Source organism: Homalodisca vitripennis, chromosome 2 (assembly GCF_021130785.1).
Source record: "Homalodisca vitripennis isolate AUS2020 chromosome 2, UT_GWSS_2.1, whole genome shotgun sequence".
Classification (NCBI taxonomy): domain Eukaryota; kingdom Metazoa; phylum Arthropoda; class Insecta; order Hemiptera; family Cicadellidae; genus Homalodisca; species Homalodisca vitripennis.
In genome coordinates this window covers 75473698-75543751 of record NC_060208.1, presented here as the reverse complement: position 1 = coordinate 75543751, position 70054 = coordinate 75473698, and the positions used below count along the sequence as shown (strand labels likewise).

The following is a 70054-nucleotide window of genomic DNA, read 5'->3' as shown; positions in this document are numbered from 1 at the left end:
ATAACTGTTTGCAAGAATCCATTGGTTTGAGTTGAGCTATTATTCTGAGTTTTTTTAATAAAAATGTTTTATGTAACTATGTTCAGAACCCCATATGATACCCAACAGTATAAGATAGATGTGTATAAATGAGAGCATAGTATGCAGTGAGCATAATCTAGGGGTTTGTAAAAAAAAAATACTATTTGCGAACGACAAATAATCCTGAGCCTAACTTTGCAGCTACATTTTCTATGTGAGAATGATAATTCAGACTTCTCAATAGATAATCTCTAAGAATTTTACAAACTGATCGATTCAAACACAACATATCAAATGTGGTTGTTAGTTATTTGTTATTCTTTTGAAGTTTTATAGAATTGTTAGTTTGCCTGTTTTGCAGTGTCACAATATTATTATGCTCATCAATAATTGTTAAAATGTATTCCATAGGTGTTTTTGTCTTTCTCATGTTAAGTAGGCCTATTAAGCAGCGGGTTATAAAAAGTTACACTGAAACGTATTTATCATCATCTTGACTGTATTATTTTGTCATAAAATATTGTAAAAATGGTGGAATAAATAAATAAATGTGTAGGCTCAATGTATCAATTGATCGAGGCGATATTTTAAATCGATTAAGCAGGCCTTTACTGTATTAACAAGAAGACCGTTACCTACTCTATAGAACTACTGAAGGATGTTGTTTGAATGAACGAAAGCCAGATATAATCCAGAACCTGATACGGAGTTTCTAATATCATTTACAAAGATGATGAATAGTAAAGGCCCCAATATGGAGCCCTGGGGCACACTAGATTTTACCAATTTGGCGTCAGGGCAGCATTTCTTTAAAACACCATCCTCTCCGGATGGAACGCTGACAGATTTACGACGACCAAACAAATAGGACCGAAACCATTCTCCAGCTACACCTCTCACACCAATCAACTCAAGCTTTTCCAGAAGTTTCTCGTGAGAAACCATGTCAAACGCTTTTCAAAGGTCAAAAAAGATTTCTGGTGTAGATTCACATCTATCTAGTACTTTGACAATCCTGTTAGTTATACGAAAATCGCATTAACAGTTGATCTTTCCTTTAAAACCCCAAACTGATTTCCAAATAAGAAGTCACTCTGATAAATAAACGACCAAAACCTTTTTAATGCTACTTTTTCAAATACCTATCAAAATGTAGATGTGGTGGGAATTTGAAGTTATCAATTTCACCCGTCTTTTGATTGTTTTTAATAGGCTTCATACTGGAAAGTTTCAGAAAATCAGGAAATACGCCATTATCAAAAGAATAATTTACCTATTACATGAACAATTGTTTGGATAAATCAAAGATTGCAGTCTTTGAACAGTTTGATAGAGATATTGCTCATTCCCGAAGATGTCTTGTTTTTAATGTAACCTGTGATGTCAGCGATTTCGGTTTCAGAAACTGGAGTAAAGAAAACGAGGGTGCCAAAGATTTGGTTAGTTCAGTATGAAAATGATATCTATTGTCCTCGGTATTTGATTACAAAGCTACATTTATTAAGACATCGTTGAACATATTTGTAACTGATATTGTCTTTTATTAATGAACCATCCTCGTTTTCAATCCCATCAACTGCATAACTAGAAGACTTAGCAGTATTTATATGACCATTTAAAATATCCAAGTATCATGACTTTATTGAAGATATGTAATCTATAAAATACTACAAATGAAACAATATCCATTATGTATATCTATAATACCTCTTTTTCAGGGAAAACGAGAACTGTTTTGCATCGTGAGAACTGTCCAAATCTCTTAGTAAAGAAACACACCAGTCTCTGACCATGTCTCACTTTTCCAATATTTCCTGGTTCAAGCGCATCTTTGAAATATAAAGATTTTGATGCAGCTTTTACTTGTTCTTTGGCAATGCTTGATTTCAAAAACAAACTGTACAGAGGGAGAGAAAAACCTGCATTTTCTTCATCCATTGATTCAGAACTGAAGATATCGGATCACACTTATCACGCTGCAGTGAGGGTTTTGAAGATCCGCACGTTATTTTTATAAAAAAAATCTTCTGTAAGAATCCAAAGATTATGTATCTGGATTGCTCTCCCTGCCACCCTGCCAATAACAGAGACTTAGACATAGTGCCCTCAAACAATGCAGTTTTTCGGGATATCACAGTGGAAGACACTATTGGACCAATCTACAAGTCATACATCAGTGACGACATCTATTAAATATTTAGAATTGTTCTGTTCTCTTGTGAAGGATTTGAACTTTATTTACCAAACCTTGAGTTCGTCATCTTTATTTGTAAGATTACTAGTGTCAATACTACTATGAAGACAAGTCAACGTTGAAGTCATCTACGACGACAGTTTTCTGATATTTGGATTAATTTTTGATTCTTTTAAGAAATACATACAAGTGATCATTATAAAAATTATGTTCCACAAGGAAGAAGAAAAGGGCTTTAGTTTATAAACAACGACTAAGACTAAAATGCAAACCATCGTACTTGATTTTGACAGCTGCAAGTTCAAAACGTCCTTTCAAGGCAAAAGATTGTATACGTAGACCTACTTCCTAATGGATAGAAGACATCACGAGAATGCATACTCGTCCCATTTGCCCAAAACTTTTACGACAATGTTACATTTTAGACAAAACAATTTACACAGTGTGTATGTGTGTGTTTGTGTGTGTGTGGTGTGTGTGTGTGAATGGTGTGTGTGTGGGTGTGTGTGTGTGTGTGTGTGTGTGTTGTGTGTGGTGGGTGTGTGTGTGTGTTTGTTTGTTTGTTTGGTGCGTGTGTAAATAAAACATCGGGATGATTATTTTTGTAAGAAGACATCCAATATATCAAGTTTACTTAGCATGCCTTGCACATTTTAATGGATTATTTTAAAACCTTGAACACTGTCGGTGACCCCCTCCAAGACCCCTTAGAAGAACGACCAAGTGTTAGATTACGGCAGCGGTTCTCCACATTTACCTTTTACTTCGAGCCCCCCCCTGCATTAATCCAGCTGGAAGACGGGCCCCCCCTTAATGTAAGCGTGCTATATAAGGTGAGTCGCTTTTGAAAATTGTATAAATCAACTTTTTATTTTCACATTTTATGCATACTACATTTAGAGCCAAATGGGACAAGAGGTTTAATCGTTAGGTCGAACAATAGATTTATTCTATTCTATTTATTCGTATCGTTGCTATTTCGCGACCAAAGACGAAAAAGCGGCTCAAAACCCCGGAGACGTCGCATCGCACGCCCAACTATTATACGCTTGTGACTTACCGTTTGTTTGTTATGCTCGCTGGAGTTGCGCCACCCACCAGTCGAATTGCCGACTAGGGATGTGCCAAAAAAGCATAAGCAGCTTAAAAGCAGCAGCTTAATGAAGTAAGCAGTTTAGCTACTAAACAGATGTTTGAGAATGCCTGCTTTTCGGCAGCAGTTTAACGCCGCACAGCAGTCACAGCCCACAGATAAACAGGTTGGCCATAGCAGCAGCAGCAGTTAGCACTGAGCAGTAAGCCTTATTCATATAAGTTGCTGTCTGCTGTGATCTGTCGCGGCAAATGTGAACTTGTTTTTTTGCACGCTATACTTTAAACTTTGAATTAAACTACTATATAAAAAGGTAAAAATCAATTTATTTCACCATTTCTAACTAATTGTTAACCTTGTTTTTGTAGTATTTTCTGTAATTACTTGATATTTATGTATAACTTTTGGATCTTATAATTTAATAAAAAGCAGGTTTAAATTAGGTTAAGCAATGAGCAGTCAACAACAGGTAAACAGAAACAACGTGCCAGTATGTGTATTGCTAAAGGTAACTGCTTTTAGTAAGCAGCTTAATGATGGCAACTGCTTTCAGCTAAGCTGCTTATTTGAAACAGCAGTTTGGCACATCTCTATTGCCGACAGGATTGTGTCACTCAGCTGAGACGGGGCTTTAGCTCTCACTGACCACGTCAATAGCGCGCCACAAGCCTGAATTGCATTGTTCTCCTCAAAGACTTATCAATACTTTTTAAGACCACTACCATACTATTTTAAGTTAACAAATGACGCAATCAGTAGTCAAACTATCTCATATATTTTATAAGTTACAAATGTAGCTTTACTAGATTGAATGGGTGGACTATTTTGTAATTGAATCTCCCGTTGTTGAATTGGCTTGTAGCATGTGCTGGGACTGGGTCTGGCAAACATATTAAAGGAAACTGTTATCTTTTTTCATATAAATGTAGTATCATGAAGATTGCAAAATTAAATTTATCATATTAATTTCATCTAACAGATCAGCCCAAATAAGCCAAACAAATATAGAAAAATCATGTATGAAATTTTATTTTAACTATTTGTAATGTTTATATTTTAGAGCAAGTTTTGTGCAATGTGAGCTTCTGCTTCGCCTATCCTCAATGTCGGGTGTCAGAAGCTCAGAGTAAGTGACTTTTTTATTTAAAATTAATTTCTCTGTTGCCAATAAAAAATTGGTTGACACAGTTGAAAAAGACTACTTATATACATGATTGATAAACACGCCAAGTTTGAGCACCATTGTGAGGCATTCTAGAACATGGCAAATATACTGTAATGTAGCTGGATAGATCCTTGGGTTCTTGCCTACACATCTCTAAATTCACCAGACATATTTTATCACTTGTTAAATTTCTGATCGCATCTTTTGTCTATTAAAGTTTTTAATTACAGTAAAGATTGTTATTTATTTTCCTGTTTTTGACAACTCGAAACGTTAAATCTTCTTTTTTATTCTATTACTTTTTCCGGATACAAGAACTTTGCTCTCCCTTTATTTCTTCCTCATATGCGAAATAAGAATTATCATTCCCTTATAGTTTGCTATCATAATAAAATTTTGTTTTTGTCATTGTTGAGAAAACTGACTAAGAAGAATGCCTTCAGTCAGGTAGTAGTGAAACTGCATCGGATTCACTACAAGACAATTCCAATCAGTTACTTGCAGTAACTTTGTTTTCAGCTGCCGGCATACGTAGAACTACACTCAAGATCTAAATTGGCTGCCCCACTGCATGCAACTGTAGGTCCCTATCGCTGATACAACTATATGTGCAAGCTAAGTGTGCGGTGAAGAATCCAGTTTATACTATCGTGTGTTCACTTCATATTGCACTTCCTACTGCTTGCTTTGTAATCACAGAGCTCTGTTACTGGTTAAAATACTAAAACTCACTTTTCAGTATAAACATAGTTGATAATTGAACAATTGTACCTAGTAAACCAGAACAATATACCCTTTAAAGTTACAAATTAAAAATATAAAGTAAAAATTAGAAACAAATTCATATTTGAATATAGCAAGAATAAATTACTTAATTTGTTTCGTGACTGTATTATAATATGGCGCTTAAAATTTACAATGCCATATTAGAACAAAACTGAAAGGCATCTACCAGTAAATTGTTTTTCTCTTGTAAAGAAACATTCTAAATTTTGCAGTAAAGTGAGTAGACATAATGAAAGAATTTTAGAATTGGTAAATCCAGCACACCTGTATTGACTTATAAGATGAAGTTAATGAAACATTTTATTGCATTTAGTCCTAAAGGATCTTTGAATAAAGTAACAAGATTACTAAGGTAGGAGAATAGGGTTGCCTTTTCTGTTAACCCTTTTAATGCCAACGATCGATATAACGATCCGATTGCCGATGATGGTTATAGCGATCTTTATTTATTTAGTATCTTATAGGTCATGTTTTAAAAGCATTTTGGACATATCTACTTCATAATAATCTGGCATTATTCGCTACACTACAAATCACTCTGGCACTAAAAGGGTTAAGATCCACCATGAAGAAGTGGCAGTGGCACTCTATGTCAGTCATGACACCTTGGAAGGAAGGGAGACTGCCTTGTTCCAGCGTCTTCCAATCAAAGTGGTTAGGGGATGATGTCCGTCATGTTTAGGCTTGCAAAAACCTTTTAACACTAGTGGAGTACTATCCACTCCACAACAGTCAGCCTCCGCAATAAACAAAACCTATTATTAAATTGTAATAAGATAAAACAATTATATATTCAATGCTTTGTCATATTTACATTATGTACTATCACCTGAAATCTTTAGTTCTGACTCCAGTTTGATTACTCCAAGCATTTAAATGAACCAATAATAAACATAAATTAGGAATAAAAAAAGCTGCAACATAAGTCAATTATAGGTCACATCTTGTGATTGCTGATGGACATCCACGAAGTTGCACAGGTGTAAGACACACAAAATGTTATATCATACAATGAATTTGTAATCAGAAATAAAATTAGTATAGTTAATTATATAAAATTGGGTTTAATAAAACAATTATTTTGTAATCCCATTTAATGATTAATACAAAAAAGATGTTGGTTAGATCAAGCGTTGATGGCGAAATCTTGGGCTCCCCATCGAATCTGAAACACATGATTTATTATTATTTACACAATATACACTTTAAAGTTTTTACTGTCTATAACAGTTTGTGTAGTGAACTTAAAATATTATGACACCATTTGTCACAGTACCTTGGTGATTCATACTTAACAAGGCAATTCTTATTTTTCTCAAGTTTTACACAAGCCAATACAATGCCAGCATTTACTGTTTGTTCTATAATTTAACCCATTCGTGACTGAATAAATTACTTTTATTTTTGGGCCACAGGACTGGATATTTTCCATGCTTTCGTGTAAGAACAGGTGCACTTTGCATAACACTTACTGTATAACATGCTATGAATATTATAAATTTACCTTAGTTATTCCTTGTTATTATATGAACACAAAATGTTAGTTTTTTTAAAATATACATATATTTACACTATTTACAAATTTTTTATTGTACTTCTTTAGAAGTTGGTTTGAGTGTGAAACACCTCAAAACATGTTTCCAGATGAAGTGGAACATGACACTTTTTACACTGGTACACTGTTTCACTTCTTTTCTCCTGTGAGGCACAAACTTTACATTTTTCTTGAGGGCCTGGCTTTGGTGGTTTGAGGTATCTTTTCAATAAAATGCCCCCAAAACTTTCCTTGAAGGCGCAGTGGGGATTCCCCACAAGCGGGAGGCCTAACCAGCAGTTGATCTGGGAGGTAGCTGCACATTCTGCAGTATTTCTCTGCCAAATTAGTTCTGAATGTTGAGATTGATTGGTTTTTTCCCAGTCATTATATTATGCACTGTTAGACAATTATATATAGCAACATCAAAGAGATAGAAAAAAAATCTTTTTGTATCCTTTTACGGTTCTTCGCATCACTGGGAAGGAGGACAATCTCTGATCTTGTTTATCAACCCCACACATTGATTGGTTATATAATCAACCACAACATTTGGTTTGAGGGTTGATTTTGGGTTAGGCCTACTTCTTTCTCTTTGAGAAACGACATCTACAAAGTCCGGTCGCCTCATGGATAGTAGATAGCATTGTGACATCCTTCCTGTCCTTCCATTTGAGACACAACCATGTTTTGGGTGGAACTAAAGGTAAGCTCTCCTTTTTTTCAACTTCTGTTTTTTCATATCAGCAGGTAAATTTTGCCTGTTGGCCCTGACAGTCCCCAAAGCATATGACTGTCTCTCCAGAAGCTCCTTGAAGAGTTTTGGTGAACTGTACCAGTTGCCATGAACAGTACACGCTCTTGATCCAAAAGATCTGAACATAAGTCCAAGACACTTGTTGTTCACTGACTGAGAACTCTTGACTAAGCCTAGCAGTAGTTTTTCTTTCCCCGTATAGATTTTAAAATTATAACAGTACCCAGATTTTGAATCACATTTACTTTATAGATTGTTATCCCAAACCTGGCTCTTTTTGATGGGTTGAATTGTATCCAAGAAAGCCTTCCCCGAAACATCATCAAACTCTCATCAATACAAATATGTCTATCAGGGGTGAAAAATCTTTTTGAAAACTAGTAAGAGATAATCAACTATGGGCCTGATTTTTCTCAATTTGTCTGTCGGGTTTAGAGACGATGAAAAAATGGAGATACCTTGAAATCAATTTGAACCGGTCCCTTGCCATGGTTTCACCAAATAATGGGCATACACTTTACTCTTCTAGTGGACCAATAGTCACTAATTGTAGACTTTGGATTCTGGGCTATAAGATAACTAAGGCAAAAATATGCCTTTAGTTCATTTACAGAAATGTATTTCCATTTAGACACTCTGTTAATTGTCTCCCTCTCCCAATCCTAGGCTATCACTGGCATATTTGTTCGTTTCATTACATACCTGAGCCCAAAAGGTTTCGTCACAGAAGTAATTGAACACATCTGATTCAGTGCAGTTTTCTCCTAAAAGCCTCGAAATGATAGGATTTATTCCATGATTGCCGGTTAAAACGCATTTTACTAACAGTATTTGGTCCAACACTCCACGCAAAAATCACAAGGCCTGGCCGGTGGGTTTTCGTCACTTTCATTATCACTGCTGTCATCGTTTGTACCATCATACATTTCATTATTTTCATGTATTATGTCATCTTGTTCACTGTCACTTTCCTCATCACCACTTTCATCTAAAACATTAGCAACGTAAAGCCGCAAAATCATCCGAATTTACAAAACACATCATTCCGGTCGCGAGACGCCATCTTGACTGTCTACAAACGAAAGAAAGCTGTTTTGCCAAGATGATTTGAGGCAAATATCAGATGTTTTTCAGCAACGAAGAAGAAGAAAAGCGTAGACAAAAATATTGAGAACAAAATATGCAGCAAATGTGAATGCCTCTGCGATCTATCGGCAATATATTCAACTACGTCGATGTCCGTGTCTAGCGGACGGGCGCTGCCATTTGGGCCGCGCAAAGTGAAGGACGGAAACTGCCCGTCCAACGTCTTGAATGGGTTAAAAATGTGTAAGTTAAATGACTATGTGGAAGACTGGATCAAAAATTAAAACTTAAAGAGTGTTGTGAAAGAATTGTTCACAAAGAGGGTATTGTATAGTGTTTCTTTAAAAAGTAACATCGTTAACTTAAATTGTAATGCTCATTTTAACCCTGCAACTGGATTCAAGCGATTATCGATGCATTGACTACAATTTCAAATAGCACTAAGCTATTTTCACAATAACAATTTTACAATATGATTTCACAGCAACTTTGTTTGAAGTAAAACATAAGGAAATTTAAAGTTAAAGATCAAAGGTTTCATATTACCGAGCACACAAAAATTGCTGTATGTTTGGTAAAACCCCCTGTCGAGAGTTTACGTTCTACACAAACGTAAACTCATTACATTATTCAAAAGAGTGTAATCTTGACTTTCAGCAACATCATTTTAATAGCCAATAAACAAATAAAAATGTTTATACAATAGTTGTTTAGTAAAGTTGCTTTATAAAATCACAAAATGACTAATGTGTCGGAAATAACTTCATTTAATTTTATTATTATTTTAGTTTATCATTGTCTGGAAGTAGTGAAAGTTGTATCAAAACTGAAGAAATGTTTTAGGCAACAGTATCATCACTGAACACGATGGACTAATATTTTATTTTTGTTCTCTTGCACAATCACCAACAGCTTGTAAATAAGAATTACGTATCATCTGGTTGCCATGGTGATATCTCGGTTGATATCACATCATTGTCAATACTAGTGTATGTTTGCTATTTACTTGGATCTTTTAGACTTTTCATTGTTTAGTGTGTATAAATAAATGTTTATATAGTGTTTCATAAATTAGTGAAGTGAAAAATATAAAGGTTTGTGTAAGATTTTAGTGAATTGATAGCAATTTTGTGAAACTTTAGACAGGTAGGCCTATGATCATATAGGTTCAATATTTGTATTGTTGAGTAAATAATTTATCATACATTTCACAATGAATGTTAATTTGGTAGATATGGATGAAGTCTATATGACGGATGAATGATTGCTTAATGAATTGATTGTGCCTGATCCTACTAACTTGGAAAAATATAATAACAATTAAAATGCATTGTACATTTTTTGTAAACTTCTATAAATGTGCTTTATATATAAATAATTTTTGCATGAAAACAACATTGTTACCTAAGAAAGGTTAAAAGCATTTATTTCAGAATTTACTTTTGTAAAAATTTAAAAAAATTGTTTTTTTTCTTTTACACACATTTTAGAAACAGTATTTTAAAACATATACTGTACTAATGTCTTAACACTGTAGTAAAATGGATTCTCTACACTACAGCTGAAAAGAAACAAACAACGAATAGGAAGAGTGGTTCCGGAGGAGGAAAGGAAATTACGCTCGGAAAGGATGAAGAAATATTGGGTGGATAAAAGAAGAAAGACTAGAAAATATAAAGTGACTAAAGTGGTCCAATGTAGGCCATAAAATTATAAATAAATAAAATGGATTGGAACAGAAACAATAAAAAGATGGAGTATTTTATACTCACTGATCTCTTTATAAATCAAAGAAATAGACAGTGATGTTCAATTTCAAAACAAGTAATATTGCCATTTTAGCAGCAAAAACAAATTCTTTAAAATATGTCAATATATTGCATTTAAACATTAATAACTAATACTGTTTCCTCGTGTGGTTCACATAATACCCAGTATGCATGATTTTTTTTTTTTTTTTTTTTTTTTTTTTTTTTTTTTTTTTTTTTTAGAAGAGATTGATCCTTCTATAAAATCTCTTATATTAAAACTTGGGTTTCACCATTTTTATTTAAAATTATAATAAGATTCTTTGGATGTAAAATGTTATGGATTTAAAAATAAACTATAAATGAAATTTTAATCTTCTTGATGTTCAAACTCCCAATGCATTAAACAGTATTTAAGTAATAATACATCAGAGTATGAAAAGATCTGACAGAATGTAATGAAAGAGTTTCCACACAAAAGGACAGCCCTTTCTAAATGGCACAAAACTATTTAAGATCACTCACGTCCTGTGTGCGAGACTTGAGTTTTCGCTCTATAAGTGTCAGGAGAGCTTCTGAGCGCACACTCAGTGAGTCAATCTTCTCCAACAGCTGCTGATAGGGAGATAGTGGTTGAGTACCCATCACCACGTGACCCAGCTTTGAGTCGATCTTTGCATCCAGCCTGGCATTTCGGATCAGGTTCACGATCCAGCACTCCGCCTCATCAGGGCTCATGTTCAGTTTGGATGCCAACATTCTGCAAGACAATAGACCAGTTAGTGATCCACGAAAAGACAGTTTCTTGTAGTCAAATAAAACAATATCAACTGATTCTACAACAAATTATATTTTAACTCAATTGTGAGTCGTGATTCATTGAATAATAAAAATTAAGATACTAAACTGTTTGTTTACAACATTAAAAACACTGTAATATAATTTTGGTCAGTTTAAAAATTAAACAATTAATACAAAAAGATTAAAATTTGAGCTTCGACAAAACATCAGTAATAAACTAACAATTATAGTGATAATGGATAATGTGCACACACTTTTTAGATTATGCCTACTGGTTTTTTCATGTTTAATTTTAAATTTGATGATAATATATATATATATACATATAATATATATATATATATATATATATATATATATATATGTTTGTTTCTTTGCCTAACTGTTGTTGAGCTCCATAGCAGTGTTTCACTTTGTACATAACAATAGTACGATTGGTAGCCAAATAACAGCTACAATTAGTCTTGAGATACCTTAGTAATATCGTTAGTGAAGTCGTCAATTATAAATTTGTTTTGTTAAATACCAGTCATTATTTCATTGGCTGTTACTCACAGCTTTGCACACCATTTTCAAAATCAAAGTCCGTAGCCATACAACATTTTTCAAACATAAGTAGGCATACTTTAGGTACATATTATTTTAGTGATTGTGGTTAGGGGAATCAGAGGTTAAGGAAAATTGAAACTGAATCATATATCTATGTTTTCTGCTTGAAAGTGCATTTATGATTTAAATCAATTATATTTCTAACGCCACAGCTGAGTTTGGCTTGTCCGTATCAAGAAAATATATCTATAGGTCTCAGAAACCCACTGTGGTCGAAAAGCGTCAACATCCGGTCTAAGATATTTCCAGTACAATAGTAGAGTTTGTATTGCTGCCCCAACAGAAAAATACATATATAAACGTAGGGCTCAGAAGTTTATTTGGTCAAAAAACGTTTACTTCGAGCCGGTTAAATTTACTTTTGGTCTAATGTATTTACGATGGCACATTTGAGTTTCCCTTATTGCCCAGATTGAGAAAATATATACATATCCAGTCTTCTAAACCTACTTCGGTCAAAAAGATTATATTTCCGGCTCTGGTAGTTTACTTTTGATTTATGATTTTATCTTAGTGTGATGGAAAAAGTTTATATATGAGTATGTTAAGTATGTGTGTTGTTGAATTTAATGTTTGGCTACTAAACAAAGTATTTTGTAATTTTAAAAAATCTATTTTTTTTGATAACTTTCTAAAGTATTGACAGTTAACAGGTAATATATTTAAAATGTAGTAATTTTGAAAAAAAAAGTTAATTCTCAAAGATTGGGTGTGAAATGCTCTTAGTTAAAAGAAGCTTGAACTTTAATATTCTAGTAATTGTGAGCTGTAAATGTTGAACTAGTAACACACCTCAGAGCATGTGATCATATGGAGTGCATGCTTGCAATACACTCGCTGGCCACTGAAAAAAGGGCAAAGGTTCTACATTTACAACTCACAATAATACCTGTTGGAGGGCGTAGTATTTTGTTGTGACCATTTTGAATGATTTGCATTGTTCTTTTAGTAATCCTACTGAGTCTACTTTTGGCTATGTTGGATTCTTTTTTGCCATTTAGTTATTTGTTTTATACATGGATACTTTGTTGTAACAACTTGATTTACAATTAGGATAGGTACAAAATGCCTCAACTAGACTCAAATAGATTAGCATTAACATTTCTCTAGTACACAAAATTACAAAGAAGTCCTTTTTTGTTTTGAGAAATGTCCTGACACACACACACACGCACACACACACACATGCATGCGCACACAAGCACACTACCCTGATTCTGTAAATTTTCATCACATTTCTACCTACTATAGCAAAATTTAAGTTCAACCATGCCAATTATTTGAAAAGTCTTGTTTTATTTACTTCTTTCCCATGGACGCAACTTATAATTCAGTCTTGTTCAAAGTTGTACCAAAAGCTTTTCTATAAACTCACTGTATGCTGATGCACTGATGGATGCGGCAGAATGTTTCAAATATCATGAGTCTGGCATTCTCAATGAAATCTTCAAGACAAGCGATGAGGAAGAAGTCGTTGTAGAGGACTGTCTGACACTCGTGCAGCTTTAGTCTCGCACTCTCAAAGTCAAAATTGACATAAAGGTGCTCCAAGAACTCAGTTATTGGGTCTTTATACGTGTATGATTCCTAGAAAGAAATATTTGGGGTAAATAAAATAAATTTCCATTTGAGGAACTTATGGTAATTTACATTATACAATAATTATAAAATCTGTCCATCCAAGTTAATTTGTGGACTGTTGCACAGATAGACACTCAGAATTAGCTTAGTAAACATTTTGGTACTATTTAAAAAATGCAAGCTCTTTATATTTATTTCTTTTTTAAATGTTTAAGTGAAATTGGACCCATTAAAAAATTCATCATTCTAACATTCAGGAAGAATTTAACTATAAGTGCTAAGTTGTTAGGGATGTAGTAACTTTGACGACTACCATAACATATACAGACAAAAACGTTTACTTGAGATGTATTTCTAACAGTACATCTTATAATTTTGGACTGCATTTCTTGTTTCTAAAGGCAATAGTTTGAACAATGTCTGCGGAAAAAAGTGCTGTTTGTAACGTTTTGATAAAAAGAATTTCATAAAATACAAAATATTACAAGGTATTTATGATTAAATAGGGCAGAAAGTTAAATTTTAACGTGAGTACTGATAAGAAAGAGAGAGCAGGTTTCCCTTTAACAGATTGGGAGGATATTCCTTTTTTCCCATAGAGATATTAAAACGAACACACAGATGAGATATTTCATGTCCACTGGGGTTTTTGTCAACCGCACAGAGCTTGAAGTATGCAGTGTTGCCAAATTGCAGGAACAGAGAGGTGGTTATCCTACCAGTGGTTAGCCAAATCTGGAGGGCTATACAACCACATTAGATAATTTCTTTGTTTAACCCACTTCTTCCCTTGCAGACTTCATAAGGAACTAGAAACTTGAACTATATATATATATATATATATATATATATATAATGCATTATGTGTGTTAATATATAGTATGATAAGTCATACAACGGCAGTTGCCAGGTAGTGGAGGACGTGGGGATACATAGTCCATGTAGAATGTGAGAAAGTTATAATCAAAACTGACCTGTTGTATAACTTTGACTAAATCCTTGAGAGCACTTCTGCGTGGCCGGTTAATGATAACAGCTGTTGCCAGGTAGCGCAGGATGTGGGGGCACATAGTCTGTATAGCATTTAGGTAACTGAAACAGAATGTAAAGTTGAAATATTTTTGACGCAAAAAAAATAAAAATATGATATTAAACAAGGCTATAATAACTGTACATCACGATTGCTCTTTAATCCACCAGATTACCTGATTTTTAGGATTACTTCCTCTCATCAGTATCTTAAACGTAATTGAAACTTAAATAATATAAGTTAAAATCATTTAGATGTCAACATACACAGTGTACACTAGGATGATATTTATAACAGAAGTACACACATGAATCATAATATAAAATTTTACTTTGAACCATTATGGACATAAGCATCAAAAAATTGTACAGAATTTCAGATTCTAGGAGTCACTTACAGATAAAATAAAAACTTTTATAAAGAATTATATTTTTTACCCAATACCATTCAGCAATAAACTTATTGATCCTTGTGATCTCTAAGGGGAAAAGAGAAACTCAATAAAGTAATTACAGAGAGAATGTCAGAGACAAAAAAATAATTATTGGTTTATAAAACATAAGCAAAATATTACTTATATAATTATGGTAATTTCATTATCTATCTATGATTTTTCATACAGAAAGTTCGACAATAACATGTTTTTATTGATTGGTAAGTTGTAATATTGTGAAACCGTGACTTCCAAACTTATTTTAAGCACTTTTGTTGATTTTATTCATTAATTTTTAACACAAGATTTTTAAAATGTTGGAATCGAGTGAATAAAGCTACAGCATCAATAATTGTCAATACCTCGATATTGCTAGGAATCGTGGTACGAAAGAATCACAATGTACCCATCTGTACAAGAAATGTTTACATAAAGTTTGAAAGTCAGTAATGTTTTAAATAATTTAATACTATATTTATTTGAATTATCCATATTATATGGTTAGAAAATTTTACTACAGCAAAAACCAGAAAATCAGAAATAAAGTTCTTGGAAATGACTTAAGAAGTACCCCAGTTCCATACCCTTGTATCAAGAAGCTATAGAAAGAACCAGTAGTTTGGGCAAGTGGCAAAACTAATACTATTTTTACAGCACTCAAAATATTTATTGCAGAGGCTGTCAATGAAGGACAACACCCACATTGCCGCCGCTTCCACACCTTATCTAGGTGATTGTCGACCTTCCTAACTCTGCTTGCAGCAGAAAACCCTGACTTCCCATTATTGCTTTGTTTTCATCTTACAGTAATAAGATCAGTATTGTTTATTCCTGCCCATATTTTATTGAGTGCATACTGTACCTGTAATTATTTCATTGTTATTGAAGTGGATCTTTACCAAGTTTAATTTTTTTGAGAGTGATATTAGCCAAACAGAAAAGAATAATTAATGCTAACTACGAAACGAAAATAAGCTAACTACAAGGGTGCAAAACTGTGATCCTGCGGAATACTGACTTGGGCTTGTAAAGGAGCATGTCAATGATGAGGTCACGTCCCTTGGTGTGGTTGAAGAACACGAACAGGCTCCAGTGGATGAGCCAGGTGCGCTGTGTCAGCAGCTGAAGGGAAGAACCAAAACTGTTGCAGTCGATGAAGTCTCTTAGTCGGTTAAGCTCCTCCAATGCACTGTCCCATTGCTGCAGCAGGATTTCTGAAGCTAACTTACCCCACAGGACGTTCAGGTAATTCTGTACACATCAAATTACTAGATTAAGAAAAAGTAAAGTTGATACAATATATAAAATTTAATACACTCCTAACTGCCACTGATGGAGCAATAGTATTACATAAGTGTGCCAAGTTGTTACAGTCTCAGAGCCAATGTTGTGACAGCCGTGAAATGGTTTTGTCTGGCCACTGCAGCACAAAGTTATGTTCAATTTGTGACACAGTATTCATTGTGTTTTACACCCTACCACAACTTCATTCAAGCTATGTCGAAGACAACCTATTCTCATAGAGAAGTATTTGTTACTGTCACAGTTTGTTTGGAATTCCTGTTCACTTCACTGCAACGGTTAGTTCCACAATTTGCAAAATCACAACAGTTTCAAGTGAAACTCTAATTTTTTGTTTCAATTCGTAACATTGGAGCTGTAAAGCGCTGCATTAAGGCAATGTCATTTATACTGGTCCACCTGCACAATATAAACACTACCCTGCTTCAATATGATATTAATTAGTACAGGCAATTGCTTACAATACTATTCAGATGTGAAGCCTAAAACAACAAAACTATTGTGATCAATTACCAACAAATAACAACAACAATAAGATACCAAAAATGAGATTAGATATGGAAGAATACCTACGAGTATTATAAGCTTTATTCAAAAATAAATCCTTTAAGTCTAATGAAAGATGTGGTGTTTAAGGTTCATTGCTTTCAAAAAGAAGCAGGACAATATTAATGACACATAGGATTGAATGAGATTATTAACATAATGGAACATGCGTTATTTCTCGTACAAACAGACATTTGAATACAGCTGAAGGCCTGGTTTGGCTAACAAAAGTAGGTGATTACATTATGTGCATGCATTCACAGCTTTGCTCATGACGGTAAGGTGGTGTTATAACAGTGTTTTAATACTATTTCCTAAAACAAACTATAAACAAAGTGTTTCCAATGCATTATATTTTTTTGATTCATCATTGGCACAATCTGGAATAAATGTTATAGGTTAAAATTATCTTAATTTGCATTACAATACTGATCAGACAGTGTACTTAATTTAAAAAATTAAATCTTATGCTTTAAAAAAATGTTAAAATTTTTTTTAGCCTTTCTAATGAACTTCAGCTGAAATATCAAAGAAGGTTTAAAAGTGTCAACAGCGGTTTAATGTTAGTTAAATTTGCATTGTAAAACATAAATATTTTAACTGCCTTTTCAAATTCTTAAGTTTTCCAGAAAAACTGTTCTTTTTATAAACCTTCTTTGGACTTCTACCAATATTAAAAAAAAAAATAGCCAAATTAGTCCAGCCGTTCTCAAGATTAGCGTTTAGCAATACATTTAGCGACTTATTTTTATTTAAGATATTTGTGGAAATCGCTCACCTTGTCTGTTGTGGGCATGACATTGATGTAGAAGTAAAGGAGGGTGGAAGTGACTGAATAGTTTCCACACTCGTATCTGAACTTGGCCAACTTGTACAGACTTTCCATCATTTCTGGTTTCAACTGTAATACACAAAAAGTTAATATTAATAATAATGACCCTCTCCTTCAGTGAATTGGAGAAATAACAAAAAACCGCGAGTAAATAATTTACAAGAACCACAATGCACATTCTATTGGGAGTTATCACATTAGTGATGTTTATTTTTGAACTCAAAATCCGCTCTTGAAGAATCTGGATCATTTGGAAACCACTAAAAGACTAGATTAAATTATCTTTGAAATTATAATAGTTTTGTGTGAGTAAATCTTAAAAAAGGAATCTTCTGTAATAAAAATTACTTCTTCAGTGTTTAAACTAAAATAACAGGAATACTTTGTCTTTAGTTCCTGTTTTTGAACATATGAGTAGATAGGGAAAAATTATGACAGTGTTATTAATTGCTAAATAACCTTCCTCCAGTCAATAAAGAGCAAATCAATTACTAAAAATAGAATACTTATAAACTTTAAACCAAAACATTTTCGATTGGTTTTAGAGCAAATGCTTTATATTTGACAAAACACCAAACGAGCAGTAACATCATGATTACATCATTACTTAGGACCTTAAAGTTTTGTGTACCTTAGTTTATGCAAGACACTTACACCATACTCATTCTGGAGGAAATGGGTTATACTCTTGGAGTCTCTCATTCCATCCAGACTCTTGCTAGCCTCCTCATTGTTCATAATGTTGATGACCACCTGCGCCTCACTCTGGAGTTGCTGCAGCTGCTCCAACACGTGTTCTCTCTTCTTCTGTAGTGCATTTATTGGCTGCAACAACAGAGTACAATGTGGTTAGAGAAAAGGAAAAACTTATAATAATTAGTGAAACAATTTTATCTAGAATAAATTGATTTAAAAAAATAAAAAACCAATAATAGTAAAAAGTATGTTTGTCTATTCCATTACACAATTATATTGGATTTAGAAAATTAATTTTACAAACTAAGATATTATATTTTTTTCTGACACCATAAATATCTTTAACAAAATTTCCAACATTTTAAAAAATAAAACCCTTGATCAGCTAAACTTGAAAAATTGTTTAAATCAGTTAGCATATGCCTCTCTGAGTCTTAACACACAATTTAAACAAAATGTTTCACCTTGGAATTTTCTTCCGTAAAGAATTATATGGAAAGCAAGGAAATATATACAAGGCTGCTGCAAGCTGCATATTATACTGTGGTAGAATCACACACATGGTAAGACTTGGTTATATGGGGAAAGGGACGTTACAATAGAACCTTGACCAGATACGGGTTCTCCAGAATAAAAAGGAAACTGGACTCGGGCCAACTTCATTCCAAATTCAAATTTCTGAGTGACTGTCATTAGCCCTTACCCAGTAGTCATTTATAAAGACCAGACAGAGTCCACGAGAGGAGAAAATGTTTTCTTCTATAAGATAAGAAGAGTAGTGGACTACATTTTTCAGTGCACCAAATACTATCCCCCTCCATTATAACACAAAATCCTTATATATTGCTCATACAACTCACTACCACTGAGCCTGAAGACTCTCAAAATCCGAGAATTAGAACAAAACCCTCAATATCAACTAGTGGCATGACTGTTTTATTTAATAGAGAAATATTTCAGAAGTCTCTTCGATTTTGTAAGGCACATCAAAGATATTGGGCGAACTGAATTAAAAGTAGAATCCTATTTGCTTTATTATGCTGATTTTTAAGCCATTACTTCACCTACAGTGAATAAAAATTAAAGTTAAAACCAAAAGATAGAACTTGTTCCACATTTCCCGGACCTCATAGTACTTGATCTTGATTCATGTGAATAAAACTACCTTCTGTAGCAATTGTATAATCTGTTTTAATTTGGACATAATAAAACACATGGTATGTGTTTTATTTATTTAATACATATATTAAGTTGTCACATACATATTTAATTTGGTATGTGACAATTCAATTGTTTACCCACATGATCTAAACATCCAAAAGTCACATTATTGTGATTTGTTTACATTATCTGTTTGATTTAGAAACTCATGTACTGTTACTCTCATTTGCTTTTCCTACATCAAATTCTAGTTTATTACATAGTTAAATTTTATTTTATCTTTTCATAGTACAATATTATACAGTCTACTAACTTTAATAACAATATTGTCAAAAGGTGACTTGAGCGTTGCATCTCAACAGGCAATCGAGTCTTACACGTATTTTATCGTACAGTTCAGGAATAAAGTAAGAGTTCACAAAGTACAGTACATAACTACTATGGTTTAGTAGATGTTATAAAAGTAACAACTACTATCTGTTCTGAACAGCTTGTAATAGTAACTACCTCGTGATAGCAATTGTTTATTCACTTCATTTCAATAAAATGCTATTACTTCTTAGTAGTTGCTGTTACTATTTACTTCTTTTTCTTCACTTCATCCATTTACTATGTGTATTATTTTGTAACTTTTAGGGTGGTAAAAATGCCAAAAATTCCCTTTAAAAAATAAATTAGACATTTTAAAAATTGCCATATGAACCATGAAAAAAATCAACAAAACTAAAAACATTTTAACTTTCATGCAGCTTTAGGCATAACTTCACATAACATAAACTTTACTACGTACTCAAAAAAATTTTTTTTAAAATTATTTAGAGAGGGGGATCAAAGAAATTTTTACCCCAGTGACATTTGTTGAAAAATCTCTAAATCAATGAAAATAATAGCCATGTGGACGGTAATTAAGTTTGATTGTGGCCTTAATGATCAATTTAACTTACAAACATAATCCTTAATTTGGCTGACCTCTGAATATATTGGACACCTCACAAAGGTCTGAAGGCAAAGTCACAAAAAAAGCCACAGGTTGGATCAACTTATAAATAGTTGCTTTACATGTAAGTTGCAGCAAACAATTGCAACTTAATCATAAATAATGAAGAGTATTGGGTATTAAATAGCCTAGACACTTACCTCTGACTCTTCTTCACTCAACTTCAACTGTTGGCGAATCTCAAGAATGTAGTCAACCATGTTAGTCTTATTTAGAATGCTTAGCTTTGTCTGAAGAATCTCATTTTCATTATAAATCTGAAAACAAAGTTAACAATATTAATTACAGTAACCAAAGCATAAATGTATTTTTACAATTGGGAAGGAAAATTATTATTTATTTTGGTGAAGTTATAACCATAGATTAGTCTTCATTTTCGTGAATTAAAAAAAATTAAAACTAATTTAAAAGTATAATGAGATGTACGAGGTGTGTCCAAAAAAGTATCCGACCTGACCTCTGGCATGAACCGACGTTACTCGGTGGCAACGGCAATCTGGTCCCCTTCAAAGTACTCCCCACCACAAGCCAACTACCTTATTCCAATGCTCCTCCCACTTCCGGAAACACTCCTTAAGTTCATTTTGCGGAATGGCTAAAAGGTTCTTGGTCGCATTTTGTTTTATTTGTTCAACATCGTCAAATCTTTTTCCTGTCAAAGGAATTCTTAATTTCGGAAATAGCCAGAAGTCACAAGGAGCTATGTCAGGACTGTAGGGAGGCTGTCGTAGTTGGTTGAAGTCGTGTTTGACCAAAAAACGCTGAATAAGATTTGAGGAATGAGTCGTAGTGCAGGATCCAGTCACGGCTTGCCCACAGTTCAGGTCATTTCCTTCGCATTGCATCTCGTAGCCGCCTTAGGACCTCAAGATAATACTCCTTATTCACTGTCTGGCCTCTTGGAGCATATTCCTGATGAACAACGCCGTCCTGGTAAAAAACAACTGTCAGAATTGTCTTGACATTGCTTCGACTTTGTCTTGCTTTTTTTGGCCATTGCTCTTCGCGGGTTTTCCACTGTGAAGATTGAGCCTTTTTTTCAGGGTCGTAGCCATAAACCCATGACATCACTAGTAATAACTTTTTTAAATAGCCTTGAGTTACTTTTTATCAAATCCAGATTGTCCTGTGCAATTTCAAGTCGACAGTTCTTTTAGTTTTCTGTCAGCAGCCGAGGAACAAATTTTGCTGAAACACGGTTCATTTTTAAATCTTCGTGTAAAATTTTAGAAACTGGCGATTTTGGTATTCCTAAATCTTCTTCCAGCTCTCGGACAGTCAATCGACCGTTTTCATTAATTGCTGCACGAACACGTTCAACATTTTCAGCGTTTCTGGCCGTTGAAGGCCTGCCAGATCGGTCATCACTCTCCACTGATATGCGTTCATTTTTAAACCACCTAAACCACTCTTTTATTTGTGTATCGCCCATAGACACGTCACCATAAGCTTTCCTTATCATAGTAATCGTCTCTGATGCTGAATGGCCAAGTTTTTGGCAAAATTTAATGCAAATGCGCTGCTCAACACGTTCAGTCATATTGAAATGTGACGCACACACACGGCAGTACTGTACGGAACAGAGCGCTGTGACTCACTGAGTGACCAGATCATATTCAATGCCTAATATGGGAAGGAGTAGGCTCGCCTCTCCCCTCCAATAACCGGTTCGAGCCGGTCGGTTACGCCGCGGCCGCCTACTGGTCGGCGGTTGGATACTTTTTGGACAGACCTCGTATTGTATGTTACAAAAAAAAAAACACAGCGCTCAAAATCCTGTTATTTTTAAAATCATCCACCACTACTATTAAACTTTAAAAAACCAAACAAAAATAGAAATTTGTTCTACTCTATAATGGATGCATTCCAAGTTATGCACCAATTGCTCATAACCCAGGTCTAGATGATTATTGATGGTGGTTCCACAGGATTTGGATCTCTTTTCAAAAAGGTGGAATCTCTGTAACTATTTGTACATCCTCAGGCTATCGATATCTCATTCTAAAAAAAATCTCTGTTATTGCAATGCCAGAGTATGGCACAAATACAGATTGTTGAGAAAGATCTTCCACTCCATATCACATTTGCACGTTGTGGACCCTCTCAATCCCTATTGTACACCTTCTGAGTGGTTTGTGCCTTTTAAGTTAACTCATAACAGTTCTGTGTTGCGATTCGCATACTGTCTACTTAGTAGCGTGATGTCAAATGGCAGTAATTACTATCAGTTACTGAACGATATTCTACTCCTCTGTTTGAGAGCCATAGTGATAAGATTATTAGACTTAACAAGAGCAATGATTTTACTATAAATATTGAAAAATGGCAATATTAAAAAGTTGTCAGCACCCGTAGTGGCTGCTCCTACTTTGTACACAATTTTATTAAAAATAGGCAATATTTAATTAGTCATCAGAGCCTGCTCGTACCCTGTCTAAAGTAACCAGACCTGTTCAGCAATATAGACTAAACGTAATATAAAAAAGTAATTTGGGTACTTTGGGATTATACCGACCACACCCAGACATGAATCGTTATTTGACATTTTGCTTCTACTAATTACTAGATTAGCGTAGAACAATATTTCGTCAATATAAAACAGGAATTGTCTTATCGCAAACCCCTCCCCATCCTCAGACAGAGGTAAAAGTCGAGCGGTCTAGTTGATAACGTGATTGCAGAGTCTCGCCGCCTGTTCAGCTGATGCGTCGCTTTGTTGTACTTCCGTGTTTTACCCCTACATTTCTCCAAACACAAAAATCCAACAAAAACTAAACTCTTTATTGAAAAAAACACAAAAAACTTTTATTCTTGATCATACTCCGCCACCGAAAATGCGAGTGCCTCCGGCCAAAGGTGCTGCCGAAGCCCGCGCTGATGTCGACGAAAGAAAAACATCCCTCGAGATAGTACCTATAAGTAAAATATCAAATTCTAGAGGGGCTGATCAGAAATATAAATTGAATTGTAATAGAAAGGCAATTATGTACCTGCAAAAAACTTAAATAATTATGTGATGCCGCGCGGCCTGCCGTAATCGGGATTCTCGAGAAAGATAAGATAACAGCGACAACAATACCGATCACAATACCTGGAAATGCTTGTAAGTTTGTAATTTTGTAATTAAAGAGTTGTTTTTTCGTCCTATCATGTTTGTTTCTATAAATTTATATTTTTGTGTTCTTCATACTGGTGTGGTCGGTATAATCCCAAAGTACCGTAATTTGTTCTAAAGAAGAAAGGTACACCTTATATAGGGTGCTGCTTTGTTCACGTCCACGAAACAGTAATTAAAAAATATTAAGTAAATTCACACACACTATCAAATGTTAAAAAAATCTTAATGCATAAAACCAGATGTATTATATCTCATAATGTAGTGAATATTGTGAACTTTCACGTGATATATGTGTCATCCTTGAGACTTTTTGTATTTGTGAGAATAACAAAGTTCAAACCATCTACCTGCAAAAAACTTAAAAAATACAAACTCATTGGTAACCTAATAAAAAAAGTATCAGCACATAAAACCAGATGTATTATATGTTATAATGTAGTGAATATTGTGTAATGTCATGTGATATATGTGTCATCCTGGAGCCATTTTTATATTTTTGTGGAAAACTTAAAAAGTTTGAACCGTCTACAAGCAAAATCTAAGAATACGAATTCATTGGTAGCTCAATAAAACTTTTCTCAGTGCATAAAACCACATGTATTTTATGTCATTTTGTAGTATATATTACATACTTTTACGTGATGTGTGTATCTTTATGGAGTGGTTTTGTATCTTTGAGGAAAAAGTAAAGTTTGAACCGTCTACGTGCAAATCTGTAAATCTTAGTTATCATTTTCAAATCTGAATATATATATATATATATAGATTAATGTTTTTATATTCGATAGTTTCGATATTTCTTATGGATAGTTGATTCGATTTTTGTAATAGCCAATTATTATACTGCAGCCAAAATAAATATTCACTTAATATACTACTTGTGTGTCAGAACTACTTGAGGGCCAACTTGCCTAAATAAGGAAAATTCAGGGTGAGGAAACATAAAATAAAGAAGTTATGGTAAAAAGAAGTCTACAGTACAATAAGCAGCCACCAACACAATCGAATAACACTTGAATGACCGAACTATCAATTAGAACGATTTTAATGCTGTCAGACATGTTTAGCCTGTTAAGTAATAGTTGTAAGTACTATGCTGCTCAAACTTATTATAGAGTTGTGTTATTTTCTATAGCTAAAATGTGTCTATTTCTTTTACATATAAAGATATTGCTTCGCTATAGCCTAATACAATCTTAAAAGTCTATATCTTAATTCAGTTCAACATTATTGTTCCAAATTAATTCAAACTTAGTTAAATCATGTGTATGGTATTTGAGTAATAGGAACAGGAATTACTTTTGTTTGTCAATGACCTATTACAAAATAACGAGTTGAAGTATTACATTCCAGGGGGAGACTTTAATAAGCGGCCTACACTCATTATTCGATTGCTGTTATCGAACAATTCGATATACTATCCGACTTCGATATCTAAAAATCACATACAATAAGAGTTATAAATAACCGTAACAAGAAGAATCTTGTAAATTACAATTTAAAAACATAAATTTAACAATAACATTTGAAAACAAAAATCAACTATGGCCTAGACTTAGATATCAAAGAAACCTTACAATTTTGCAACTTGCCCAGCTTGATATCAATGAGTTAACACTTTTGTGAAGAATTCTCCCCATGGGTTACCAGGAGCCAATTCCAGATGTTGAAACCGCTTAAACAATCACTTATGACAAATATCTCACATATTTTCCTCATATTCATCACTATTTTCAAAGTTTACAAATATTAGTTATTTCTTGCTGTTTATTGTTTATATTAACCCTTTAAGCGTCATGAAAAATTAGACCTGATCTTTGATAAAGTTACAATTTTTTTAAATTTCCAATGTGTAAAGTTAAATTTATTTTCGTTTCTGTATGTCAAAATAGAGTTATTTAACGGTAAATAAAATTTGTTTAGCCCTTTTTGGATTTCCTAGGCTAATTTTTAACTTTTGAGAATATCGTAGAATAGCAGTGTAGTTGTCACTAATATTTTTATAATTTATTCAGTAAGTATGGGAATGAAACACAGTTTTATAGATAAACGTATACTATATTACAAACCAATAAAATTAGAAAAATACAAAAGTAGACAAAGAGTGTTCATTAGGTGGCGGGCTGTCACAACTGACATTCCGCACGTCTCCCGCAAGCCACTGTTATCGCGTGGACTTTGAACCTTCTTATCGCTCGGCAACCTGTAGGACAGCCTTGTGGGGCTTGAATTATGTTTCTTGCTTTGTGATGACATCCTTATGACCGTAGTAAAATATTAAAAAGTTTGGGATTGACCAAGTAATTGCTCAGAATTACCAAATCTTCAAATTCCGAATCGTCTGGATTCGCCATTCACACGAATAATGGTAACAAACACTAAATAAATACTGGAAACTGCTGTATATAATATGAATAATTTACTTTAAAAAAAATAAGACACAACAGAAAATTAGCAATAACCGAAATACATATGCGTGTACCGGACGCTTCTCACTAACAACTAGCTAGATGCCTTGACGGGAGCTCCCGTCAATGACTTTGTGAAAGGCGCGGGGCCACGCTCGCTAGACAGTGTTTGGCCAATTAGAAGCAACTGCCACTCCCATTGTAACAGAATTCGAGGCAGGGAAACCCTTCTGTATGTCGCATGACTACTAGAACCATCTAGCAGCAAAATATTCAACTATCATAGCAGTAAGAAATAAAGAATGCAAAAACGCGGATCCACGGCAATAACGTTTAGAACTTGTAGTGGCCCTCTGCGGATCCGCGTCAATAACGCTGGAAAGGTTAAAATTACTATAACTAATAAGTTGAAATCATATGCTAAGTGAAATCAATTGTAATATTGAATTATTCCTTCGGATAAAAACAATCGAACCATTCAATAATAGCAATTAAATAAAGAGTGTAGGACGCTTATTAAAGTCTACCCCATTCCAGTAACTTGTAAGCGTGGTAAAATGATCTTATGTCGGAGAAGTAGGACGATCTAGGACATGATATGAAGTCGAAAAAAAAGTACAGAATAGAAATGCCTGTGGGTATTAGTGCAGGCTTAAGAGGCACAGGGCAGGGTCCAATAAGCGGACCCGGTTTTTTATATCGAAGAATATAATCATCGATACCTAATATTCGCATATCGAATCATAGACTATCAATCGATATAAAAGTAATAACAATCATATGTTTTAAAATTAAAATGTGAATTTAATGATGTAAAAAAAAACCTTTATCATTACCTTCTTTTTTTCATCTGAAGACGACCATGTTAGCTCCTCTGACAGTTACATTTGTTACCTTTCCACAAATATCACATAATGGATTCTTAGGTACTAACCCAACATTCTGAAGCCATAAAAAACATGTTTTATCGTCTTTTAAAGCAATTTCGTGAAGCTTCCTAAGATTGACAGCCATTTTTAATACACAATGTTACTTATGTGAAATTTAAAATATTACCTTAATTGTATTATTTAAAAGTGTTTACAGCTGTTCATATAGATTATTTAAGTTAATTGTTAAAAATAATTAATCAGTATCGATTGATTATATCGATGGTTATGATTAAGTAATATCGTTTGCCAATTTTCGATATAAAAAACCGGGTCCGCTTATTGGACCCTACCCGAGGCGCATTCGCACCACTCCACACTTCTGGAAAAAAAAGAAAAGCATCCCTTGAGATAATACCCAAATTCAAGGTCAGATCACGTCAACACTTATCTTCAACTTTGGTACTACTAGAAACATATTTACTATAACCTATTATAAACATACTTATACCGAATATATTCAAAATACCTATAACACAAATATATTTGACATTTTGTTTTCAGTATTTAGTCATAAATATCAAGGCTTCGATAGGCTACTCATGAATATCAATGTTTTGATAATCATGATTCGATTGTGGTGGTGGCTGCTTATTATTATATTGCTGTAAATTAAAAAATTATGGTGGTTAAATTTAGAAAGTTCTAGAGGTAGCCTACACTATTCAGTTTTTGGTCAAGGTGCCCTAGATTAGGCCTGACAATAAGTGTGTATAGGCTATCTCCATGATTTTTGGTAGATAGGCCTAGTCATAATTCTCAAATAATGGTTGAGTTAACAGTATATGCATAACATAACAGTATATGAAGAACATATGCATAAACAAAATCTATCACTTATAAGTGTTTTCAGTTGTTCTAAAATGATTATAAAACCATATTGTTCTAATATAACCTAAAACTAACCTTTTTAGCAGATAAAAATTCGAGTAGTGGAAAAACTAAATGGCGATCCAAGTATGGCGCTAGTGAACTTGTTAAGTCAAATTTTGCCATACTTAAATTAGAACAGTACTTGCTAATGGTTAATATATGATTGCGGTTTTAAAAGTCAACAATATGTCACTCTTCTAACTACACCGCACGACGTGCATTTGGAAACCATTAATAAGAAGAAGAAGAAGAAGAATGAAGAGAAGGCAAAGAGAATTCTTCAATGTACAGTTCGAGGACTTTAGCTGTGCGCGTGACCTGGAGTGTGTGGTGATGGGCGGGAGGGGTGGCGGGGTAGCATTATGCGCTGCGTCCCGAAAACATTTCCTTTGACTCATGGTTAAAAACCCTCCTTTCAGGAATCGTATTGGCCCAAATAACTACTCATCGCACTTGCCACAATCAGTCTGTTTTGTGACAGTGCAGAGTGTAGCTTGTGCTTCGCTTTTACCGATAATGTCTGTTGAGTTAAAGTCAAAAAAAGTCAAAAGCCTATTCATAGTCAGGCTCGCGAAAATTGTGAGTAATGTTTATACATTTTATGAAGGAAGAGGCAGACCATCAAACTGTTAAAATTCCGTTGTCAAAGGCTCGCCAAAGAACTAAGCAACTGGAGTGTCAGAGCGAGTTGTGACTAAAATAAACCAGTTAACTTAACAAGTTGAAGGTTAGTAACATGTGTGAGGCAAGTTTTACTACACCAAACAAAAACCGTAAATGACGTAGAATAGTTGACAATTTCCATGTTGAAGAACATCGAATACCGACTGCCAAAACAATTGAGGGAGGCGCTAAGGGACAAAAATATATTTCCAGGGTTGTGAAAAAAGTTTTAGGTGGGTATTAAAGGACCTGGAATTTACTTGGAGAAGGACGGCAAAACAATAGGAAATTATTAATTGAAAAGCCAGAAATCCGAGAGAAGAGGATAACATACTTGAGAGCGTTGAATAATTACAGGGAGCAAGGACGCCCCCATAATTTTATTTAGACGAATCCTTATATACTATCGTCTCACGTGTCTAATCAAACTTGGTCAAAATGGGCTCAAATGAAGGGATACACGTGCCGATTTCCAAGGGCGAGAGACTAATAATTATCCATACGGATGGAGAGAAAGGGTTCTTGCCCAATGCTTTTACATGCTGGAAAGCAAGGAACCATAGTGGAGACTATCCACAACAATGTGAATGGGGACATTTTTATGAAGTGGATAAAGGAAAAAGTGTTACCGAATTTAGAACCAAATTCAGTACTAGTATTCGATAACGCGCCCTACCATAACAAACAAATTGATAAAGCTCCTACTTCAAAAGTAGGAAGCAAGATATTGTGGGCTATCAAAAACGGAATACCATTCTGCGACGATATACTTTTATCCTGAACTCTACAAACTTGTGCAGCTATATAAACCAAGGCATGTCCGGTACGCCTTGGACGAAACTGTTCAACTACAGGGGTCATGACATCTTACGACTTCCGCCCTACCACCCACACCTCAATCCCATTGAGTAATTTGGGCCGAATCAACATCATTTGGTTATGAGAAATACATCTTTCACTATGTATCAAGCTAAAGCTCTATGCAAAGACAAGATATCAAGTATGGGCGCAGAAGAGTGGTCAGTAAAGTGCAAGCACGTAGAGGAAATCGAAAGGGACTATGCAGCCGCAGAACCCCGGATTGGACAATATTATAGAATCCCTTACTATATCAGTTGGTTCGGATACAGACAGCAGTGACAGTGACCCAGAAGAGGAGGACAACTTGAGTGGAATTGAAGAACTCCAATGAAAAAAAACAATCATTGTAAGTAACATTTGTTATTAGAAAATTATATTCTAGCATTTAAATTAATTAAATATTATTGAAGTGATTGTAAATTAAATAATAAGAGAATACCAAATAATAACAATAATAGGACTTATCCTTGTTTTTCAGTTGTTATATTGTTGTTTAACGTGTTTTTGAAAATAACATATGTGTGAATAATAATCGGCAAATCGAAATCGTCAGTTTAAAGTCGTTAAGAGATTCTTGCGCCTTCATCTCAGCGGCTAGCACGTAAACGCAACCCGCCACACAGATAGCGTTCGTTTTTTGAAAGGGTAGTATTAGGGCTGCACGAGCACAGCTAAATTCCTCCAACTCCTCCAAGGAACAACGGAGCGAATAACCGGATACGGATCATGGTGGATACACTCCTTTCATTTCATCATCAAGGCTGAGCTACTCTAAGATCACAAACTAATCTTATACTGTCTTTTATAGTACGGGAGCTAGCAACGTTTGTAAAACAAGAATTTCAGGTAAGCTGATTTTTTGATATGCTGTCTTTCTTGCTCTTTTGGTTGGAGTCCGGGCTATCTGGCTGACGGTAGTGGTTGCGTTTATTAATGCGCATCTTACCTGCACAGGTAAAAATCCTGGAGTTTAAAAGAATTTTTTATGCATAATTTAAAATTTTTTCCCTTTATATAGATCTACCAGACATTAATTTTTTATTGCCAGACATTTTTACTGTTGTTAATTATGTGCCATGCGCGAAAATTTTTTTTATCATAAAAAATTCAAAGTATTTTTGAATGTCTGTAATTTTTATATTATGTTATTTAAACATAAAATAATCTAAAATTAATTTGCCAGACGTTAATTCGATTGTTAAATATTAAATATAAATAAAAAATTAACGAACAGTATTGCGGTATGATACTTGTGGTTGGAGAGAGATAGTTTGGAGTGCAAGAGAGACAGAAAGCGACGGCAGCGCTTCGGCAAATGGACAACATGGCGTCAGTCTAAAGTCACATGTTTGTGTTATTTGTAATGTTTATTTATTAATTTCGCTACAATCGCCAGTGGTAAAACGAAATGTGTTTCTGTAATGGACATAAACATAAAATCATTCTTTTCGTGATTGATAAACTGAAGAAGTGCCAGGAAGTTTTGAATATACGTTTAAAATAGAAATTAAAGTACAGTGACATTGAACTGCCTACTGAAATCTTACCTGTGCAGGTAAGATGCGCATTAATAAACGCAACCACTACCGCCAGCCAGATAGCCCGGACTCCAACCGAAAGAGCAAGAAAGACAGCATATCAAAATTTCAGCTGACCTGAAATTCTCTCTCGAAAACGTTGCTAGCTCCTATACTATTAAGTCATCGGCTTCAACCTTTAAGGGTTGTTTTATTGCTTTATTTTTCCAAATTAATCTGTGGCCTCAAATATTAGACCACAAAGTATGTAAAATAATTTATAGATTCTTATACAAATTGAAAAATATATTAACGTATTACTATATTATTATATCAAAAAAATTGATATAATGTTCCAAAGAGAATAAAAATTGGACAAAAAGTACAAATATACTTAAAACTTATTACGTTTAATCTTCAGGGAAAGTTACAAAACTTCAGAGCCTAACCGCACAGAGTATAACGCTCTGAGACGTGGGCAAAAGTACTTTTAGTTTTTATTATAAATAAATAAATATATACATTAAATTGTATAAATGGCAATAGCCTTATTTAATTTCAATATACACCACAGAGCGCTTACTTTTTCCGATTCAATTATTTTGTATTTGGCCGTATCTATCACTACATTGCTTATTTAAACGCATACCGGTACATAGTCTCTGAGTCTATAACTATCTTTGCATATTATTTGTACAAAGCCTACTTTTTCGATAAATTTACCCAAAGAAAGTAATTGATCGACGACAACGTTAATTTTAATCAGGATCAAAGTGGGATAATAGTGAAATGTTTAAAACAAAGTTTACCTCGTCACACATCCACTCAAAGCCATGTACATTGTAAAATAATGAATAAGGCACCATTCAAAGAACGTTGTAATCCATTATTTATTAAATATAAGATTTTGTCTGATAAACTTGTATATTTATGTAGCCTATGTTTATTGTATATGAAGATGAATTGCAATTTAGGCTTAGTTGTACACATATCAGATGTACATAATCATAATACTAGAAATCAATTCCGGTTTGATGTGCTATATAGTAGGTTAAGTAAATGTAAAAATAGCTTTTATATTGTAAGTCTGAAAATATTTAACAATTTGCACAATGAAAGTAAACTCAGACTTTAACTATTTAATTTAAGATTCTACACTTGGTTAGCTTAAACCCTTTTTATGATTTTTATGGTTTGTTAGCCTTACGTCTGTACATTTTTAAATGCTATCCTTGTTAGCTTTGTGAATTTTAAAATCTTTATAACTTTACGTTAATGTTCAAAATTTTTAGAAAAACTACTGTATTGTTATGTATTCATCGATCTCTTTGTTGATCACCATTGACGTTGTCTATTGCATGCATGTATTTGATTACAGACAATAGAGATGTTTCATTCTGATTTCTAAATGGCAATATTACTGTCAGAACATTTGCAAAATGAGTCCTCTCATTAGATAAAAATTCTGAAATTACGTTTGGATTGGATTAAATGTTACTACTTTAAAATAGTTCTTCTCTAATGGAATCAATAAACTCTTCTGACTTGTACTTTGACCTCCGAAACCTGATGTAACTTTTTTATTTTTATTGTTAGCTCGTTAGTATAAAAATTATTCAAAACATAACATTCAACTGTCGACAGATCTTATTTTGTATGGGATCTGATAGGTTACATACACAGATGTGCCATTTTATCAACTTCCCAAAGGTACAAGCTTTATGTTCTAGATTAAGTTTAAAGTGTTCCTTTTTATCGAAATTGTAGATGCAAATATTGCATTTGCGCCGCACTGTGTTAGAACATGCTGTTAGCTAGGACATCTCTAACACAGTTGAGCAATGGGTTATATGTACAGTCAAAGACAGTAAAATAAAACTGCATGATTAAAAACTGTGCCCATGTTAAACTGATATGAAATATGTTTAAACCTAAACACCTTTTTTATTTCTTTAGCCCGCTTTATTTCAAAACAATCTAAGGTTAATCTTTGAAGAATATAGTAAATTTCTACGAATATTTTACTATTATTTGAAAATGTATGAATTAATATTATTTTAGCTGAACAATGGATAGTTTCAATTTTGAAAAGTGCTCTATGAGGAACAGTATAATATGCTGTGAATTAGTAATAAAAATCAAACAATATGTAAGTTGACCTCCATTAATGTTTTAGGGTTATCAGTTTTCCTAAAAGACAGTAGGATTTTTAGAATTGTTAGCTTGTTAATAATAGTTTACACTTTTTATAATGCCACATTTCACAGAATAAATTATTCAATCCTTTGCAGATATGACCTCTTTTTTACCAAGAGAACATAAACATTGAGTTAGAAATATGTTTTTAGTGCAAGTGCCAACATAATACTCCTAAAAGTAATATACTTGTAGAGTTTTCTTAGAATAAATTAGGCTAGTATGTTAACCCTAGAATAGAATATTATATAGATTTTTAGAGAGGTTTTATTACTTTTCTGAGAGTATTGTTTTGGCTTGGATTGTGTTTTACCTTTTGATAAGTTAGGCTATTTATTTAACATTATCTCCAACGGATATCTCAATTTTTTCAGTTTGCATAAAATAATTAGAAAAGTAGATAAATATAGAAAATAGATTATGATAGGGTGTAACATGTAAAAGAGCCCTAACCATTAATTAACAACGCAAATGAAAATTTAAACAGGGAATAATTTACATGAATAAATTATAATAAATAGAAAAAAACAATAAAATAAATGAATACGAATAAATAATTACCGTACAGATAGAGCAGAGTACGATAAGAGGATAAATTACATACATATAATTAACAACAACAATCACAACCAAAAGTAATAGTTCTATTCAGTACAAATTAATTCAAGCTACAAAACCATTTCCTCAACATGATTGTCTCGCAATTGTTGTCTTGAGGACTGCTACATTGTCCTGGAAAAGTCAACAATTTCAGCAACAGTGTTTTCAGATCTTTGAATTTGGACCATTGTACTGTTTACTGTATACAGTAGTTAGTGCGGTGCTGTTGTCTGCTGAACAGGTCACTGGATAGGTTGGCTGATGGAGTCCTGAATTGGACCAGATGCAATAAGTCAGGACAGCCAACCTTGCCAATGAGGGTCTTATGTAGTAGCACAACATCAGCAGAAAAACAGTGGTAAACAAGAGGGTGGAGCCCCAGATCTCGAGACAGGTCTTCAATGGAAACTGTTGGTAAGGACCCCTTGTTGACAAATCTTTGATGATGATTCCACACTGGTGAGCCATATTCAAGTATTTGGTGCACTAAGGCACAGTACAAAGTCTTTTAAGGCAGCTGTGTCACTTAAATGTCTTGAAAAGCAGAGAAAAAAATCCAATCACTCTGTTTCCCCTACTGCAGATCTTCAATACATGAGATTCAGAGCTTAATGAGGATGTCAATATGATGCTTTTAATTCTTTTTAATCTATAATTCTTTTAATAATTTTAAGAAAATGTTGAAACAATTTTGTACAGATCATTCATTCTACTCTCTTGAAGAGTTTTTTACACTGTGACTTGAAAGTAATTTTGTTTGTATTTGCCTACCATTACAAAACATATTAACACTATGGACATAAATATTTAAAATATTATATGTATTATTATACTGTATTAAATATAAAGTATGAATACTCTAACCTGAGTCTTATGTTTTATATTGTAGTAAAGGTAATTGACGCAATTCATGTACATTATGTATAAAAAAAAAAGAATAAAGAAATTTTGAATTTGAATTTGAATGCTAAGGTCCTTTACCTCATGAACATGAGCTATGGGTTCACCACGTACCGTATATTCAAAGATTACTGGAGAGTGACAACGGTGAAAGGTTATCGCTTGCCCCTTCTTAGTATTGAGGTTCATTCTATTGACCACACAAGTTTATATAGATCCTCATGGATCCGTAGGCAGTCATCTTCTGTAGATATGATAGAGAAAATCTTCACATTGTTAGCAAAAAGAAGTGAATTCCACTGAAGTTCATCGGGCAGGTTATTTATTAAAAGTGACAAAAAATATGGTCCAAGCAACATTCCCTGAGGAACTCCCAAGCAAGAAACACGATAGCTGATGCAAATTTGATACATAGTTGCCTGTCAAAAATGTAGCTCATCAACCACTTTAATACAATGTTTCCAAAACCTTTGACAAGCATTTTTTTTAAAGAAGACGTGATCCACTGTTTCAAATACCTTAGAAAAATCTAGACATACTGCATTCAACTGAATGTTTAATTGAAAAAGTGTTAAGTTGATACGGTAGACCTTCCACCAGTGAAACCATGCTGCTAAGAGCAGATTACGCCAGCCAATTTGAGCTTAATGCGGCCAAGGAATAGATCTTCAAAAACTTTGGACATAGCTGACAGAACTGATATAGGACCGTAATTAGTAATCAATAGGTCCTGTTTTGTGAATGTGAACAACGTATGCTGATTTGAACACACTTGGGAAAACATCAGAGGCCAGTGGTATGTTTAACACATCAACAATTGGTCCACCTAATAAACTTCAACAATACATGAGTGGTATCTTATCGGAACCCCAACCCTTGGTTTCATCAAGCTTCTTAAGCTTATCCAATTCTTCATGCTATGTGTAGATCATATCATGTTCAGTAATTATTAAAGACATTTACATGTGTTTATGTTGCTTTCTTGGTAATAGATACAAACATGTAATTGATACCATAACGTTTACATAAAGTTTGTGTTTGGTGTTTTCACATATCTTCATATAATAGGCCTAATAAAATACACAGGATGTTCACAAAAGGGTATCTCAAACTTCTGCGGCTGATAGTATACATGAATCCAAATTTCTGTAAAATATATATTCAACAATTTTTTGTACTGATTTTATTGTTCAACAGAAAAAAATATTGTTAAACAAAATGACATCTTAGTACATACATTAATTTGTAAGGCAGATAAAACATTCACTCACTAACTATTTTGAGTGCTTACAACACAAAATCATGAAACAAGTTACCAATCAACAACCATGATTAACATAGCATTTATTAAGTTTTGTTTTGTCTGACCGAAGCCCATTAGGAAGTTCTGGGGATACCAGTCTTGCCATGTTATCTCCCACAGTAAATGGTCTAAATTTGTCTCAGTGTCTCACATAAGACAGTGTGAGACACTTGTTTTGTTAGTATAGTTTTTATGTCAAAAGGGAAAATAAAAGTTTTAATTTGAAAAACAAACTTGAAGTTAAATTAAGGAAAAAATATTTACAATCACACGATGAATTTTAAAATGAACTACGATTTTGTTTAGTTTCAAACATTGCTCTATAAAGACTAAATGTATGAATAAAAATGTTACTTTATTACCAGCTTTTGCTATAAAAATGAACTGAGCTGCACATAAGTTTCTATGAATCTTATGTAAAAAATGAGTATGGGAAAAGAATAAAGAATAATAATAATAATTAGCAATCTTTTTGCTGATTTTCTTGCTGGGCGTAATAAAGAGTGTTATCGTATTTTTTACCTAAATAATTTTCAGTACAATCATCTTAGATCAGCTTAGCTTGCAGACTAAATTAATTTTTAGTAATTATCTATGAAATAGTTAATATAAATTTCCCAGAGGTCTGTTGTCAGCATTCGTAGCTGGTGTTTCAAGCTTGGCAAAAAGTGGGAATTGTTTTACACTTTTGTGCAGAGCACTTTTTTAAACACTGAGCAATGTTTTAAGATTGTTAATTAATTGTTCCAAAATTGATTGATAAGCTGTTCTTTTATTCAGATAAACATTCTCCAGTTTGAATCAAGCAGGCTAAGCATGTTGCAGTTGGAATGTAACAAACTATTGGACAAGTTTTATTCTTCCAAGGAAGAGTTTGATTTCCTCATTAAAGACTCAATCCGAATTAAATATATTGGAGAAGAAGACTCTTTGAGGGTAGAAGAATATATAAAGGAATTTTCAACATTTTTCATGAATGTGTGGCAAGTGGGCAAACTCAAGTTTTCAGAAAAAGGAAAACGGATGAAGTACATATGTTTTGTGGGTAAGATATAGATTCTATTAGCTGAAAAAATAAATATATTATTAAAATTGAGGATTTCATGCAAGCTCCCTTTATGTCTAAAATTAAGAAGTAAGTTTATAACAATATTTCAAAATAAAAAATTATTAACCAAGATTAATCAAATGTTGCAGTAGTGTAAGTTTTGGTTTAGTTCAATTCAATTAATTTTATTTGTTATTAAAAGTTACAATCATAGGAGCTTTGCTCCTGCAACATATGATACACCATATAAATATATAAAATACAAGATCATACATACTAAAATAAGCACAAAGCTGAACATAATTTCAAATCAACATTGCAATTCAAATAGGCAAAATCATTATTATTAAGCTATCTATCTAAAATAAACATGTAAATCATAATGGATAGAAATCCAAATAGTATATTTATAGTCATTGAATTAATTCCATAATTGAATAATTAGGTTTAAAACTGCCCACTTTATCAATACATTATCTAATATATATATATATATATATATATATATATATATATATATATATATATATATATAATACTTTGTCGATAACACATTTTCAACATGTCTACTGAATTTTGCAAAACAGTTCTACATAAAGTCCTGTAAAAAATAACTCTGTCCTATGGAAAAGTTTTATATTGGTTTGTAATTTAAACATAAAGCTGTTTGCAAATTTATCCATTGGGAATGTTAAATTTGTATTATGAATATTATTTTTACTGTGATTTGTTCAGAAATTTAAAATATCTGATTTGGTAATATTTAATTTCAAACAGTAACTTTCAAAAAAATTAATCACATTGAAAATTTAGTGTTATATATTATATTCTAGATCCAACTAATTTTTTCCTGTTCGAAGAGAGACTGTATTATCAGCAAATTGAAAAATCCTTTACGAGGTCAATCATGTATAAATAGTAAAAACAGCAGAGGAGCTTAAATGGGACTTTATGCAACACCATGTTAAATCTCTCTTGAAGCAGAGTATAATACTTTGCTTCTATTAATTTCTATTTTGACTTTGTCATACCTCAATGTAAGATAAGTTTGAAAAATTAAATTGGAAACTCCTTTTCACCCTTAACATTCCAATTTTTGAGTAAGAGGTCATGATTTACACAATCAAAGGCCTTGGATAGTTACAGAAGACACCAAGAATCCTCTGTGATCCATACAAAACCTGATATATTGCTTTGGCAATTTTGAAATAAGGTCAAAAATTACATTTGCATACTTTCCTCTCTAAAACAAAATTTTTGGGAGGAAATAAGGTTGTGCTCTTCTGAGAATATAGCTATCTGATACTATTACACAATTTTCTGTACAATCTTGGAAAATGCTGGAAGTACTGCTATCAGCCAAAAACAGTCCATTTGTTCAGAGTCACCTTTCTGATATAGTGGTTTTATAACTGTGTATTTCATTGATAGAGAGAAAATTCCAGTTAAAAAAAATGACATTAACAATGTGACACAATAGGTTAATTAATACACATGATACCCATTCTGACTCCCTGAAGAGAACTAAGATAGATAATAGCTACTATAGCATGAACTGTGACTGTTATTAAATGGATAGCCCATGTGAATGGTACATTATTAACTCTTGACTGGATATTAGATCAGAAAAAAGTGTTATTTTAATAATTATTTAAATGAATCTAATAGTGATGAACCCCAAAATGTGAAAATTATATTAAAATTAAAGAAAGAAGTCTGTGTGGGTGAATTTATATATCACTGCAGTGCTATAAAGAAAAGGATATGTGTAGAAAATTTGTATTCAAAAGTAAATTCTAACCGTAAACTATTAATTCCACTTTTCCAATTAAATTGTCTCAACAAAACCTGATGTAATCATCAATTATATTATTGATTCTAGCGTATCTGATTAATTGTGATGTACAGACTGAGAGTTTTGTTAGATTATTTAGGAACAGTGCGCAAAACAGTAATTTCTACTATGTCACTAGTATTAACATTTAATATTGTTACTTGCTTAACACACTGACTGTGGCAGACACACACTGCTCCTATCTCTGCTGTGTTAAAGTCAGTACATGAGTCATGTCACAGTGAAGGAGTTGATAATGTATAATCACGTAGTATTATACACCCACACCCACATTAATTAACCCACATAGTAGCACCTGTAATTAAGTAGTGGTGGGCACTACCAAAGGAAACTTATTAATCATTTGTTTAATCAATATATTGGTTTTGACTATATATAATTTTAATAAAGATTGACTCATAAAAAGTATTTGTTCCACCGAGACATGAAACTATCTTTCATTTTGCGGCCAAGCATGCTAACCACTATACCCCAGAGCTCTAGCTTTTCATGACTAAAATATTTTCTATTGCAGTTCCTTTATATATTTTAAATAAATAAACTAAAATGTGATTGGAAGACCAAATACTTATCAAATGATTTTTATTGTTAAATTTGTTTGTAATAAAAATGTATTAATATATTGGGTCCTTGTGACATTGTTAATTGTTGTCAGAGTGTTACAATTTATTCAAAAGTTCTAATTATTTTGATTAATTTTTTTTCCTTGATTATGGGTTTTATACGTTTTGGCATTGTCATCTTTCTTTTGGTGTTTCTGTGAATTCCTTCTAATCAGATCCCAACCTTATTACAAATTAACAATATTCAAGCAAGTTATGGTGCCAGATTTATATTTATGTATATTTTATTCATGTATCATTGCTTAGTAATAATAAACAAAATTTGATAGTTTGTAAGAACATTTATTTTTACGTGGATATTAGGATTTAGATATCTAAGATTCTGTGTGTACCATGAAATAATAACATCCGGTTGTCAGGAGAACAAGGAAAACTGTCTGCACAAACCTGTTGACATTTATCTTCTCTCTACTACTGCAAACATATGGTTTTGAAATAATTGCATTAGTCACAGACAACTTACTAATGTAGCAGCAGACTCTTAGTAGATTAAGGAGTAAAGGAATATCTCATTTAAGCCTAGAATTGCCGATTCTGCGTGGATTTTCTCGTTTAGTCTCAAGTGATGAGTATATATTTTGATAGAAACCTCGGGTGATTTTGATTGAGAATCGAGTACGGTAAAATGTTATCTTAAATATTCTCAAAGCAATACTATATTATATATATAATGTTAACACAATTGTAATTTTTCTGGTACTTTTATTCTTTATTAATTATTCAAAGTTTTCATTATTAAAGGTTCGCAAAATAAATATTGCATTGAAATTAAAGAATAGAATACTACAAGAACAAATAATTGTACAACTGGATGTAACATGAACATTCAAGGAACATTTTTACTATTCAATATTTTAGTAAAAAATAGGGCTTTGGTAAAGAAGAAATGTAGTTAGAATATATTGAGGGCTTGTGCAATAGAAAGGTTGTGTGAACTTTATAATATTTAGTATATTACAACTTTTAGTGAAAATTTCAATCCATTTAGTTTTACATAGACTTGTAGAAGACATTCATATTTTAGTTTTAGGTTTGAATATAGAGAACATATTATAATAAAGAATAATATGTATACAATTTAAGTAATCAGTATAGTGGTACTAAAATTTAGATGGTATGAAAATTAAATTGTAATAATATAAATTAATTTTGGACTAGAACTTCATTTGATTTTAAAGAAGATATTACCATATTTTATTTTCATATTTCAAGTTTGCATACAGAAACAAATTAGTTTATTTGGTTATGTTAATCTTTCTAAATGAGATACAAATTTCAATTTTTAAAGGAGGGAATTAGTTTCTACTTCAAACAAATTTTATCCTGTTAATTCGTGTAGTACCATAGTTGTGGTACAAATAAATGTCATATACATACTTAATAAAATAAACAAGTTTTTCAGATTGTTTTGATTAATGGTAATCTTAATCACTGTAACCCTAAAAAAACACAAAATCTTTAACATATAAATTAAACTCAACATGTTATACAATATAATATGTATATTTTGTTACATATATCTGAATGTTTTGTAAATATTTACACCCATTATTTTTCTGTTGAAAAAGTTGAAATATATAGTTTTGTTACACATTAGGTGTTGTTATTTTTTATTGAAGAAATATAATATATCATTCATTCATATATATTCATTCAAAAGGGGCAGTCTCAAAACCTAAGTACATGAGCCAAAACTAGGGCTTTTTGCACTCCACATTGTGTAATGAGAGAAGTTCAGTATATTCCAGCTTGTTCAAGAAACTTGAAAAACCGATGCAACTTAGCTCTCAGTGAGGTATCACCTGTCCTTTAATCTCTCCCCCACCAGCTCATCACTAAAAACTATGTGCTCAGGTATCTCCAAGCTCTGCCCACACATTCAACACACTGAGTCTTCATTGAAAACACCCATCCTGTGAAGGTGCTTTCTCAGATGACAGTACCTTTTAATGGGCCCTGTTATCCACCGCAAAACTCCTCTCTCCGGTTGTAATGCCTCTAGGGCAACCTCTCTGAAAGGAGAGAGCAAAGCAAGCTTGCTCATCCTAAGCTTCGCCATGGTGGCCCATCTAACATAATCCTTTGCCCAGGAGTTGATTACCTGACATGGAGGTCTCCTAGATATATATAATATAAAAATATCTTCAAAAAAATAAGAAGTACATAGTATAAACAAGAACTATTATACTGTAGAGCATGCTATTACATGTTCTAAATTCTAAATATTTGGAATGATTAGTATTTCTATGGTATTCATAGACATTTTTATAATAAAAAGAAAGAGGGTTGTACCAGAATAATTACATGAATTAATCAATATTATGGCAACCCTGATAAAGTTTCTAAGTATCACAATTTGACAAACAAGCTCGAGTTCATCTTATGTCCTGATCTCAGGTGTGTGTAGAGCTAATGAAATTTAGAACTGCTAAAATTAATATTTAAGAAATTTATTGAGACTAAAAATTCAAAAATATATAATTTGATTGAATTATTTTAATTATTTGTTGAGGTATACCATTGTCAGAAGATTTTATTTTTTGTTTACAGTTTTTTGTGACAGTTTACCTCCCAGATTTCTCCCCTTAGTATGCCACTGATTTGAGCCTAAATTACCTGGTTTGGTTTGACTGGTTTATGAAAATGTATTAAGAAATTTATATGTCACATATATTGCGGTATGTATGTAAGTGGTATTGTGTAGTACATGGTACCAAACTTCCAAAACACATAGTTATTACTAGATGAAACAAAGGGTGGTAATTGTTTTATCTTCAGGTAATCCGTTGGTGGAAGTCATGTCCACTATCCAGAGCTTCGTACAGGAGGTGATGGTCAGATTGACGTACATGCCTTATCATTCTGAGTGCGCTTCTATCATGCATAATATATGTAACCAAGTAAGTGGTTTTGTTACAAATACAAATTGAATTTAATTGTCTAAATATAAACTAGAAATTCATGTTGAGTAATGTACACACTACCATAATTTTAATAAATCAACTACAAACACCTACTATTGTGTCATACTAACTATTAAGTTAGCACTGCCATTATAAAACATTGCTATATTTTAATTGTAATATTTTATGTAAATATAGAATACCAATAGAATATAATTTTGTTCAATTCTTAAATTATTGTAAAACTATGGTTGTTACAAGTATTATTTAGGATAAATGAATATTGCAAGAATCAAATGTATTAATTTATTTTTGTATGGAACTTATTTTTGTATAATCCACATACAATGATCAATCACGTATAAATCAGATTTGTAAATTTCTATGATTGGAGTTTTAAGCTAAGCAAAATTTAGCTGAAATAATCAAGTGGACAATCTTTGCCTAAAACTCGGGTCAGCTCTCTATGCCATAAAACGAATCAAGGCAACTAGTACCCCTGAGGCAACAAGGACCGCATACTATGCATTGTTTGAAAGCCATTTACGCTATGGTATTACTGTCTGGGGTGGATCCACTATGGGCAATCTCAACCGCGTCCTGGGTATGCAGAAAAGGGCAATCAGAGTAATAGCAGGCTTAAGTCCAAGACAAAGCTGTAGAGATGTTTTTAAGAACCTGAACATCCTGACGGTCACTTCCATCTACATCCTAGATACTGTCCTTTACTGTGTGACCAAAGACCCCCCTAAACAAAGTGACGTGCATGAATACAACACCAGATATGCAGGAAACTATGTGCTGCCAGGTCACAGAACAGCCATGTATGAAAGGAAACCATTGTATGCAGGAGTGAAGATGCTAAACAAGATACCAGACCACTTGAAAGCTGGACGCCCTGTGCTGGTGAAGAGGAAGCTACAGAGATGGCTACTAGACAAGGCTTTCTACACCCTAAATGAATTCTTTGCTTGGGGAGACCCCACATAACACTGAAGAAGCTTTTTCATTTTACTTTGTACAGATTGTACTAATTTGACGCTGTAACATTTCTTGAAGAAATTGTAATAAAGGATATTGTCTATTGTCTATTAGTAGTTGTTAGGGGGAGGGGGGAAGAGTACATAAATAAATGGGAACTAATCCAGTCACATAGATCTATGTGACCGTGTTTAATACATCATCAATGATAATGAAGGCAGATATGGCATTATTTTCTACTTTTTCATATCTTAAGACTAGCAAGCAAAAAACAAATTTTTACAATTTTAAAATTTGTCGTGTTATATTTGTAAGATTGAACAAACATCGTGTTATCAATAAAAACTTCTTACATGAAATAAACCTGATACCCTCACTCCAGAATCAAACTTAGATCTGTGTGAATGTACTTAACTGAGATTACTAATAATCTTAGTATTTTGAGCTATATAATATGACAGTTTTCGGTTTCTCACATGCTACTTAAGAACTGGCTGTATTTGGTGACCATCTAGATTTTAGCCCCATAACAACAATGTTTAGGATCAAGAATATTTATTGCCCATTAAATAACACAGTTATAATAAGTTTTGTCAAAGGAATTTTCAATTACATAAAAGTCAATTACAGCCAGTCTCACATTGGGTTTTAAAGGATTTTCTCTAAATCTGGTGTTGTTATCATGTAAGGGCTCGTGTGAAGTAAAAACATTAAAATTATCACTGTAACATAAACCAAATTAAAAAAAATTTATATACAAGCCAATGTCATAATTATTAAAACTAGAAAACATATGTCTACAAGATTCTTGAGATGAAAAATTAGCCAGTATGTATTCCAGAACATTTATTATCTTTCCTCTAGTTTCATAAATAAGAAATTTCTGGTTAAAAAAAAACTGAACATCCACCATAATGAAACGAAATGCCAAGTAAACCTAGTAGAGATGTTTATAAGACCAATGTTTATACCAATTTTAAACTTGTTTCAGTACTCATATTGCCATTTCTTGGTTTTATAAAAGTCTGTATGAGATTTGTACTTAATCAAAAACCATTTGAGATACAAAATGTTAATAAAGGTTAAAAGCATTCCACATCACTTTTTTGTTTTTCTCTAGGTTCATAAATTACGGAATTGTGAATTTAAAAAAGTTTAAATGGCTGCCATTTATTAAAATGAAATGATATACCAAGCTGACTAATGTACTTAGCCAAGATATTTCTTAGATCAATTTCTGTACAAAGTTTTAACTTGTTTGAGCTTTTTTTGGTTTGGGAGTTATAATTTCCAGAAGCGGCATTATTTAGCCATTTATTATATAGAATAATAGAGGGTATATTGGGCTGTAAGGATCATGTAGTAAATGTTTAAATTCTAATAAGGAGAAAAGTTTATTGAAAAATTGTTACTTAACCGGATTTGGCTTTTTCAAATAAGCACCCAGTATAAACTAATTTGTCTAAAGTTAGGAATATCTATAAATTATCTTTATAACATTTGAACTTAAGATATTTTGAGATTGAAATAATATTGGGTTTTTAAATCAAGAGTACTGTGACTTTACCAGGGTAGTGTGCTATATGTTCTAATCCTCCTGAATTAACATATTGTCATTCAAAATTTGATCCTCTTAATTCCTCAATGACAAAAATGCACCCATATTTTATAATAGGTGCAAAAAGTAATATCCTTTGTACTTTTATTAATATCCTTCTCACCAGAACTGTTTCAAAAGCCTTTGGCAAATATGTTTTCTGAGTAACTGGCCCTCCTAACCATTAATTGTTGCTAAAAATATGTTTGTATGCTAAAACTAAAATTTTACTCTGTTGATTTCAGATACATATAGAACTTCAGGAGGAATGTCTTGGCTCGGCAGATACTTGTTTACGCCAGTACATTTACTTACAGGCAGCCATTCCTTTCCTACAGGAACTCAAGTACTTGATACACCAATACCTTATAACTCCTGGGATACACACTGATAAACAGTTTGTGGATACTGTAATCCTTCAGATACCGGCCATCAACAAAGATATGCTGAAGGACGATGATAAAGATATGGTGACTTTCAGATTCGTTGTTGATTTACTTAATGGCAAACTTGTTGACAAAGATGTGTTGGATCATAATTCAGATATTAGACCTATAGTGGAGGATGACATTAATTTGAAACGAAGTTTGCTGGTAACAAAAACTGTAGAGTGGATTATGCAACAATATAAAATTGAAGATGTATCGAGCGTGTTCCATAATCTCACTCATCATTTGGTGCCTGTTGACGCAATTGGGAGAAAGAGATCTTGTTATGACTGGACTCCTTACAGTCTAAGAACATTTAACTATCCTAATCCTGTTGATTTCATAGACACTATGGACACATCTGATATACAAAAACTTGATTGGTCTTTGGTGTACAATGGTTCACCATCCCCCCAGAGAAAATTTAGCAGGAGGGGTCGGAAAACAGGGTAAGATTACTTTGATACGTAAAATCCTTTAATAAATTGTGTACAGAAAAGTTGGAGATCTATGAAACATTTCATATAAATTCCAAATTTGTATTACTGTATGCTTTTATTTTATATTTCCAGCAGTTGCTACTTGTTTCCTAAGCTAAAATCAAGTCTTGTTCTGTGTCTTAATCTGTTCTCTTTATCACTAACTAAACCCTACTTCAAATTAAATTGCTGGTATAAAATCACACAACACATTGGAGAGAGGGAAGGGGAAAGAATGAGTACATTATATTAATTGGAAGAGGAAGCTCTAGCTGAATATCATCATAGATAAAAACTTAATCCTAATAGAATTGTTTTTATTACCCAACAACACTCTTACATATTTGAACTTCAGAAAAAAATCTGTTTAAAAATGTTCTAGATTTATTAACACCAATTTTCCTCCATTACATTGTTTTTAGTGCCAATGACATTTATAAATTTTTCTAAGGTAAGTCTCCCCAACCCTAGTATAGAACGAAAAATAGGTATAATAAGTGTAAATCCCCTGTAGAGTCTTATTTCCATGTAAGATTTACTCTTCCTTAGACATCTGTTAATTAATACGAGTAATGACACAAAAAACTAAGGACTCAACGGTTCCGCGTAGGCTCTGAACCACTTATTCTCATATAGGTCTGAGTACAAACTAATTTTTAATGCTGATCTAAAATATCTTGCTGAGGCCTGAATGACATTCCAGCCAATCTGGATGTATCATATATCTTTACTTACTAAACAGTTCGGTACCCAAGGTAATACAGATAACTCGATTTTTCTGGAAACTTGGTTTGATAATGTATTAGTGGGAGTTAAACATAATAAAAGGTGAATTTGTTCAAATATCCAGTTCAGTAGTTCTAAAATTGTTCATAAAAAGTGGTCCAATATACTCTAGTTCGTTAAAACTCTCAGTAAAAATTATAGTCATGCAGTGGCGAACATATGTGATAGGAAAGCGTGATGATTGATGGAATGTTCATTTTTCCTCTCAATATAAAATTGCATCAAAATCTTAGATACAAGAACTCCTTTCTTGAAATTTAAATGTCATAACTTACATTGTTTACACACAAAATCTTTCTCACTTCTGATCCTGCATTTTTAAACACAATTGAAGCTCATTATGAAATTCATCTACAGAGAACAAATTGTTGAATACCAAAACACTCTTCAATAAAATTTTATTTTAATCTTGAAAGTTTTATTGTGATATTTTATACAAATAATTTATCTTGTGCACTACAGAAGTACATTCATTAGTGAAGCCAGAATGTAGTTTTGGGTGGAATCCAAAAAACCAGAGGGTTTGGAGGTATGAAATACTTAAAATTAAACTATCTAAAGTAAAATAACATACTAAATTTTGGCTTGAAACTTGGTACATAGATACCTGTAGGACCAAGGGATGTATCCTCCCTTGTATCAATATCCTCCCAACCATCAAAAACCGTCAACATTCAAAACTTGAGTACAAGACATACTGTTGTTACCACACATCTTCTTTAATAATTTAAAACATTCAGTTGGAGATTAACAAAAAAATAATATTAAGGGTCTGCTCTCATTTTAAGTTTGTGACACTCTGTGATATCATAAAAAGTAGGAATTAAAAATAAATTAAATTAGATAAAGAATCAAAATAAGGTGGTCTCAGTTTAGGAAAGATCAAAGGTTATTCCGATTCTATGACCATTTCTGCTTAGAGCATGTATAGTCCAGTTATTTTTTACACCTCATGAAATACATGAAGTCCTTTGGCTTCTCAAGCTCTCAATTTTCTATTTAAGGTAATTTTTAACAATTTATGATTGACAGACAAAATTAGATTTTAAAAACTATAGTTCCTTGTATTGTACTGTATTATAGTGATAGTGTCTTTAAATTATATTTTGTTTTCAGACTGAACAACAATGAAATAAGCACAAGTAACGACCTCCAACCAATTAGACTACAGACCTTGCAAACACCTTTACTTCCCCCTTTACTATAAACTTCGTTGTATTATAACTGTTTTGTTTAAAGATGAATTTTTTGTTAAAGTTATTTAAAATAAATAGATGATTAATCTATAAACATTTGTTATGCTTTGCATGAATATTCAAATGTAGGAATGGATTGGTTCCAAATTTTTGGTCCTGGCATGAAATATTAAATCTTCATTCTAATTCATATTGGTTCTAAAAATAAATATTTTTTTATTTTATAACTTTTTGTTATGCCATACGTTTGTGATGCTCTTGGTAAGAAAAAAAAAAAACATATATATATATATATTATGTTTAAGGATTTGTCTTTTGAACACTAATTAATTATTCTTACACTGATATTCTTCCCTGTACTAAATTTTAATATGAATAGAGTTATTTTGAATTGACTGTAATGTCCCATATGGGCGTCTCAGGAATTATTACTTGTGTTGGTGATACTGATCTTGGCCTAAACTAGTTCAATAGTTCTCAAACATAATAATCTATATATCTATGTAGATTTAACTGAGAGCAGATGGTGGTATAGCCCAAGACGTTGGACTAAGTTTGAATTAGACACAGTCTTTCCAAGTTCAAACCTGTCTAACTGGAGCACTTTTTCTAAGCACACTCCATCTTGTATTGTACCAAAAAAAACTTATCATACTAGTATCTTCAAAAAACGCATGGAGAAAAATCTGTAACCAGAGGCACTCAAACACCTGAAAATAGTAATGACTTACAACTCTTCAAAAGGTGTAGTTCACAGTTTTGATCAGATGTGCCCAGAGCCACAGCTAGAGAGGGGTTTGCCCCTGGGGGCAAAAATATAGAAAGTTGAGTTGTTGCCTCACAACTGTTTATACATAGTTTTGTCAGTCTCCGCACAAATTGTTTTGGTTGTCAGGAGAACACCAACTCCTTAAACTTTTCTTCTTTCGTTAGCCCCACTCCACATTTCAGTTTATGATCTTTCCACCATGGTGCAACAGTGCTTATAAGAGTTGTGCACAACTGAACATATCATAATTCTCAATCATGAAGTAATAGACAAAATTTACTGTAACCGACAGTTTATTCAGGCAAGTATGGAACTTGCCAGGATCTTGCAGAGAGGGACAGAGTAAATAACCACTCACTCATCTCTTGTGGCTACAATTAACACTCTAATGTTAATAAAACTATGTAATTTTTTCATTTTAGGTTGTTTGAGTTTTATAAAATTGACTATTAACTTAACGGAGGAAATGGAGAAATTAAAAAAATCACATTAATGACGATAAAGGAAATAATAAGAGGCTTGAGCTTATTTCAAAATGTTAACATTTAATAAAAACAAAATAAATATCACGTTTTATCCACGACATAGAAGTGTTTTTACGCTCCATCCCACCAAGAGAGAACTCCTAAACCTGGTTCATTGATTGTGGCCTGAAACATAGATAATATATATTTATTGTTGTACATCTATTCAACAATAGATTCTGTTGAATATAAAGAGAAAATCCAGATCTCAGTTACTTGAAATTAGATTGAATGGATAAGGAAGACTAGGTTTACTTTTATCAAATTGGAAAATTAGAACCCTTTTTAAGGATATAGAATAGGATATATGGCGCATGCTTTATATAATCTGATATGTAGATTAGGTGGCTATTTGGTTTTTGCTATCTACTTACAGACTGATGTCCATCTCTGTAACATACTCTTCCAACTCCATTCAATCTCAATACAAAATGTATAGTACAAATTAACTAAAATAATTTTATCAAAACTTTAAAAGATCACAATGTAATAGTAAATATATTTTATTCAATACTCATCACAAGAAATCTAACAAGCCTTTACTACACCATTTTATTGTAGATTATTTTTTCTCTTTAACATCCTTATCGCCTTAGAGCTAAGTGTTTACTGAGAAGGATGATTGATGGCAGTGTGAAAAATGCTGAAGTCACTGAATTGATGCAACATATTTATTTATTATAATATTTTATTTATTTATGGTTAGAATCCAAATGTTCCACTTTTCTCTGCCTCTAGCTGTTACAGCTGTGTTTTGCCATTTGCAAGACTGAGGGTCCCCCAATCACACAGTGTGAGGTGACCCATGCCCTCCCAAGTGTAAATAACCTTACCTGGCGCTCTGACTGGGCGGACCTTTTACTTCCTCGGTATTCGTGGGATCTTTTATGGATCCTGAAATTAAGAACCCAACAGATCTTAATCTGGAAAGGTTACATCAGGCAATTATTGCATCTGGCAGTTTGGCTTTGGGTGTCTGCCTGTTCATCACGCTCAACTACCATCAACGAAGATTCAGCAGTTGGTTGTGTCGATTTAGGGGGTCAAGCAGACTAGCTGAGGATGCCCTCACAACTAACCATGGGAATCAAGGTTCTTCAGGTCAATCTGTAGCACAGTAAAGCTGCTTCAGCTGTGTTCTGCAGACGTTTTTTGGCGGAAGAAATTCACGTGGCCCTGATACAGGAACCCTGGATTTGTAAGGGTAAAATATCAGGGCTTTCCATGGCAGGGGTTGAAATTGTTAGCACCCATGTTAATTACGCCAGAGCTTGTATTGTTGTAAGCAACAAGGTGAACAGCATTCCTGTTCTGGAATTTTGTTCCAGGGATGTCTCCACAGTCAGGTTGATTGGGCTGGTGCTGGACAAACCCTGTTGATTACATCATTATATATCCAGTATGAGGATGTGGATTCCACGCCCTCAAGAGAGAAGGCTACCATGGTAGATCATATTGTAGAAGTGGTTTGGAGTTGGTGATTGGCTGTGACGCAATAAGGCATGGGGCAGCACCAATATAAAACAGCAGAGGTAAATCACCTCTGGAGTACATAATGTCCTGCAGTCTAGTAATTGCAGATGTGGGTAATTTTCCTACATTTCGCACGTGGACAGGTAGGGAAGTGATAGATGTGACCATGATGACGGGGAGTATGGTTGGTCGGATACACGACTGGCATGTGTCTGACAAGGCCTCCCTCTCTGATCATGCTCACATCTGTTTTAAAATCAGAGACCTAGAACTTGAAAAAGTTCAGTATAGAAATATGAGAAACACAGACTGGGTGTCATACAAGCCAAACCTAAGGGTAAAACTAGAATCTGACGGTAGTAACCGGAAACGGATTCACAATACAGTGCAGCTGGAAAAATCTGCCGACAATCTGACATCTGAACTTTTGAATTCATTTGATCTCAGTTGTCCTGTTATTAACCCTCCAACTGACCGACGACACAGGCATTCATCAATACTGCTTGTGAACTGATAAAGACGGCACAGCCGTTGGTCAACTTTCCGCTATTATTACGTGAAAACCATTTCAGTTATAAAGACTTAACTTGCACCAGTCAAATCCTCTACTAATAAATACCAATTCATTTTAAATAGTTTATATGTACAATATTGCTCAGTTGATATCGATCCAAATGCTGCACGGCATACAGCTGACGGACTATGCATCTGGTGACGTGCTGCATGGCCTTGACATTCTTTGTTGCTAATATTACTAGGTTATGTAGGCTAGTTGATTATAATTGATTGCTATGTTGTGAAATGGGTGATCCTCAATGTTCACATTATATATGTGAACTATTCGATGATGAAAATATTAGTTCTGAGGATGAAAGTCACGTAAAATAAAGTGCATGATGATATTTCTTTGTCAGATTTCTTGTCAGGTAGTCTGGATGATTATAAACAGGTGGAATGTGAGTTGGGTTGTGAAAATTTATAGTGGCAGTGAAAACAATTCATCATTATCTGATGTTACACTTGCCCAAAATATTCATCAAATACCATTATGGATGCCTACTGCCAAAAAAAGTAGTACTTACTTAAAATTGTATCAAAAAATCCTTATTGTAGTAAATATGTTGTAATCTTTTTTTTTCTCTACAAAACTGTGTATATATTTTACATTTACAGTACCTTACTATCTCAAGTCATGTGGAAGTTACATAGTATTCTAATAAGTTCATATTTGCATTATTTTATATTTTTCTCTGGTTTCTAACAAAAAAAATTGATATATCATACTTATTGTCATCTAAAGGTCACTTACTGTGATGGAATAAGGCACTTTAGGTTCGGTGCTGATGGTCTCGAGCAGCTCTGGATTGTCTGGACATTGGACTGGAGAAGTCTCTACAAAAAGTTCTGAAGTAACCCGGAACTTGAGCTTTTCACCTGGACATACACCTTAAATTATGAACGTGGCCCCTAACTGATGCAATAGATTGTATTTAGTAGCATGTAACACAATGTTCAACTTTCAAAATAAACCACATATACAATAATTAGTCAAGAAGAGAATTAAAATATCTCTTCGTTCTAGAGAAAATTGTTTATTTTTAGAATGAAGTAATTTTTTTAACATACAGAAAATACAATTTTCCTACAATGTCAAAGTAGCTTCTATAAATTTTAACTTGAATTAATTAATCAGGATATGGAGAAGGGGAAGGAGAGGGATAACAAGAGAAAAGGGGACAGAAAAGATATTAACCCTCCAACATCTTTTTCTGATCACAAACCCATCCTGTTTGATTTTATAACAGGGTTTTGCGTAATAGTAAACAAAGTACTAAGACTGACTGATTGGGGGTTTTATTGTGAGTATTGGAACATCAAAATTATGGGATATGGACAGTCTTGAACAAAACGTTGGCAGCCTTCACAAGGCTATTCTTCAAGCCTATGGCGAAAGATGCCCACAGAAACAAGTTGCCAGTTGCAATGTGCCCTGTTAGAACGATAACACTTGGAATTTTGAATGTGTTTTAATAGTTAATAATACAGTATTATGATGTACAGAGCAGTGCTAAGGAAGGGCTTAGGCCTGGTCACTATTCAGTGGATCAGGTTGATTTTTATCCAGCTGCAAAATAACAGGTACGTTAGGTGGTGAGCCTGTAGTTGAAATTTGTCCTCAGGGAGGAGTCCTGTCACCTCTTTTGTAGTGTCTAGTAGCTGATTATCTATGACTAGATTCAGCAAGGAAGGCTATGAAGTAGAGGGTTATGCAGATGACCTTGTAATTGTAGTTGGGGGTTAAAAATGACGTATTAATTAACTGAACTCATTCAACATACCTTGAATGTTTTATGGATATGGTGTGGCCGAGGAGGGAGTAAATGTCAAATCCTTCAAAACCACTATGGTTTCGCTCACCAGACAAAGTTTCATTTTACAGGCTCTGTCTTTAACCCTTTTAATGCCGACGTGCGCCGCGAGCGTCACTAGGTTTTAAGAAAAATGCCGACGTGCGCTGGGGGCGCTCGTCCGGATTTTGTTATATTGTAGTTTTAATTATTGACCAAATGCCACTAAACTTTGCATACTGTATCTAGACACTACTACTATTGATTAAAAAAAAAAATTTTTACTCTATGCTCAACATGTGATGACGTATATCAGCTGTTTTCAACCTCATTCACATTCAATCATACCGTGAGCGTCTTTGGTTGCTGTGGTAATACGTTGTTGCTTGCTCGGTTATGTTTTAATGGGAATTATTCGTGCTTTTCTTTTGTTTATTTCAGTTTGCTTATATTATTATTAGTTTTGTAATTATTGTAAATAGATTTGACCATGAGTAAAAAAGGGGGATTCATACTTTGTGCTTCGACAAACACAAGTGTTAAAAAAATTTTTAATTATGTACCCTATATTTGTAAATAATTAATTTTAATTTTATGTAACCTACTTTCTTTATTATTTCAACAAACAATTTATACATTGGGCTACACAACACATGTAAATAAAGTCATTTTGAATGAAACTGACCAAAATATATCTTATTGAGTTTTACTGTAAAATGTAGACTTTACAAGGTTTTCGATAAAATGCTGTAATTTCTATATTTTTCAAGGTAAGTTCTTCAAATTTGGTGAGTGTGTTAAAAATTAAATATAATACAATTGCCAGTAACTACTTTTTAGTTAAGGCTAATAATAAAGGTACTTTTATATGTTCAAACTCATTTTTTTAAGTTTTTGTTTTTTTTATTTTTTGTTTTTTACAAATATAAATTATATTAATTTGTAAAAATTGTAATACTCTTTTTCTTTAAACACTCAACATTATCACATAAAAAACAACACCTCAATGGATAATTTCCTTCAATAAATAAAAAAGTTATACATTAAAAAAAATAGTTGTCAAATTATGGAAAAAGGGCCTGGCATTCTTTGCATGTACTTTTTGAAAACAGGCTGGCATTTTTCGCATGGTCACTGAAAAAATGTCTGGCATTAAAAGGGTTTAAGGGATGCAGAGTAGCTTTCTCCAGGGAAGTCAAATATTTAGGTATATTGTTATATAAAGGCTGACCCGCATATCAAGTCATTACTGCATCGAGAGGCGGTAACTCCAAATACCAGCAGATAGTTCTGCAGTAGAACCTAGGGTATGAGTCCCATGATGGTTGTTTGACTTTACAAAACCATCGTGATACCTATGATTACATTTGGCTGTCTTGTCTGGTGGCTAAAGATGGAGGAAAAACATTGATCGTTGGGCTTTGGGACATTCAGCACCTGGCCTTTCTATACATCTTTTTATGAAGGGTGAGGCAGCCCTTGGTTCATTAAGACTGCTTCAAGTGACAGAACAAGATACTTGGCTAAGCATATGAACATACCGTAATCAATTTGTTGGAAAATCCACATATGCTCATATTCTGTTCCAATATAATGCCAAAACAATTTTGCTTTATCAAACATTCTAGGTGATCATACCAGAGTGCCAAGAAGGGTAGAAGGGTAACCCCTCTCTTGAGTATGGATCTGGTACACATAAGGGTGAAGGTGAGATGAGGGGATGGGACTGGGGTGTGAAAAGTCTAATTTCTGGGCTTCTGAAGCTCTGGGTTCCTTTCTGATCGTCTTACAGGTAGAAATGCTTGTGATACATCTGTGATACATTTAATCTTTGCTGTATCTCTTGTAGTTTTCATGATCCCTTCAGTGTGCATAAAATTTTGAACTCATTTTATATCTAGCACTCTTCAGTTTCGTAGATAAGTAGATTCAGGTACACAGATGTATCACAAGCATTTCTACTTGTAAGACGATCAGAAAGGAACCCAGAGCTTCAGAAGCCCAGAAGTTAGACTTTTCACACCCCAGTCCCATCCCCTCATCTCACCTTCACCCTTATGTGTACCAGATCTGTACTCAAGAGAGGGGTTACCCTTCTACCATTCTTGGCACTCTGGTATGATCACCTAGAATGTTTGATAAAGCAAAATTGTTTTGGCAAGACCAACAAATCAATGTGGTTATTGGTTTCTTCATTCACTCGCTGTAATCAAATAACTATTTTAGGCCAAAATTGTAAAATTGTCACAGTTCTTTTATTAGTACCTATAATGGAACATTTTTTATATGAAATATACATGATGTTTTTTGACTTTTCAAATATAAATAAAATTTTTAAGACCAGCAAGCAGATGGTGTAGAGTCAATTTTTTAAATGCAAAGACCCATTTTTAATCAAAAGAATTAATTTTTTCCCTGATTTCAAAAATATCACATATATTTTATGGGTTTCGTCAAAAAAATCATAAAACTCTGTTTTTTGTATGGTTGTTTGAAGAGAATTTTTACTGTACTATTCGGATGTTTGGTACACCTGACTTTTACTGCACATGGTGTTGGGATCAGCTGTATAGTAAAAAAGACATTATATGACAAGATCAGGCTAAAATTACTGTTACTGACATTTTTGTGACTGATTAGCACAATAGCATATTAGTTTCAAATTGTATCATATTTTATAAAAAAAATTGAAATAATATAAAAATAATTAAACAACCTAAATCAATGTTTAACAACTTAAAACAGAGAAAGTGATCCTTACTACCTTCATTGTATTGATGCTCATCAGAGACAGAGAGAGGATACTGCTTTCAGAAAGGTCATCCAGATGATAAATTCATCAATGTTCACAAAGACCAAGTGCAGGCTACAGTATAATAAGTGGCCATCAACACACAATCGGATTATGATTATCGTTTAAATATTGATACTATCCAATACAACATTTTACCTATAGATATTCATAATTAATTTTTGCCAGCTTTCTTTATTTAAACCAGTGAGGTCCTTAACAGCTGTTATTTCATCTATGTCGAAGAAGGCTAGCTAGTGACAACGACAAGAACAATGGTGATAAATATGCAGATATTGGCTCAAAATGTATTTATAAACACTGGGCAATGTTTCAAATGTTTACAATATAATGACAAATGGTTTACAACTATTAGATGAACATTGTTTCAGCTGAACCAAGATTAACGATGTTGACATTGGTCCGTTCCTCTTGTTCTTTGTCCATGTTGACAATATGCTTCCTGTGCTGTATTGTGTTTACTATGCCCATATTTTTAGTCACCTAAACTATGGAATCTCTATATGAGGTAGTTTTCAATCTGGTAAAAGACTCTTTGTTTTACAAAAACAAGCCATTAGAAATTATAAAGTAACATTTCTAGTTAAGGAGCATTGTAAACCTTTTTTAATAAACTTGGTGAACTAACATTGCTGTCCATGTGGTGTTTTATCCATTTTAATGTTTGTTAGAAGCAATTTAGAAATATTTTAAGGAATTAGCTGCAGTTCATAATCATGACACAAGAAATAGGCATAGGCTGTTTGATAACAAGTGTAACTTTAGTTTAAAGTCTCCCATACCAAGGGATTAAATTTTATAATGTACAATCTAATTTCATTCAAACTATGCCAGTCAATTTGTTCAAGAAACACATAAAAACAAATTTTGATAAAGAACTGTATCTACAATGTAGAATTTTAAAATTGAGCAGCTTAGCAACATTCTATTTGATTTTTTTACTAATTGTTATACATTTTTATTAATGTTTTGGACAAATAAAGATTGTCTATTGTTTAACAATAATACGAGGTCCAATCAAAAAGTATCCTACCTTTTGGTTGCAACGTTAAAACTGAAGTTACCTGAAAAAGTTGGCGTTAATTTTCTTCAAAATAAGCACCTGAGAAGCAACACAACGATTCCAGCGACGTTTCTGGAAGCAGTCTTGAAAATCACTTTTCGGCAGTTTGTGACTGAGACTGCCATTGTGATGACTGAAATTTGGTCTCAGGGTCATATCCATAGACCCAACTTTCGTTCTCCAGTTATTATCGATGTCAAAAAGTCCGCAATCATCCTCACAAACATTGCAGCATGTCCTCGGCAACATCCAATTCGCCGTTGCTTCTGCTCGTCTGTCAGCAATTTTGGCACAAATTTTGCGGCTACCCGGTGCAATCCCAAGTCATCCGTTAAAATTGCTTCAGCTGATCCGAAACTGACATCTAACTCAGTACTTACTTCCTCCACAGTCATTCGACGATTTTCACAGATCAAAACTTTTGCTTTCTCGATGATTTCCCGAGTTCGACTTGTTTTTGGTCGGCCCGAACGCGCGCGCGTCACTTTTCTGCCGAGGTTCGACCACTTTTGAAACGGTTATACCACTCTTTAATCTGCATAACACTCATTGCCTCATTTTCGAATGCTAGCTGAATTTTCCGAATGGTCTCACTTTGTTTTTCTCCGAGTTTCACGCAAAATTTTAATGCAATAACGTTGTTCCACTTTTTCCGTCATCTTCACAGTTAGAGATAAACCGATACGCGCACTTGACTTATCAGTACATACTGACCCGTCTCCGACGAACCAGTCGGGGGATCAAGATAAGACTTTGTACCTTTCCTTATCATAGTAGGAACTATTGTCGCAACAAATCTTATCTCATTATTGGCAGCAGAAGCCGCGATACACGTCGAGGTCGGATACTTTTTGATTGGACCTCGTACAAGTACATTAATGTTAACTATAAACTTTGTTATTAAAAAAATTGTTGTATCTGTTTTTAACTTGGTTTTTACTTATACAGGGTGACTGCCGGGAAACCGGACGTATTTTAAATGAATAGTACAACCTTATTTTATATAGTAAAATTATTTAATTGTGGAATATATATTGGTGAAAACATTACCATTTCAAAAAACATATGTTTTATGGAACCTTTTATCCTAGTTTGGGTTTATTTCTTAAAGATGATGTCATGGCATGTGATGGCCGTTAACCTGGATACAGGTTTCCAACCTCTGGAGAAAATCATTACGCACTCTCATCAACATGTCTTGTCCAATCAAATTCACCTCTTCGGTGATTGCATCTTTTAGCTGCAATAATGTTCGTGGTTTGTGAACATATACACGAGCTTTCAAATACCCCCATAAGAAATAGTCACAGGGCGACAAATCTGGTGACCTCGGCGGCCCACGGCACGTCACCAAAACGTGAAATCAACTTGCCAGGGAATATCTTCTTCACAACTCGCATTGATGCAGTGGCAGTATGCGCTGTAGCCCCATCTTTGTTGGAAGTAAACATTTTTCACGTTTATTCCTCGCCTCCGAAGTTGTAGCTTGAGATATGTTTCCAACATGTGAACATAGCGTGCAGAATTCACTGTCACTGTGACTCCATTTTCCTCAAAAAAAAGGGACCAATTATCACAAAGTGGCCTACAGCACACCAAAACCGTTACTTTTGGAGAGTGGAGTGGTTTTTCATGAAAGTTACATGGATTTTCAGGAGCCCAATATCGTAAGTTCTGTTTGTTCACTGAACCGTTTAAGTGGAAGTGAGCTTCGTCGCTCATTAACATCATTACATCAGGATTATCAGTAAAACAACACCTGCATACGTACTGCGAAATCTTCTCTTTGTCCATAGTCCCTCTCTTTCAGTTGCTGTACCACCTGTATTTTATAGGGATGAAATTTCAAATCTGATTTTAAAATTATTCTGACAGAATCGCGCTTCATGCGTAGCTCTTGTGCGTGTCTTCGTGCAGAGCGACCCGGGCTCCTCATCAAAGCAGTTCTCACTTCTAGCGATGTTGTCTGGTGTTCTCACTGTTCTTGCTGGACCGGGGTGGCTTTTTCTTTGATACTGTTCCTGTTGTTCACTAAACTTGTGCACCCATCTTAGCAATGTATTCCGGCTTGGAACCGTGTCATTTCGCGCAATATTAAAGTGGCATCGGAAGATACGCTGTGTTTTGATAACGGATTCGCCATTTTTAATAAATGTGTCATATGCAAAAACACGATGCTGAACTGACCACTGATCCATCGTGACTAAAAATGGTAAAGCTCACTCAAAACAATGACATAACCTCAATCTCCCTAGAACGTGTAACAACAATGTAACAGCTGTTGCAAATTCGTCCGGTTCCCGGCAGTCACCTGTATATGTGTTTAAGCGGTAATTTTAATTGTTCGAATTTTAAGTGTTAGCGTTGAAGGTCTTTTGTCATACTGTTGGTACTTAATGGTTTTTTATTCCTGTTTTGTGTAATTCTATTTGATAAACTGTGTATTTTATTTTATCAATTTTTAATTTTTAACAATGTACTGTAATATACTTTTTATTTATAGTACATGTTTACTATGTTCATGACAATGTCTATTGTACACTTTTGTATTTAATGACAATAAAGCTTTTTGATCCTGGAATGACCTTGCTCCTTTAAATCAGAATTGTCCAGTTTGTATTGACGAGATGAAAACTATAATTAAAGACGAATATCACAAGAACATTAAGAACAAACATGATGTATCTAAGAACGATCTTGAGGTGACTTTTTTGAACATTCTAAATTTGGTATTATGAATATTATGAAAAATTATGTACCATTTTAGTTGAAATCAAACAAACTGAGACTTTTTAATTAATGAATGTACTTTTGACGGCATCAAAACCTACAGAAATACCATTTCAGATTGGCTAAAGTAATCGTAAATACTACGCTGCTCAAACGTTGTTTAAATATAGTTTAGTTATTTTATGCAATCTAAAACAAATACATTTATTTACATAATAAAAGTACAGCTTCACCATTATACGATTTTAAAAGCATAAAACTTAATTCAGTTCGCATAAAACTTAATTCAGTTCGCTCAAAATTAATTCAAAGTAAAATCGTGTTTGGAAATAAATTTAAAATTAAAATCACGTGTTTCGTTATTGACTAAAGGTGACAAGAACAGTGACATACGTGTCTTCTTTGTTTCACAAGCAGTCACATTTATCCTTGAAAATACAAAAGGTAAGTGAAGTCATTGTTTTGTCATAATTATACAGGGTGATTCATGAAGTTCTCCCCCCACTTCTACAATTGTAAACACTACTTCTACACTTATAACACTAGTAAAAATAATGAAAAAATGTTATATAAACATAGGTCCGAAAACGCTTCGTTAGCGAGTTACAGCTAGCGAAAGATTTCGCCTGAATTCCTGGGTAAAGAGTAAAATAAAGCCATACTGAACTTTTGGAAAGGTTAATTAAGTAAGAAATATCGTGGATTCTTATGTATTTTTACCTGATAAAGCTAATAAAATAGGTTTCAGAACCTGTACCTGTAGTAGTTTTTGAGGGATTCAGGGTTAAATGCAAAAAAATTGGGGCACGAAACAAATGTTTTTTTAAGTTTGATGTACAATAACTTTGTTAAATTGGTAATAAATACATAAAATCAACAAACATTAATTGTAGAGAATTTAATTCTGAGAAAATTGATATAATCAACGTCTAAAAATAAAACAGAAATAAGTACAAAAAAATAGATTTTATTCAGTATAATACATTACTAGCTGTAAAGAAATACCGTACGGTATTTAGTTAAAATAAAACAAAAACAAAATGTTTGTTCCTTAATGATGAGATAAATTAAGAAAACAAGATTAAACTGTTAAATAAATTTGTTTGTAAATAAAAATATCATGTTTTATTACGTTTTATTTTTTTTTAATAAAAAATTTACATCAAATGTTCGAAAATAAATGAAGCAAACCTTTTCCCATTATTGTTTACTAATCATCGAAATGCAGTTTTTTGTTTTATTAATTTCTAAGTTGGTAACGCATGAATAACAGCTGATCAACAATGGTAATTCTGTACTGTTACGTTAGAACTGTGTATTAGTGGTGTTTTGCAAGCTACAGCAGGAGATCGGGTTCTGTGAATCGTGTTATTAAATGCAATTTTTCTGTGAGTTATAATTCGATTATTTATTCAGCGCAAAAATGCCTTACTTATTTACATCAGAGGAATACGCTGATATGGTTTTTATTTTGGGTTACTGTAATGGTAATGCTACAGCTGCTGTAGAAGAATATGAACTACGTTACCCTAATAGGAGGATTCCAGATACCAAAACAATTTCAGGAACTTTTCGTACTCTTCGGGAAACAGGATCACTACCAAGTATACTAGAACCAATTATGAACGAGCTGTCCAACTTGATGATGATATTGTTATTAATGCTGTTCAATTCGCAGTCCAGGTGTAAGTACACGACGTATTTCTAGGCGGATAGGAGTTTCGCAGTCAACGGTGTGGAGGTCACTTAATCGAAACAAATTTTATCCGTTTCATAAACAAAAGATTCAACATCTACAGCTAGGGGATGGTCCGCTTCGCTTGGAGTTTTGCAACTTTTTGAATATTAGTAATCAACTCTACAAGTGTATTTTGTTTACGGATGAGGCACAATTCACTCGGGATGGTGTCAATAACTTGCACAATGAACACTCATGGGCAGAAGAAAATCCACATGAGGTAGTGGAACAGAACTTTCAACACCGATTTAGCGTCAATGTCTGGTGTGGGCCTTTTGCACAATCGGCTGACTGGACTTTTCATATTACCTGGACGCCTAAATGCTGAGTTCTATTTGCATTTCCTTCAAGAAGAGTTGCCGCAGCTGTTAGAGAATGTTCCTTTACATCTCAGACAAAATTTGTACTTCCAGCATGACGGAGCACCTCCCCACTTTTCACGTGCCGTTTCTGCTTACTTAAATCATCAATTTCCTGGACACTGGATTGGTCGTGGAGGGCCTCACCCTTGGCCACCAAGATCACCAGATCTATCTCCATTGGATTATTGCATCTGGGGATGGATGAAAGACATTGTATACAAGACAAAAGTGAATTCTCGTGATAAATTAATTGCCCGTATTATGGATTCGGCTGTGCAGATACAGGGAAGTCCTGAAAAATTAAGAAACGCAACAAAAGCAATACACAAACGTGCTGCAAAATGTATTGATAATGATGGCCTCATTTTCGAACATCTATTATAAAAAGGAGCGTACGGTTGGCCCAACCTGATTAATTTTGCTTAAAACTAGTAATGTATTATACTGAATAAAATCGATTTTTTTGTACTTATTTCTGTTTTATTTTAGACTTTGATTATATCAATTTTCTCAGAATTAAAATTCTCTACAATTAATGTTTGTTGATTTTATGTATTTATTACCAATTTAACAAAGTTATTGTACATCAAACTTAAAAAAACATTGTTTCGTGCCCCAATTTTTTGCATTTAACCCTGAATCCCCTCAAAAACTACTACAGGTACAGTTCTGAAACCTATTTTATTAGCTTTATCAGGTAAAAATAACATAAGAATCCACGATATTTCTTACTTAATTAACCTTTCCAAAAGTTCAGTATGGCTTTATTTTACTCTTTACCCAGGAATTCAGGCGAAATCTTTCGCTAGCTGTAACTCGCTAACGAAGCGTTTTCGGACCTATGTTTATATAACATTTTTTTCATTATTTTTACTAGTACAATGTGCTGTAGAAGTGGGGGGAGAACTTCATGAATCACCCTGTATTTTAATTTCTAAATTATATTAATATTTATATATCAATTTCTAAGATCGAAAACAAGCAAAACCACAATGCTCTTTGAAATATCTATAATATCTGCTAATGAAATATCTATAAGGTCCGACATTTTGCATTCAGTCGTTGGTATGGTCATGAATATCGATAATTCGAATCATTCGATAATCATTATTCAATTGTGTTGGTGGCCACTTATTATACTGCAGCCCAAATGCATTTAACTATATTAACTAACTTGTTTAGCTAACTGCTTCACTATCTTAATGCATTCAACTATGACCTCTAAAGCTGCAGGAACTGTATGGTGTCAGTAAATGTGTCTACATCTGTAAGTGTGTTGGCTGGACTTGTGGATGTATTTTTGTCATCAGAATGGATCTACGAGGAATGAATATCTATTTAGTTAATGAACTTTTAACGAATAAATACCTGCCCTCATTAAGACTTAATAGAACTTAGTTATTCCTGACTGATGTTTAACTTCCAATCACTAACACTAAATGGGGTTGGATGTTCGAAGTGAGTGGCTTTTCTGGTTTATTTGCTATGCTATATAAGCGTGAAAGGTGTCTAATAAAGTGTATATTTAGACAGACTTACATACCTGGATCCATAAACAGATCATGCTTGTCTCCATCGTTATCAAATTCCCATACCCAGACTTGTTCAGTCTCATCAAACCGAGATGGATGTTGCAGATTACTTGGGGGAATCAGTATGTCATCAAAAAATCCCAATGTAACTGAAAAATTACTGAAATACTAATTTTATAAAAACTACAATGATTAAGAATAACAATAAATTAAACAAACAGCATTAATCACCCCCCTGAGGAGACATAGCTAACATTTTCAAGGGAGGTGTCATTATATTAAAATAATAGGAAAGTGTTGGAGAACACAGCTTGTAAGCGATTCTCGTAATGTTCACGTATTAGTTTCTTTATTGAGTGATTCTTGACGCTTGCATGGTTTATTAGTGTAATATACTGCAGTGTTTGGACAAGTAAACATAAAAAGCAGACAGACAAGTTGTGTGTTTTTGCAGTAGGCCTATAGCCATATTACTGCAAAAGAAAAGATTTTATAGTTATGGTGATATTAAATATAGATTAATTTCTACATATAAAATAATTGCCACAGATAATATTTGTTGAACATAATTGAAACAACTTATTTACTTATTTGAAAACAGTTCTTTTGTAAGTGAGGATATCCTTCAGTTTGATTAAGGAAGTAACATCTAGATATTCAGAGTATTAATATTTTTCATAAAATTTTGGACATTCCTAATTCAACTTTCAACAAATTAATAATTTAAACTATTAAAAATGTAAAAAAATGATAAAATTTGAAAAAAAAAAATACTGAATAAGATAAAATCTGAAAATGACCAAAAGCTTTTAAACTGTTATAAGATTTGAATGAACAAAACTCTTTAATCTGTTAAAAAAATCCAACTCTTTATTACAGTATCATTTTATGAAAACAGTTTTGTATACACATACATTGGTATGTTATTAGTATTTATATCAATAGCCACTATTCATTGTTTTAGACATACAAAAGATAAATAAAGACTATTGACTATAGTGATAAAATATCTCCCTGTACAAACTAGAATAAAACTTAACCTTTTAAAATCTGCTGTACTCACTGTGTACACCATCTTTTGTACAACTGCGTATTTTGCCAATAATTATTTCATCAATAAAAGGTCGAAACACTACAAATCTAAACTCAACTTTTGTGTGTGCACCACCATCTCCTGGAAAAATGTAAGAATCTTCCAGTTTTTGGATGTCAAACAATGTGATGCACAAACCGACCTTGGGAACAACCTGTAAAAATGTCTTAATATTAATTTGTGCAATGGAATATTTATATCATACACAGCATATAAATAATAACAAAGTTATAGTTTATTATAAAATAATTTAAGCAAAAAAGGTGATGAATCTTTCAATGTTTGTATCTTTATTTATGTACAAACTGTAAATAAAGTATGATTTGATAATAAATCTAGCATTTAAAAGATATCGTGATAATTGAAACTTTTTTGAAAAAATACATTAGGTAAGTAACCTTGGTTTGTAGGAATGTGCGACTGATGATGTAATTTACATCCAAGTTTTCAATCACAACATGTCAAAACATTGCTCACATTCGGTCAACAGATGAAGATGGCTTTCCACAACAAGACTCAAATATTTCACGAGTTTAATTGTGTAAGCAACATTTCAATATGATGTAAACCGGAAAAACCACAATGTTAATTAGAAATACAGTATTTCACTCTGAAAATGGCAAGTATTGATTTCTCATGATGTTCATGTACAGACAAATTTATATTTACTTATTATACACTCAGAAGCCTTTTATAACATCTTCAGTGTTGCATGATGCATATTTCGATTTTAAGGTAGCTAGATTAAAAGTTAGTTAATTTTGCTAGAAGTCAACATGATAACAGTAAACTATATTATGTTGTTAACACCTTTACTGTGGCACGTGACGTGTTCTGAATTTAGGACAGCTGAATTAAGTCGGGTGCAGTCAATGTGTTAAAAGGGAAAAACAATTATTAGCCAATAAATTCTTGAGCACTTATCACTAAAAGACTTATTTTATCAACAACCCTAGATATTTAACCTTAAAATCTGGTTGGAAATTAGTAAATTATATATAAACATATATATATATTATGTCTTTTGATCCTAGTAAAGTAGGCCTATTTAAGGACCAAAATACATCTTTTAGTACCAAATTTTTAAAATTGAGAAACATAAGTTGTCATTATCAATTTTATATAATAGCATTTTCTTCCTTCAACATAAATAGCAGTTTCAAAACTTTCATAATACTATTAAATAAATTTAATAAATATACAAGGTGTCTTATATACATATCTTATATATGTATTTATCTCATATTATTGGTATTTGTTAGTGCTACCAACAGAGATTTCTGTGAAAATAAAATAATTGTTTTACTTATAATATTTTGATTCGCAATGAACTAATGATATATAACACATAGGCTACTATGTTTATGTGGTTATAACTGATGCAATAATGAATGTGTGATATAATGTGTTGCATGGTGCATGGTGCAACACGACCACAATGTTAGCAGTTGTGCATGGTGTAAATGAACTACGATCATGATGCTTAGGGATTGTAGGGTTAATCATATAAGTGGTAACACACATTATTCGCTTATAATTAATGTTAGAAATCAGCCGATTATGTTTTAGTTGTTGAACAATGATTAGGATATTCTTCTTATGTTTATAAATTATTTCCATATTGCAATTTCATTAAAATTGGTTACATTTACATTGCAACACTTTCAAATTTTTACTGTTCATTTATTTACCCTATTTGGCACTAGTAACAACATTTTCAAAAATCTGCTGGTGAATGTTACATTATTTGGGTAGGGACGATAAGCGGACCTGATTTTTTGGGTAGGGTCCAATAAGCGGACCCGGTTTTTTATATCGAAATTGGCAAACGATATTACTTAAAATCATAACCATCGATATAATCAATCGATACTGATGAATTATTTTTAACAACTTAAATAATCTATATGAACAGCTGTAAACACTTTCAAATAATACAATTAAGGTAATATTTTAAATTTCACATAAGTAACATTGTGTATTAAAATGGCCGTAAATCTTCAAAGGAAGCTTCACGAAATTGCTTTAAAAGACGATAAAATATGTTTTTTATGGCTTCAGGATGTTGGGTTAGTACCTAAGAATCCATTATGTGATATTTGTGGAAAGATAACAAATGTAACTGTCAGAGGAGCTAACATGGTCGTCTTCAGATGCAAAAAAGAAGGTAATGGTGGACACAACTTTAGTAAAAACGTTTTCGTTCTGTTTCATTTAGTTAAAGTTATGAGTTTCCCTGATTTTGGTTATGTTCATTTATTATTTGTTATCATTAAATTCACATTTTAATTTAAACATATGATTGTTATTACTTTTATATCGATTGATAGTCTATGATTCGATATGCGAATATTAGGTATCGATGATTATATTCTTCGATATAAAAAACCGGGTCCGCTTATTGGACCCTACCCGATTTTTTATATTGAAGAATGTAATCATCGATACCTAATATTCACATCTCAAATCCTAGACTATCAATCGATATTAAAATCTATAGTTCTCAATAACAATCATACGTTTTAAATTAAAATATGGATTTAATATTTACAGTGATGAAACAAATTATTATAAGCAAAATTAGGAAAACTGAAGACGACCATATTTGCTCCTCTCACAGTTACAGTTGTTTCTTTCCCACAAATTTCACATAATGGATTTTTCGGTCGACTCCAACATGTTGAAGCCACGTAAAACATGTCTTATCATCTTTCAAAGCATTGTCGTGTAATTTTCTAAAATTGACTGCCATTTTTAATAATTAAAAATTATGTTACTTATATATAAAATTGAAATATTACCTTACGTGTATTATTCGAAAGTGTTTAAAGCTGTTGTTATAGATTATTTATTTGTTCAAAATAATTAATCAGTATCGATTGATTATATCAATGGTTATGGTTAAGTAATATCGTTTGCCAATTTCGATACAAAAAACCGGGTCCGCTTATCGTACCCTAGTACCCTTACTTTTTAAGAAATAATAGAGCCTGAATATACTGTAATTTAAAATATTTCTAATGTAATTTGTTTTCATTTAGTTGTATTGAGGATTCATTGCTCATGAATATCGATGATACGATTGTCGTATAGGCCTACATTAAAAAGAGCTCACAATAATTGACTGTAAATAACTATATTCCTTAGTCTAGATATATCTAATCAATAATTTGTTATCCTAATTCAATTTTGGAGGTGGCTGCTTTCTATACTGCAGAAAGAGAACACCTGCAACATTGAACAAAATTTGATCATGGGAAATAGGTTTATCCCTAGAGCCTGAGGGTTATGGAAATTTGTGATATCAGTTAAATGTTATTCTAGCCTCCTTCCAACTTATATTAAGCCTACCTTGTTTGCAAGTTTACAGTTCAGATGTTCAGTGATTGATACTTTAAGTTTTTTATCAAACACAACTGGAGGCGTCCGCACAACATCTTTAAACTCAGATAAAATGAACATCTTCGTTTCAGTATGCAGGTAAGATCTTCTACAATACCAGATCACTCATAATTTTCACATTTTAAGGTTTTGGATATGATTAACCTACATTCGTGTAGCTAATAAATTTTAGCTAAATTTGCGTATTCGCGAATTTAAGTTAGTAAGTATAGGAACAACGATTAACGATCTTATTTATTTACTTATTGTAATATAATTAATAAAACTGGCATAATACACTTGCTTGCCACAATTACACCTCTTGGACTTAAATTAATATAAATTTGAAGTGAATCAACATTTCAATGAAGGATAGTGTGAATTATTTCTTATTTACGTCTTTATTATGGTACGTGCTACAAAACAATCATAATAACCACCGGCCACCACCACCGTGAAGTTAGCGTCACTTTATCGTCCGTCTGTATTCCGTGCAACAATTTTGCAGTCAACAATCTGAAGGCGCTAACAAACATTCAAAAATCTGAAATAATAGTATAAAACTAATTATTAAAAAACGATCTTTCACAAAATCTACACAGTTAATCGTATTTATTACTTACCACAAAGAATTCCCGTTAATATACTTTAATTATACTTTAATATACCAACGTCAAAAAGGTGGTGTCGGCCGTCAGAGGTCCTATCGTCTAAATTAAATGCACCGTTAGACGGGCGTTCTCGTATAAAAGTAACTCCTGAGACTTAACCAAACAAGTGCCCGCAATGAAACTTTGTACACAGATGCTCTATAAGCTGAACTTTAATATACCAACGTCAAAAAGGTGGTGTCGGCCGTCAGAGGTCCTATCGTCTAAATTAAATGCACCGTTAGACGGGGCGTTCTCGTATAAAAGTCGCTCCTGAGACTAAACCAAACAAGTGCCCGCAATGAAACTTTGTACACAGATGCTCTATAAGCTGAACTTTAATATACCAACGTCAAATAGGTGGTGTCGGCCGTCAGAGGTCCTATCGTCAAAATTAAATGCACGGTTAGACGGGCGTTCTCGTATAAAAGTCACTCCTGAGACTTAACCAAACAAGTGCCCGCAATGAAACTTTGTACACAGATGCTCTGTAAGCTGAACTTTAATATACCAACGTCAAAAAGGTGGTGTCGGCCGTCAGAGCTCCTATCGTCTAAATTAAATCCACCGTTAGACGGGGCGTTCTCGTATAAAAGTCGCTCCTGAGACTAAACCAAACAAGTGCCCGCAATGAAACTTTGTACACAGATGCTCTGTAAGCTGAACTTTAATATACCAACGTCAAATAGGTGGTGTCGGCCGTCAGAGGTCCTATCGTCTAAATTAAATGCACCGTTAGACGGGCGTTCTCGTATAAAAGTCACTCCTGAGACTTAACCAAACAAGTGCCCGCAATGAAACTTTGTACACAGATGCTCTGTAAGCTGAACTTTAATATACCAACGTCAAAAAGGTGGTGTCGGCCGTCAGAGGTCCTATCGTCTAAATTAAATGCACCGTTAGACGGGGCGTTCTCGAATAAAAGTCACTCCTGAGACTAAACCAAACAAGTGCCCGCAATGAAACTTTGTACACAGATGCTCTATAAGCTGAACTTTAATATACCAACGTCAAATAGGTGGTGTCGGCCGTCAGAGGTCCTATCGTCGAAATTAAATGCACCGTTAGACGGGGCGTTCTCGTATAAAAGTCGCTCCTGAGACTAAACCAAACAAGTGCCCGCAATGAAACTTTGTACACAGATGCTCTGTAAGCTGAACTTTAATATACCAACGTCAAATAGGTGGTGTCGGCCGTCAGAGGTCCTATCGTCAAAATTAAATGCACGGTTAGACGGGCGTTCTCGTATAAAAGTCACTCCTGAGACTAAACCAAACAAGTGCCCGCAATGAAACTTTGTACACAGATGCTCTGTAAGCTGAACTTTAATATACCAACGTCAAAAAGGTGGTGTCGGCCGTCAGAGGTCCTATCGTCAAAATTAAATGCACCGTTAGACGGGGCGTTCTCGTATAAAAGTCGCTCCTGAGACTAAACCAAACAAGGGCCCGCAATGAAACTTTGTACACAGATGCTCTGTAAGCTGAACTTTAATATACCAACGTCAAAAAGGTGGTGTCGGCCGTCAGAGGTCCTATCGTCTAAATTAAATGCACGGTTAGACGGGGCGTTCTCGAATAAAAGTCACTCCTGAGACTAAACCAAACAAGTGCCCGCAATGAAACTTTGTACACAGATGCTCTATAAGCTGAACTTTAATATACCAACGTCAAATAGGTGGTGTCGGCCGTCAGAGGTCCTATCGTCAAAATTAAATGCACCGTTAGACGGGCGTTCTCGTATAAAAGTCACTCCTGAGACTTAACCAAACAAGTGCCCGCAATGAAACTTTGTACACAAATGCTCTGTAAGCTGAACTTTAATATACCAACGTCAAAAAGGTGGTGTCGGCCGTCAGAGCTCCTATCGTCTAAATTAAATCCACCGTTAGACGGGGCGTTCTCGTATAAAAGTCGCTCCTGAGACTAAACCAAACAAGTGCC

General features: G+C 33.4%; 3 protein-coding genes across 4 annotated transcripts; 1 reads left to right on the top strand and 2 right to left on the bottom strand.

Moving 5' to 3' along the window:
* Positions 1 to 6338: 6338 nt before the first annotated feature.
* On the bottom strand, positions 6339 to 27951 carry LOC124354197 (eukaryotic translation initiation factor 3 subunit E). The gene is made up of 9 exons (XM_046804477.1): positions 27734 to 27951; positions 20513 to 20629; positions 18173 to 18343; positions 17465 to 17587; positions 15857 to 16089; positions 14350 to 14467; positions 13170 to 13381; positions 10910 to 11144; positions 6339 to 6424 (listed from the first exon to the last, which is right to left on the bottom strand). Exons 1-9 carry the CDS (start codon positions 27821 to 27823, stop codon positions 6386 to 6388), a joined length of 1338 nt encoding a protein of 445 aa, XP_046660433.1. The 5' UTR covers positions 27824 to 27951; the 3' UTR covers positions 6339 to 6385.
* Positions 27952 to 32707: 4756 nt separating this feature from the next.
* On the top strand, positions 32708 to 47741 carry LOC124356281. 2 transcript variants are annotated; one of them, XM_046807466.1, is made up of 5 exons: positions 32708 to 32890; positions 36521 to 36785; positions 42045 to 42166; positions 44993 to 45624; positions 47557 to 47741. In XM_046807466.1, the coding sequence occupies exons 1-5, from the start codon at positions 32810 to 32812 to the stop codon at positions 47645 to 47647; spliced, it is 1191 nt and encodes a 396-aa protein (XP_046663422.1). In that variant the 5' UTR covers positions 32708 to 32809; the 3' UTR covers positions 47648 to 47741. The 2 variants fall into 2 exon arrangements, with proteins under 2 accessions (XP_046663422.1, XP_046663423.1); XM_046807467.1 differs by having other exon boundaries at positions 44993 to 45217; positions 47557 to 47687.
* A 1188-nt stretch (positions 47742 to 48929) lies between these two features.
* LOC124354195 (DNA-directed RNA polymerase III subunit RPC8) lies at positions 48930 to 67897 on the bottom strand. Its single transcript, XM_046804476.1, has 5 exons — positions 67432 to 67897; positions 64051 to 64234; positions 62999 to 63136; positions 51712 to 51836; positions 48930 to 49055 (listed from the first exon to the last, which is right to left on the bottom strand). The coding sequence occupies exons 1-5, from the start codon at positions 67540 to 67542 to the stop codon at positions 49002 to 49004; spliced, it is 612 nt and encodes a 203-aa protein (XP_046660432.1). The 5' UTR covers positions 67543 to 67897; the 3' UTR covers positions 48930 to 49001.
* Between the last annotated feature and the right edge of the window lie 2157 nt (positions 67898 to 70054).

Coding starts and splice junctions, on each gene's coding strand:
- LOC124354197 (XM_046804477.1), bottom strand. CDS start 27,823: ATGGCAAAATTTGACTTAACAAGTTCACTAGCGCCATACTTGGATCGC. Junction 17,588..18,172: donor TCCTCCAGAATGAGTATGGT/GTAAGTGTCTTG, acceptor TGTGTATTACAG/TTGAAACCAGAAATGATGGA. Junction 11,145..13,169: donor CATCAGTGCATCAGCATACA/GTGAGTTTATAG, acceptor ATTGTCTTGCAG/AATGTTGGCATCCAAACTGA.
- LOC124354195 (XM_046804476.1), bottom strand. CDS start 67,542: ATGTTCATTTTATCTGAGTTTAAAGATGTTGTGCGGACGCCTCCAGTT. Junction 64,235..67,431: donor ACTGTAAACTTGCAAACAAG/GTAGGCTTAATA, acceptor ACATTTTTACAG/GTTGTTCCCAAGGTCGGTTT. Junction 63,137..64,050: donor TACAAAAGATGGTGTACACA/GTGAGTACAGCA, acceptor GTAATTTTTCAG/TTACATTGGGATTTTTTGAT.
- LOC124356281 (XM_046807466.1), top strand. CDS start 32,810: ATGGATAGTTTCAATTTTGAAAAGTGCTCTATGAGGAACAGTATAATA. Junction 42,167..44,992: donor TGCATAATATATGTAACCAA/GTAAGTGGTTTT, acceptor TGTTGATTTCAG/ATACATATAGAACTTCAGGA. Junction 45,625..47,556: donor AGGAGGGGTCGGAAAACAGG/GTAAGATTACTT, acceptor TTTTGTTTTCAG/ACTGAACAACAATGAAATAA.